The following is a 72,089-nucleotide window of genomic DNA, read 5'->3' on the forward strand; positions in this document are numbered from 1 at the left end:
TTATCCTATTATCTATGTGAAAGTATTTCATATATATAACTTGGTTACAGATAGTAGCAATTAAATTGATTTGATATTAATGGATTATAATGGACTCTTTTTATTATTAAGCGAAGCAGTTTTTACCATAAACGTTGGAAATGGAACATTCAGCCGAGGGAAATTCAGAGTAAAGACTATATTTTAAAGTTTCGTTTCGTCAATCAAATAATTGAATTATTATGAAAATTTTATTCACTTTGTAAATGTAAAAAGAGCAAGTTTTTTAAAAGCCGTTATAATTATTAATTCAAATGTAATTATAAATATTTAAAACATTAAAACGAAATCTCGCAATTAACAATTTACTCGGTCTATCATTTCGTCTCATGAGACCTTATCCCAGAAAGTTGTTCGATCACGTTAACGAAGACGATAACACGCGTTTATTTATTAATCTTGTGAAGCTAATCTCTCCAAATGTTAGTTTGAAATATTGCGTAAGTTTCACGGTCGTAACAATAGCGTAAATCTTCGCACGTGAAATAGCCTATAGACCTGTCAGAACCAACTATATCGTCACGGTTAGGCCGCTTATCTCCGTACGGTGGCATGCTAATCAACGAGCTACTACACCTGCATCTATATGGAGTAAACGTTTCTGGATAGTTATCTCGATTTGTCGAAATAATCCCCGGACAAATCACAGCGATCGTGTTCAGGCTTATCTTCGTTTCTATTTCCACAGCGTAACATATCACGATTCAGATGAATCTATTTTGTTTATTTGGTTTGTTACTTACGTCGTTTATACGTAGATTCATCTCAACACATTAACGTGATTCAATAAATAGAGAAACAAAATTTGTGTAAAATATAGTAAATATGTCTTATATAGAAGGTTAACTTGATTTCATATTAAATAGGCTATCAGATATTCCTTTATTACCAAAATAAATAATTTTGATTCTAAATATTTGGAGAGATGAATTCATAATTGATAGTACTAACGGTGAAAATTCAGCGGAAAGAAATTTAAATTAAATATTTCAGAGTAAATTTCCCTCTGTTTAATGCTTTTTTATTAGTAAATGTATCTTGCGAAGAAAATACAGTTTTCACTTTATATCTAATCGTACAACTTAAGAACTGATTATAATTAGAATGTGGATAAAAATTCATACATAATACCATTACTAAACAGAACACGTTATTCAATTCTTATAATTTTTCTAATTTGTCAACTCACAATACTTTGAAACCGACACCACAAGAAGTCTACAAAGTATTGTTACTTTCTAATATTTTTATGAATCTTCGCTGAATTAAAATTTCAAAAATCCATCAATTAATTGAAAAGAGAGAAGATCAGAAATTCTTATCTGTTAATTAAAATTCCAAAAATCTATCTTTCGACTTAAAAAAAGTAAAGCTTAGATCAATATATTAATTCGTTTACAAAGTAAATTATTCTGATTTCTTCTTTGAAAGTTGCATTATTAGTTAATTGCTCGAACATAGTTTGCAAAGCGTCTTGAATTTTAACGAAGGAAACTACCGCTTACAGTGCAGCAAACTTGTTTGACGCGTGAATCAAACGTTCTATCTATTTCTAGCGAATTAAGGAGCGTTTCAAGGAGGGATGGCAAGCCTGTCAAGTTCGGAGGATTCGCAAATTGACGATTTACGGTCACCAAACAGGACGATAAGCGAATGCCTGCGGGCTTAATGGGCCCCGGGGCCATAAGCGGCGGGGTTTCGACAAGATTTGCATGACAATGCCCTGTCATTACGCGCCCGGCCCAATCAAACGTCGAGCACACACCGTTTGCTCAGCAAGTGTTTATTACCGGCGCGCCATGTAAATGCTACGGCTTCTGTACATCAGTATATACATACACCGCCGCGGTCGCATTAGTAATTCCTCCTTTCGTAGACAGATAGGATTCCAAGCAGCTCCTGCTACTGGTCTTCTACCTCAGAATCCTGTTAAATTCTAAATCCTATCGAAGATCTTGTTCCGTGTTTCCGGTCAAGTTCTTGCATAACTTAGGTAACCATAACTCTTGAAATTTTGTACATTTGTTGTTGATAATAATATGGAAACTGTTTACAAAGCGACATTGTTTATTATAAGTACATTATGAATTTTTATCCGAATTTATTGTAAATTTTGATGGACCTGAGTAAAAAAATAGAATCTAAATAGATCTGCTTCGTTCATTAATAGTTATACCAAGCACTCTATTTTGAATATGTTAGGTGTTCTTGTATATCATATAATATATGTAGGGACGATAGAGCGGATGATTATTACGGGAGGTTGAACTATTATTTTGTCGCTAGGTAAAAAGAGCTAACAGCACTAGCTGGCTAAGACTCTCGTCTTCATGCAAGCACTCGCTATAAACACAGACACACACTTATGCATATCCCTTTTGGCCTAACAAGGACTGCAAGTAGTCATCAGCAACATCGCCTGCTGACCTTAGAACTAAATAGAAAACTATCGGTGATCGGTTCTTATCATTACGATAACTCAGATAACCCTGCCCCTTTGAACTACCTATAATGTAACACTCATCCTCAAGTTATGCAACATTACTATATATATATGCTATCTGTGTATTTTTATATCTTTAAATTTCGCATAAATGTAAATTTTCAATGCAGGCGAATTTGACATTGGATATTTTGCTTATTACTTCGCCACACCAACACGTCATACTAGATACAGTAAAAAAAGCTTCAGAGAACATCTGTCTTTCGATCCTCGTTATACGAGTAAGTAGTAATCACAGGTGGCCAGTAACAAAGTAACCACGAAAGTAAGACTGTCGGTAATTACTCGCGGGTCCATTCTTTCTCTAGCTATCTCCTCGAAAATCGCTTTATCTTTCTTACGGCAGATCGTAGCCGCGAATTAAGCGAGTGCTGTTTATTTGCTCGTATCGACAGTATTTTAGAGACAAAGAAGAGTCGAGCGCTCGGAACAGGGATAAATAGAGAAAGCGAAAGGGGTACAAGAGAGAGAGAAGACGAAAGACCAAAGGCAGTGGTAGACTGGACGGTGGGTGGGTTGTGCATGGACTCGCGAGATACGAGAAATAATGGTGGCACGTATACGCGCGCTGCTTGTACACACAAGACCACATGCACCGAGAGAAACTGACCACCGAACAGTTCCAATGGGGCCTGCTCACCACTCCGTTGGTAATAGTCTCGACAATAATCATTTATTGTTCCTCAATGGCGTCGACGCGCTGCCGGAGCTCAACTACCAGGAGTAGTAAGGGAGAAGAGAGAGAAAGGATTTAAAGCCAGCACCAAAGCCGCGCGAGTTCCGTGAAAGTTTTATGGTGTTCCATGATGTTAATGTTCATTGATAATCGAACGATTATGAGGAAATTAAAGGTAATAGCTGTTGGACCTAGTTGCAGGATAATTTTTACCAACTAATAATGTCAGTGCATCGATGATATAGTTAATATAATAAAATATATTTGTAACAGCACTCGGCAGTAAACTTTCCAACGGTTTCTGTACCGTGGATCGCTACACAAAGACTCTATTCTTCGGATAAGATGATTGTTAGATGTCGATAGATCTTGACAGTATATTTTCAGCTAGCCTAAGGACCCGCTATAAATCGTAGGATTTATTTAGCTAAGGATCTTCAAACAAACAAATAGTCTTTCTCTTAATAGTCCCTAAGTCTATCATCTACTACGGGAAGATACGAGAAATCTGCTTTCCTCGCGCACGATGCTTCCCGCTAGCAACTTTCTCTCAAGGGCAGTTAGCATCCTTCTTCAACCACCAACATAGAAATTAACCAATTAACAGTAGCGTCCATTTCTTTTATTTTCCGAACGAAGGCTTTCCTCGACGAATCCGATGATTTCGTATCCTTATACACACCCTTTCATAGTTTTCCTCTGCAGCATTATCGTGACGAAAGTGAATCGTTAGACATCAGTTCGAGTCAATAGTTGGTAGTTTGCAGTAATAATTGATCCGAGTTTCTCGACATCTTAAACAATCATCATCCGAACTTGTATCGCGCATCGGAACGCATCGACCAGAAGTCGAACTTGTAATCGCGAATCGCGACCCGCTAATAGTAATCGCGAGTTCTACGAGTGTACATATAGAGTATATGTTAATAAATATATATTGTTAAATATAGTCAAGTGTTTCTTCCGCACCTATCACGACTTATCCACCTCATATTTAATATTAATATAGTAAAATATAGAAAGAACATTTTAAAATATAATAAACAGACTGCGGTTGTTATACTTTTATGAGAAATATAAAGGAGGCAAAGAAGGCATGTGGTATGCAAAACTGTATAAAATAAAATTGAACTGTGCAAGAGGATCCAGGAATTAAAAAGGGGTTGTTACATTCATTGACTTGAATAATATTGCATATGGACACATCCTATGCAAATCAGTGTGTGTATCAGATACGGAGAACGTTTGAGTAGTCGATCTTGACTATTAAACAGTTTATACAAAGAAAACATCTGCAGCATTAAGGAAATTTAACGGGCGAATTTCGTGCATAATATCTTTCAACTAGATCGACTCGCACGAAAGCTTTTTCGAGTGTCTTTGAAACAAATTCGCCTTTTCTCTCTTTATCATGCAGATGCGCAACTGGCGCTGTTTGGTTCACGTTTTAACAACTCCACTCGTCGTATGCTAATTCGCCAATGCCCCTTTTGCCATGGAACTTTGGAATGCTTAATCCTAGGACGACAATGGACGCAACTGGTTCATATCTTTTGCGCTGAAGTCGCTTTATTGGAAAATTTGAATCTCCATTCGTGGAATTTGGTTAAAACGTTAACAAACATTAATTTTTACATTAAGAGAACCCAAACAAATAAACTGAGAAATAAGATTAATAAATGATAAATAATAGTAATAATAATAATAACGAATAATAAAATAGATAATATCATATGATAACTAAAAATAAAAAGTGTATTTTATTTTTTGTTTCATAAAATAACAGTTTTAATTCTAGTACCTGCTAACAACTTCTATTTGATTTTCGCCATAAAATAACAAATTTTGGGCGTTAAAACACAAAGTCAGAAAAATGTTAAAATATCAAAATGTAAGGAGTATTTACTTCATTCTCCAAAAAAAAGGAATAAAATAAAATTGATAATTCCTGTTTCAATAACGACCGCGAATATTTCGTATCATAGATCGCTTTACAGCTTTCCTGCTTTGTGTACTCAATGAGAAAGCATTAGGGCTCTTTAACCAAATAGTCGATCCAATTGTATTTGAACGTTTGTAACGAGTTTTTTGTACGTTATATAACGTATTTGTGCTACGCACGGTAGAGCGACAGGATCAATCACGGCCTCACAACCCTTTCAAACACGCGAACCAGGGAGTTTCATTTGATGTGCGTGATACCGGATTACGCTCGTAAGTAAAGAAATTGAATTAAAATATATTATCCTATGGCGACAAAAAGAGTGTTTATTGTTCCTTTAAACAATATATTAAACGTTATTAGTTGGTATTAATTCATTAAAATTGAAAAAAATTTATTATTGTTAATGGAACAATTCTTCCAAGATTCTTATTTCTATTAAAATATAAATTTAAATAATAAATTTGATAAAGCACAAATTTACAAAGTTAGTAGTGGATAATACAGAATTAAACCTATATTAATGTATGTTATCTTCCTTATAAATAAATTTGTTTACTAAATCCACATATAAAAATGTCCAAGTCTGTACAACACCTTTGTTCCCTCCCAAAAAAAAAACCCATCAAAATCAACACATCTATTCTTTCATAACAATTCTCGATAGATATTTTCTATCTCACTACTTCTGTAATCAGCCGTGGGGTAACAGCGTTAGATAAAGCCGTTGATGCGTCTTAAAGTTGTTCTCCGGAATTGAAAAGGGTCTTGAAGGGTTTCGTGGATGTCGAAGAAAGCGAACGAACGCCTATCGAAACAGCTCGCGAAAGAAAATCTCTCCTTCCCTCTAACCCAACAGGGATAGAGTACCAAATTCAAAGAGAAGGATGAAACTCTCTATTGCTACGTATAACAGACAAGGAGAAGTGTCAGAGAAAAGATGGAGGAAGGCAGACACACACACGTACGACGAGAGGAGAGAAACGACGTGGCTTCGAAGCTCGATTATGTGATATAAAGTTGGCTGAAGCGAGGGGTGGATAAGGAAGAGGAGGGCCAAAGAGAGATGCACCCCGTTGATTGAGCCGCCACCTTCAACGTGCCGTGAACACATGTGCTGGTGGCAACACTCTGATTGGAAGCCAGATGGGCTCTTCAGCATCTTACCTTAGCACCCTCTCTCTGTGTTTCTCTCCTTCGGTTCATCGTTTCTTTCCTTCTCTTTCGGTTGCCACGACCCGGCCTCCGCGCCTCTGTTTCCATCTCCGGCATCTTTTTCTTCGTCGACACCTGAAACACAACCTTCTTTCGTAAAGTACCTACAGGTATATAGAGCCTAGCACGACTATCGTCGAGTGAACGTAGCTCACCGCTTCTCTCTATCGTCTGCATGCATACTGCTCGCTGAACACCACCGATCAAATTGAAACGAAGCGAAGAGGATAAGAAGATATGCAAAGAGCAGATGAACCTCGACGATTTTGCCTGAAAATCGGGTTTACGGGTTAATAGGGGTAAGAGACTTCGTTTCAGTCGAATAGAATGTTTGAGAATTTGACAATCTGGAAATATTGAGAATTTAGGGATTTGGATATTCGACGATTTGGGAATTTAAGAGTTTCGAAAAATCAGATAATTTAGGAGTTTTGAGAATAAATTTCTTCCCATTGTACAATGAATAAAACTATGATAATTGAAATATTAATATTAAACCTTATCTAAGTCAAATTGACCACATCGTATAAAACTAAAATTTATCAGGTATTTCTCAGTACTCTTTTATGAATTTAAAGGAATATCTGTACGATTGATTGGATCGAATAGAACCACCAGTTCGGAATCCGGGTCATCTCGTTGATGGTAGTTTTGGTCTTAACGAAAGTTCGCAAGCCACTTGGAGACGCGACGCCATTCGTTGTATTCAAATTCTTGGCGAGTTTTAAAGCGTCGAAAGCACACATATGGATGTGAAACCTATCTGAGCCTATCCACAGGATCATTCAGAGAATTCCGGTATTTTACATTAATAGGATTTGGAAAGTTGGCAATGCCACTTGCGTATTCTTTCTTCATGAAGCTCTCGCCGCTTTTAGCATACATTAACGTATTGATTTTGTTAAAACTTTCAGTATAACTTTGCAACTGTGTCGTTCTGCAGATTTTTCTTTAAATCTAGAAATTTAGATATTCAGTAACTGTGGGAGTATAGGAATTTCATGAATTTATAAATGTAAATAACAAATTAAATAGAATGAAATAAATTCTATATATATCGATAAAATTAAGTTACCTACAATTTTTAAAGACTTCTTCTGAATCTTCGTGTTTCTTTAGGAGAAAAAGCTCTCGAACGTTATTCTAATCCCCGTACATTTGCAAGACCAACTGCTATTGTAATCGCTGGATTTCGCGGGGCCACAATTACGACAATAGCGAGAGGAGTTTAACGAGTCGCAACACAGTGTAAAGTCAGGCATCACCTCATTCCTGCTAAAGACAGAAAATCCCTGGCTGCCATTTTCTCGCTGAGTAGCAAGGAACGCTATAGTTACCGGACACTCTAATTACCGCTTTTGGATCGCGCGTTTCAAAAGAAACCATTTCATAATAAGTGTCACCAACAGATACAAGTAGAACCTTCGAACTCTGAAGCTAAATAAAGTGCAGTAATCGTCTGGTGAGACGAATAATTGGTGCTCCGAGGCATGTTAAGGACTCTCCTAGATATCCCTCCCGTTATCGAAAGTGTTTCTTTACGTCTCAACTTTTTTACATCTTTTTGTTGTCTGAATGTTACCACTTTCTTGTTTCTCGTATGAATTCTTCTATCAACATTTTTATGAGAAATTAAACGTTATCTACACTGCAAGATTTTGGTAGACTTTAATATTTACTACAGAAACTTTAATCGATTTGGTCAATGGATATTGCATAAATTAATGGTAAACCAGATTAGAAGTTTCGAACTTGAAAAGTTTCCAATTCGAGAAATACATAAAACTTTCAAAATATGGTGCTTGTTACAATGTGCCAACGAATGAAATAAATCTCTGCCTCCCCATTCCTTTAGATTAGGATACCTATAAACATTTACAGTCTACCTTTGTCTGTAAAAATCTAGCAATCTTCGATTTAATAAATGCGAAACGATATTTGATGTCGTCGATTATTCACAACAGAAAGGTTATTCGTTACATTATTAATTCTTAAAAATGTCGACTGCACGTCACAATATTCATTGTAGTAAGATGAATCTAAATCTCTCTAATTCTGTTTATAAAAATATAAATTCGTTTAGAAATCCATCTGGTAATCGCCAATACCGGAAACTCTCGAATCATCTAACTCCCCATCGATCTCCCGATCTCCATCATCCAGTCTGGAAATAAATCCATTCCTAAAAGCCACGGGTGTCGCGATCAGAGAAACAGCGTCTCGCCATGCCAGTGTAGAGGCTGGAGGTAACGTCAGTAGGTTTACGGGCTGAACGTAAACGGGCTTGTTAGGACGGCTGGATGGGTACGAAGGTTTTCACGGGTCTGAAGGTAGGAGGAACGAAGGAGGGAGAGACAGAAAAGGAAGCAGGGGATTCCAGTCAGGACATGAGGGACAGTTCACCGGCTTTACCCGGCGGCAATCCCTAGAGGTGGCAGTCCCGTTGCAAGCTGAACCTAGTCTGTGGTTGCTGGCTTGTTAGATCCAGTTTGGGGTTGGTACGGTCTGAAGAGGGGGTTGCCCAGTGGAGGGCGCCACTCTTCAGTAGACCGCAATCGGGTATGCAATTTACGTGGTGTCCGACCTCTGCGACCTCTACCCCATCCCCTTTATTCTCCTACTCACGTCCCAGCATCCTCGCACCCTCGAGCTTCACATCCTCCTCCCTTCTACCGCCTCATTTCTTCCAGCCAGGTTTCAACCGGGAGTGGGAGAAATTTTATTTCGAATTAAAAGGAGAAACGATCGCACGGAATTCGGGAACTTGAAAATTTGTAAAGCTAGGAAACTTCGGGAATTTTCGTATTTGCGGTGTACGTCTGAAACCTGAAAATTTTAGAATTTGGAAATTCTGGAATTGAAGAATTTCGAGAGGGGGAGGGAGGTTTAGGAATTTAGAAAAGTTAGGAATATAGGAAGTTCTGGAATTGATTAATTTTCAAGTTAGAGAAGTTTCGGGAGTTTTGGAATTTTCAGATAATAGAAATTCCGCGAATGTACGAAGTTCGGGAACTTTTTATTCCGTGAATTTAGGAATTTCCTTGAAATCTTAATTCATTAATTTGAAAGGACGAGTTGTTTTATTTCGTAATTATCTTGACTGATTAAACAACTATGAAGTAAAATAACATGTCATTTGAAATATCATTTCGAAAACGTTCACAGGTCTGGCAATAATTACGTAATAAAGTAACAGGTTATTTGAAATAATATTTCAAATAATGTAATTTCAAACGTGCTCTGGTCTGGCTTTCTCCAGGATTCGCAGTCGTGTGCAGAACGACGAATCCGAGTATAAGGTTGTGTTCAGAGGTCTGTCGACGCTCGATACTCAACAGTGTGTTGGAAAATGTGGCTGAATATTGGCGGCTGTGGGGACGATTAGTCGTGGAGGGTGAGAAAGGTGCGGATATGGCGGCAGAACGAAAGCCGATGACTGTCGCGAACAGAAGCGAACTGTTAGGATGGAACTGGTTTCTTCCAACGAGAGGAACGCTGTAAGATTTCTCGTGGTCCTCGACACCGTGGCTCTACGAACACCGGTAATGACGCGCAGGAAATTGGAACTAGAGGAGGATTGAAATTGGTCGAGCATACGAACTAACAATTTGTCGGAGATCAGAACGAAATGTTTCCATCGGTCGTTCTGTTAACGTGACCGATTTCGTTCGGGCTTTCTTTACCACGAACTGGTCTTCATTTCCTTCAAGAGGGAAGTGCGTCCTCGACGAGTCTGAATGCAGACGATAACAAAAGATGTCGATCGGTTGTATCTTCTGTGTAACAAATAACTGAATCTTTCACTTCATTTTATATTTAAAGAATATTTCACATTGAAATATATCGAGAAGAATAATGAAATGTTAATTTTTTCAATAGAATTTTTCAGAATGCATCGTTGTAGATCTATAAAAAGTGAAAGAAATGATCAACGGATTATACATTTCATTTGATATATTTTTTTTCCATTAAAATTCTATACCTACAAATCTTGATATTGAGAAGCTTGAATTGTTTCATATTTTGTTCTAAAAGATCTATGTAAAAATTGTAAGTAAATGTCAGTACCTATTCTTCAATGAATTCAAAAGATGTTTTAAGAATGCACTTTACGATCAATGAAACAAGTAATCGGCGGCACCAGGTGTTATAGAGGTCTCAGGTTGTTCGACACGTTCCAATGCAAATGTCAGGTTGAGCGTTCCAACCTCGCGTAATGCGCATGTTAATCGGTTGAGGCCACGTCGTGTACCGGTACCAACGGCATAATTCGCTCAATTTACAAGCCTTATCGCAACCGTTGCATTTAATCGTCGAGAATTAGGTTATATCGTCCGACTGACATTGCCGCCTTATCGGATCGGCGCGTCAAAGATGAATTTACATGTGATAAAAATCTATTTTATCATTAATCTCATAAATATTTAAGTACTAATTTGGTGAATTAGAGCTCATTAGTTACCATTCCGATAAAATTCAAATGCAAATTTAAAAAAGAAATAAATTCATAAACGAAATAAATTAGAACAGATTGCATAAGTTAAGAAATAATAATAGTTGGAAAATTATTATCGATTTGACAAAATGGAGGATTTGTAATTAGATTACATTGATTTGAAAAAGAGAAACGGCTCGAATATTATGACAGATTTGATAAAGAAATAATTTCAAGATTAAAATCAATTTTCCTTTGATAAAAAAATAATTTAATGATTGCGATTATATAAAAAATTAAAATTTCAGTGTTAACTAGATCTCATTTTCATCGATTATACTCGTGAAGAGCATTGAATACCGAAGGTAAATCGGAATGACAGTCGTTCATCTTCAATTGCCATTTTACGATATTTTAACCATGCATCGTCGCAACTAATCAGAAATTATTAGAAAAGATAGATAGATCCACTAAATAACTTAACGGAAGAATAGACGTAACTCTGTACAAATTGGCAAGTAATGTAATTTCCTTAAATTTCTTGATTTTTTTTAAGATTACATACGAAAATGACGAGACAAGTGCATTTTTATCGGTTTTTTGATTTTTATATTTTCTATTTGATTCGATTAAAGTAGTTGGAAGGGTAATAATTTATTTCTTAGGATGAAAGATATAAGCCTTCCGGAAATAAATAAATCTGTGACATTTTTTAGACAATAAAAGCAACAAGAATCTAAATTTATTGCATGTAAAAATCGGCTTATGCGACTTCACTCCTATGACATTGACGTCTAATACCACGAAAGCCAACATTTTTGATAAAAAGAACTTTTACATTGCTTATCACGTTTTTCTCCTACATAATCTTCCTGAAATTTTGTTAAGTATTTATCGTGGTATATGCTTGAAGAAATTTCGTGAAAATAATTGCATCGTGTAATACTTGCCACTTAAGTAGTGGAAGCAGAGGAAAATTCGGATTTTTCAAAGATTTTTTCCCTTTTTTTCAGAATGTTCAAAGTACTTGACTAACTTGAAATCTTCTTAGAGTAAACGAAGGGAAGTAAGGAACAAGAGACATCCAATTTCAGCCCCCTGGTGTGTAATAACCCAGGAATGTCAAAATGGGGAAATTGCAGGTAATGTTGGAATAATTTTCTTCTCTATATTTTAGGTAAGATGTTGCAGACTATATCGTTGCTGAATTTTTTAAACATTATTTCAGCGCTTTAAAATGAAATTCATCATATGGGAAATAGAACTTCATGCAATCATTAAATCGTAGATCCATTGATTTATGAAATTTCTTCTGATAAATATAATAATAAAAAATTAAGAAAGATTAAGGAAGAAATACAAAAATTAATAATCATGGATTTATGGATTATTAATAACGAATTTTAGCATATAGTTGCTTACATCACTGGAGGTGCCAACGGAATCGGGAAGGCTGTCGCGGAGAAAATTTATTGTCAAGGTGCCAAGGTGGTTCTGGCCGATATATCTTGCAACGGAGCTAAAGTTGCCGAGAGATTGGGTGAAAAAGCTTTATTTACGTGTACCGACGTAAGTTCAATTGCTCGTAAGATTTCTTATCACCGATTCTCCCAATAAACCTATAATTTATATCAAATAAAATGATATCAGGAAATGGTAAATATTCTTACCTCCTTCGAAAGCGTTTCGCAACTCCATTATTTTATATGTCGTTTCGTTCATGTATTGAATAAAATCTTGTGATACTATTTACCGTTATACATACTATAAATAATATTTACATCATGAGAAGCGATAGTTTCCAAGAAAGTTGTTATATCTCGTAACTCTACCATATGCTCTAATCCGTCTTTCGGCCAAGAGAGTCAAAAGCTATTGAAATATATTCTCAAATATAATCCCAAAGAACAGTTAATTGGTGTCGTATAATTTAGGGGTTTCTTCCTGTACGGTACTCGAAGGCCGCTGTAACCCTGCGAGGGACCGTTGGTGGCGGGCACCTATCACTACAATAGTTTTCCTTCTCGACATCATCGTCACTCAATAACGCTTCGCTAAAAACACTTTCTACATTTATCACACATAACATTCGTAGACATTTATATTCTTCAAAGATTGTTGAAAAGAAATAGTGATATTTTAATTGATAACTCAGTGTTAATCGATATTTTAATTGGTAACTCGGTGTGAATATCATTCAAACCACCCCTATTATTTTAACCGAAATAGGCGATCGGCTGATTCGTGGCGTCGATTATCGTATCGAGACGAGAAATTACAACTGTCATTGACGCGTTATATCGCGAACGCGTCTCTCCGCGAACACGGTCGAAAAAAATACATTAAATAACAAGGAAATTACTTTATATTTATAGTTATATACCGAAGAAACAAGGTGGGTTTCAAGTTTCATTTAATGTAGACCAACTCAATATAACATTAACACGTTGAATGCCACGCCAGTGTGACAACGTTTGGCCGCGGTGCCACGATAAATTTTTTATTACGCAATACATATAATGTTGAAATATTACCTACAAGAGATATATAACTCTGTATAATCATCATTAACACTTTGACTGCCACATTGGTCATATATGGCCGGCCAAGGTTTCTTCTGTGACACCACGGTGGTCATTGGTGGCCGAAGCGCTTGAATTTCTTACAATTGTAAAAATTGTATGAAAATTGAATATGAAAATTGAAAGTTAGGGCATTTTGAATATAACCGATAAATAGAAGATATTTTGAAACAAAAAGTGACTCATTGAACAATTAAACATTTTTATTAGAATATCAATAAAAAAAAAAAAAAATGAGAACAAATCTTGCATCTAACGGTACACTGTGATTGCATCCATATCTTTGAGGGGTAATCTACGAATATTATTATAAACACACCTTAGAAAATTATCCTAAATGCTGCTTTATAATCATATAATTGAAGTTAGAAGTGTGCACATACCTTAGTATTATATATAGAATGAGCAAGTACTATTTACTAATATCTTCTACACGTTTCAACAATATGTTCCGGACGTTTTGCTTACGACGAAATAACGAATGCGAATGGTTTGTTAAAATAAACGAAATCTTATTATAATAAGTCGCTATCAACTGTCAACAAGGCGCCACGGTGATCACCCGTGACCACCAATAAGACAAACGGTCTACTGGGGAAGAATGTTGTCTTGTATCATCAATTTATTATTATTTTGCCATTATATGCCTTGCATAATAAACATGCTCCCTTGGCGTCCTGAGCGAAACATGTGATTTCGGCGTCGCAGTAAAAGTGTTAATGAAGTTATCTCAGTCAGGCCACCGGCGGCCCTCATTCCGCTATAGTGCAATTTCGCTTGCCTCGCTTATTTTTTACGATTATGAATTATCTCATATTGTTTCTTCGCGTTGCTAAATAATTGTTCTATGTTCCCACGTGCCGGGCTTTGCTATAAACAATAATCCATACCTCGGTCATATCAATTCTGATCCGCAATAATTCTAAAGACCCGCCACAAGATTTAGCATTGTCTCCTTTACTCGCAAGGCCCTTAATTGCCATCATATCTCTGTCAAGTCGCAACGTTCCTCAGGGTTATTATTCATTAAGATAAAAGCGGATTTTCTCATGTTGTAGTAACGATGGAAATAATAACAAATTTATAACTATTGACATTTGTTCAAATTATTAATTTCTACTAATTTTGGTGCGCCGGTCATCGGTGATCTCTATGGCATTAATCGTGTTAAAATTTCTATAAGATAATAATTAACAATACGAAAAAAACGAACATAGTAACAGTAATCCGATAGAAATTTCACATTGTAAAATTTTCATACTTTATCGAAACTCTGAATTAATAGTAATACGTAATGTTTTCATAATGAATAACTGTATGATACTATTTAGGTGAGGCTCGAAAAGGACGTATTAGAAAGCATCGAATGTACGAAGGCGAAATTCGGCGGCGTGAACGTACTAATTAATTCTGCTGGTGTTGTTGGCTACGAAAATATCTACGATTTCAAGAATAAGAAGCCACATTCTGCTGACCTGTACAGATGCGTTTTCGAAACTAACGTGTGGGGTTTATTCAATGTAACGCGCTTAATGGTCGGCTTGATGGCGAAGAACAAACCAGATTCAAATCAACAAAGAGGAGTCATTATAAATCTTTCGAGTACGATGGCTTATGAACCACCACCTGGTTTAGTTGCTTATGGCGCCACGAAATCCGCGGTTTCCGGCATGACGATCCCTTTAGCTAGAGGACTTGCGTCGCAAGGAATACGTGTTATCACAATTTGTCCTGGTTACATAGACAGCCCCATGACAGGTGTGTTAGTATTACGGCTAATATGCAATGTTTAGGAATTTTTATTTTTATACGTGCAATAAAAAAACATGCATGCAGAATAAATACATAAACATTCACAATTTATTCACGATTATGAGTATTTAGATGTAAATTTGTTACTATCAATATGTTGACACAAACCATCAGTAATTTGGGTCAATCATTGGGTCAATCTCTAAGAAGAAAGTAATGGCTTTTAATAAACCATTCATAAAATTCATATCGCGATTTTTTGATTTATTTCAATTCCAGGATGCACGTCATAAATAAGTTATTCTATAATAATTTCATCGAAGTTCTTCTTCATTAATAAACTGTTATCGTTTAAATATCTGTCCGTAAATAATGTAGAATCACTGAAATCCTTGCTCATATTTAGCTCTACACAAGGAAGAGGAAAGGAAGCGGTGGATCGCAATGAAACTCACACCAAAACGCTACGGAACCTGCGAGGAAGTCGCTCATTTGATTCAAGCATGCATCGAAAATCCATTGATTAATGGCGAGAATATACGTATAGATATGGGCTACAGGTACAATCAAGAAGGAGATTCACAAGGACATTCAAAATGTTGAATCTATGAAAATATTCATGAAAATGTTCAGTGGGAACCAAGCATAAGCATATGTATTTACATGCAGGACAGTCGTGTAAAATAAATACCTCTTTTTTGCAATAAATCCTTTTACAAATATATATCCGACATTACCTAATATAAAATAGTACTTAATTGTTGAATACTTAGAGTTATTTGTCGTTATTTACGATTTTATTTACTGTGAATGATCGAATTTTTTAATTTGATTTCAATAGTTTTGAAATTATTACTTTTTTGTAGGTTCAACAAGAATCAACTTAAAGTAATACGATTCTTATTACGAAAGGTACCGTTTCGTTTTTAACAATCTAAAGAATTTTGTGTATATATTTATAATATATTTAAAACAAGTCTTAGAGTATACTTGGAAATGCATACTACAATGGAAATATTACGTCCCTTGACCATACCACATAACCTAATTCATCCTTCGGCCGCTGTAGTCAACAACTATTCAATCGTATTTGCTCGGTTCAACATTATTTCCAAGGATCTGATGTATTGCTCATAAATCATAAGAATTAGAGATTTTTCTTATTGCAGATGTCCCTAATTTATACAATGCATAACTAAAATTTACCTGTACGGTATTCCAGGGCTTCTTCCATCTTGAGAAGGATGGTGGGGGAAAGCACTTATTAGTAGTTCGACATCACTCAACTGATCATCAGTTAATAGCAATATTTCGGTCAAGACATACCATACTAGCTATCCGCTCTTCTGTAAGAACACTTTTACACTTGTCATTTGTAACATTCGTAGACTCTTGTAGTAATCAAAAGTTGTTAGAAATAGTGATATTTTAATTGTTAATTCAGTGTGAATATCAATCAAGGCACCCCCATTGTGTTAACTCAAATAGGCGATTGGTTGATTCGTAGCGTCGATTATCTTATCGAGATAAGACGGCTTACGACCTTCGTTGAGGCGTTATACCGCGAACGCGAATTCCCGCGAAGACGGTCGAACAAAAGTATATTGAATAAGAAGGAAATTAGTTTATATTTATACTTATATATCAGAAGAAACTAGGTGAATTTTAAATTTTATTTGATGTAAATCAACCTAATATAATATTAATGTCTCCATAAGGTAATAATGAACAAGACGACAAAACGATCAAAATAGAAGTAATCCGATAGAAATTTCACGTTGTAAAATTTTCATATTTCAACGAAACTCTGAATTAACAATAATACGTAATGTTTTCATAATGAATAATTGTATGATACTTTTTGATTTTTTAGGTGAAATTCCACAAGGACGTATTGGAGAGCACTGAATTTGCGAAGGCGAAATTTGAGGGGGTGAACGTGCCAATTAATTGCGCTAGGGTTGTTGGCTACGAAAATATCTACGATTTCAAGAACAAGAAACCAAATTCTGCGGACCTGTATAAACGCGTTTTCGAAACTAACGTGTGGAGTTTATTTAACATAACGCGCTTAGCGGTCGGCTTGATGGCGGAGTACGATCCAGCTTTAAATAAACAAACAGTAATGATGCCAGATCTTTCGGACATGATTCCTGCCGCTCCACTACCTGATTCAGATCCTGATGGCACCTCGAGACCCGTGGAGAACAGCGTGGTGGTCCCTAGAGATCCAATGCGGCTAGGAGCACGTATTCTTGCACTTTTTCCTTTTCCCAAAGGAAACCCCGTGACAGGTATGTTAGTATTACGATTAGACTGCGAATGTTTAGGAATTTTTATTTTTATACGTGCAATAATATTTATATTTTTGTTTTATTTCAATTCGGTGATGCACGTCATTAATATGTTATCCTATAATAATTTCATTGGAGTCTTTGTACATTAATAAATCGTCATCGTTTAAATGTCTGTTCGTAAATAATGTACAATAAAATCACTGAAATCCTTGTTCACATTTCGCTTCAGAGGAAGAAAAGGAAACAAAACGCCGGAACACCATGAGACTCACATCAGAGCGCTACGAAGCAAGGAAGCAAGGCAGCAAGGAAGTCGAAAATACCTCAATAAGGGACATAAATTCGCGGACAACTGGCGTGTATGTCCGGACGAGTGAAGTGAATTCGTCTACGAACAACGAGAATTCGTGTACGAAGGACGAGAATTCGTGTACGAACGACGAGAATTCGTGTACGAACGACGAGAATTCGTGTACGAACGACGAGAATTCGTGTACGAACGACGAGTATCCGTTCATCTACGACAGGTATTCGTGGATGAATGGCAAGTATGCGTGGTGGAATGGGTACCATTCGTGGTCAAATGGGGATAATTTGGGCACAAATTTCGAGAATTCGTGGATAAATCTCCAGAATTCATGTATAAATGGCGAGATTTTTAAAATAGATTACGACGATTCTGGGACAAATAACGAGAACAACGAGAATTCGTTTATGAACAGAATATAGAATTCGTATATCAACGACAAGAATCCGTGGTGTTACGTCGCGCGGGACATCTGCACGCCAGCCCTCGCTACCTGGCAGCCAACAGTCAACCTACAGCCATCCCGATTCTCAATAGACCCAATGACCCACTATAAAGACATTAGCCTTTAGCTGCATTGTCTCCACACATGTTTGCCAGTCTAATTGCATGTCTGGAGAATTCTCTAATTCTAGAAGTATTTTCAGTTTATGGCTGGGTGTTGGAAAAGTCCTTGAGTTTATTAGGCGCTCTTAAGAATCACGGAGAAAGCGGACAGTCACCAGATGGGAAAAGCTAACACATGTCCATCGGAAAAGGCTGTTTCTTTCGTCAGGAGCAAAGTCCACCCCCGCTCTACGTTGGTGGGAGACTTCTGCATATCCTGTTCATCAGAATGGGTCATAACCAAACAGCATCGCGGATCGTTACCCTCACTTCCTGGACGAAAAGTGTGAACAACGAATCCGCGTTCATCGGTCAAAGGGCACACCCACACCAAGCTTCCTCCGAGACACCTTAAGGGCAGTCCAGCACTCTCGAGCAAGTGCTCAAGCAGTCATCAACAGTTCTACACTTATTCTTCACCGTTAGAATAGTCAACACGTCATTACCGAGTTCCATACCTTAAATCAGTCATTTACTTCACTTATACATACGCATCAGTGTAACTATTTTTCTATATAAAGTTGTTGGAATAAACACTATTCTATACCTGCTAATTCAGTGTAAATTCAGTTGAACCACCCCTATTGTCGTAACAGAAATCAGGAGATCGATCATTTCGTGGCGTCGATTATTTAATCGTAACGGGAATTTACGACTCCCGTTGACGTGCCTTCTCGCGATCGCGTCTCTCCGCGAATGGTCGACGAAACACTTGGATTAATGGAAATCTTCGATAAATGACTGGAATCTGTGGTTAAATGGTGAGAATCCATGGTCCGATGTCGAGAATCCGCTTTCAAATGGCGGGTATCTGTGGCCAATTGGCGAGAATACAATTATTGATATAAGTTACGAGTACAATGGAGAAAAACATTCACTAAGCATTTATAGTTTTGAATGTATAATGGCATACAGTGTAAAATAAGTATCTCTCCTTTCAATTAATCTTTGTATAAGTATGTATTCGATATTATCTAATAATAAATAGTGCTTAAGTGTGTAATACTTAGTGTTATTTTTTGTTACCTGCAGTCTATTTACTGTGAACGATGGAATTATATAATTTATTTCAATCGTTTTGAAATTATTACTTTTTCGAAGCTCTAACAAGAATCAACTTAAAGTATTACGATTTTTATTATGAAAGATAGCGTTTCATTTTTAATAATATACAAAATTTTGTGTGTGTATATATATATATATATATATATATATATATATATATATATATAATATACATATTTAAAACAAGTTTGAGAATATACTTGGAAATGCATATACTAATGAAAATTCTGGTGACCCTACCATATATTCTAATCCATTCTACGGCCAAGATGTTCAACAGCTGTTTAGACGTATTTGTACGAACCCCTAAGGAACCGTTAATTGCTTAAGATGTAGAAATTTTTGTTACTGTCGAGGTCCTTAATTTATACAATACATACTGAAAATTGGGACATTTCTTAGAGTTATTGCTCATTACGGTGAAACGTGCTATAAGAGGTACTAAAGCCGTTTCCACCGACGAGTGACCTTTGGTGGGGGGCGGCCACCTCCCATCACTAGCTTTCCTTCCCGACATCATCGTCACCGAATAACACTTCGCTAAAAACACTTTCAACATCTATCACACATAACATTCGTAGACATTTATATTCTTCGAAGATTGTTGAAAAGAAATAGTCATATTTTAATTGATAACTCAGTGTTAAGCGATATTGTAATTGTTAACTCAGTGTGAATATCATTCAAACCACCCCTATTATCTTAACCGAAATAGGCGATCGGCTGATTCGTGGCGTCGATTATCGTATCGAGACGAGAAATTACAACTGTCACTGACGCCTTATATCGCGAATGCTTCTCTCCGCGAATACGATCGAACAGAAAAACGAAGATTAATCATTTATTGGAATATATGTATATTCTGTTTATTCACTATTTTTGTTTAGTATACTTATCTAAAAATAAAGTATTAAGATACCTATACCGTATCACGTTCCCTTAAAGGATAAAGGATGGACGCTTACGCTGTATAGCTGTAGAATATTTGCCCGTACAGGTTCTGATCCACGATAACAGAACCCTTTTGGAAGACGTCACAAAACAAAGAATAATGATTGTGATAACTGGCGGCAAACCGCGATCAGCGGACGGATTCTCGAGCACGTCGCGTAGACGCGTCGTCATCAGCGTCGACGTGCAACCACAGAGCCGCCCACTTTCTTCCGGATGAAATTTATGTATGGAAATATCGTCGCGAGCATTACGCATGTAGAATATCACGACCAGCAGCTGGAGGCCCTCCCGTGACGACACTTCGTAGGAAAATGTATTTTAGCGTTCAGGATGGAGGCGGCAAGGTGGAAATACGCGCTCGAACGACCCTTTCCTTCTCCCGCGCCATTCGTTTCCCTCAGGTTGCCTCCTGTCGTCGAACGTAAACCTCTGGAGTCTTCATCGACAACCCTGTAGGCATTCAATGCCGCGAGCTACCACATACACTCCCGTTCATAAGTATTACGACACTTTTTGTTTTCGTATAAAACGTGGCGATTCGTTTAAGTAATCGTTTGTATGATTAAGCGATCAGGATTTTGCACTCGTGCAGAATAACCATGTGAAAGTTCGTAAAAAGTATTTATAAGTGTCGCAAGAGAAACATGATGAATATAAATTAAGAATCATACGTGTCGTATGCACGAACCTCGTTGGGAAAGTTCTTTACGAATTAGATGTAAAACTCAGAGATGTTGATACTTTTGAGCAATAGTGTACTATGTATACCATCTTTCCTTATATTTTCAGGTGTAGATTCACGCTGTACTACTGCGTGCTCGAACGTCTCCTCATGTTTTATGCACGCACGATGACAATTTTATGAGGTGGGAACAGATTGTTAGGAGAACCGAGAGATGAATCGGTCAGCGACCGTGAAAACTCATATTTACCTTTCCGTTTTTGTTGCACGCTGAAAGAGACGTTGTTCCTGAATGTTAACAGTACGTGAATTTTTATGTCTAAATCGTATACTCCCATTTTAAAAAATACGAACTTGTTTAATGCTTTGATAAGACATAGCAAATAGTTAATATGAATGTATCATTCGATATCATTTATATCGATAATAATTATTCTTCAAGCTTAGACTTTTTACATATATTTTATTAAATAGAGTTCTAATGACTATTTAAAAATCATAAAAATTATAACAATTTAAAAGAACGTAAATAATTTGTTGATTTAACTTATTTAAACATTAAAAGCAAAGTAGCAGATAAACAGTAAAAAAATAAGACATTTGGAAAGATTATTTTATAAAATCCCCGAAGAAACTATTGTTGTCGGAAGAAGAAAAAGATCGCACAAAATATTAATTATTTTAAAGGATCCAATATTTTTCCAATCAAAGAACCAATGATCCTTAAATTAAACACTTTTAAAAAGTAACGATGTCAGGTATCTTCATATTCATTTATGAGCTTCGCTGAAAAGTCTCACAGGGTGTATAAAAGAAACAGAACAACATACATTTTCATTATGCGTAAATATAATTGCAACCAAAACTAATACATAGTTGCATATAAAGTAAATGACCTACTATAATACATTATAGTTGATTATTTAATGCGCAGCCACTATAGCTCCAGTTATCAGAATAGGAAGGGACACGCTCATGATACTCATGCCAATTTTCACACCTTCCTGAAGAACAAGAAGTCCGAGTCGGACTGGGCTTAATGATGCTACCTCGGCGAATACCAGTACAATGTTACTGATCAATTTGGCTATGGCTACGACAGGCTTAGCAGCATGGACCGCAAGTCTTATACTGTTCGCAACGGCGTTGACAAAATTGCCTCCTTTGTTCAAACGGCGTGCAACCAAATCTTTAGCTTTTTCAACGTTCGGTTTAAGTCCTGGGACCGGGGAGATCATTGGAATCCTTGGTAACACGATCTCCAGTTTCTTCACCACAGTCTTGTTTTCAGTTTCTGTAAAAAAGATGTTTTATCGGTATATTTGACGTAAGTTGACCATTAACGCGACACTAGTGTCACGTGTGATTCTTCTGGGTTGTTCAGAAAGTTCGTAACATTTACATCAATAACCGTTTGCGCCAGAAATTGTAAGAAAATAAAAAAATCGAATTCTTTTTTCTTTTTTTTTAAGATCTACGATATCTTGGAGAATAATAGTTTTTGCGAGGTTACCTTCTGCTTTGGTGGGCTGTTTTTGTGGTTTTTTGTCGTCCTTTTTCTTTGCAGGTTCTTTCGCCGGTTTTACCGGTGCCTGCACAAATAAAAAACAAACATATTAGTCTTTTTTTGACGTAAAAAGAACTGAATGCAACATTTATTTTATGAAAAAATGTTGGATACTATTGTTGGTATTTTATGTTTATTACAAAGACATTTAATAAATACAATTACTTTTTCCGCAAACACAATTTGTTTAATAAATACAAAAGCTATAGATGTAGAAGCTTAGGTATACGATTTTGTACGCATTTTCATACCTTGGTTGGAGCCGGTGACTCGGATGAATCGGAGGAGTCAGATGAGTTAGATGAGTCAGATGAGTTGGATGACTCGGTTGACTCGGATGACTTGGATGACTCGGTTGACTCGGATGCCTTGGTAGACTGGGATGACTCGGTTGACTCGGATGCCTTGGTTGACTGGGATGACTCGGTTGACTCGGATACCTTGGTTGACTCGGATGCCTTGGTTGACTCGGATACCTTGGTTGACTCGGATGCCTTGGTTGAATTGGATGCGTCAGCAAAACTCATCTGGATGATGGTGCCAAAAATACAGGCGATGAGCAGGAGATACAAAACTTTCGGAGCCATGTTTGCTTCGTGTTGTTAATTGCGTGCGATCAACTGATCCACTAAAAAAACTGTCACATATTTATATGAAACTAATGAATAGCGGTCTACTAATTAACAAATGCTAATGAGGTACACCTGTGTTTTAGAAATACGACGTAACGATGGCATTTGTATAGAAGTAACTTCCTGCATTTTTTATCCCGTGAATATCGTAATGTATTATTATGTCAAGAATGCCTAACTATCGATGCATTTGTAATGCATCATATCTTTTTAAAAAATAATAGCGTCTCTCACGAGATACGTCAATCGTCAAACAAATACCAGAACTTCGACATACATGTGGCGTGCATAATTGCGTTCTATTAAGACAATTATCTGCATCGTAACCTCCAATCAATAGAATGTTTGTTTTAGATATTTACATACAGGTATACGTTTCATATTAATACACTTGAGATAATATTATGAACGGTATTTTTACTAGTTACAAATTACAAGTTACTAGTGCTAGCAATTTTTTTACACGAAAGTAAGAAGGTTAGAAATAAAACACGTAAGTCAAGTAATTATTTGATGTATTAGATTGTCCGAAAAGTGTCTTTCTTTTACAGACATGTCTTTTACAACGACGCATCTTTATACAAATATGAAACCTAATCTGTCGAACGTTGTCTTTATTTTGATACAACAAAATGGATCATACGTAATTCGATAAAATAATATGAAACGGAAAATGTTGTGCATCCATTATTTCCTTATGAAACGAAAGAAACTTTTCGGACGATCTAATAATATCTCTTAATTTATTACTCTAACGCTATAACTCTTTCAATCATTTGTAATCATATACGCATATAAAAAATATCGTCCAATTTTACAACGAATTTCATCAAATAGAACTTGTAACACACTGAAATTAGAGAACTTATTCAAGAAACTGAAATACAATTTTCCGAAAGAGGTTTTTGCCTCAAGCTCGAACTACCTGCTCGCATTAAGTTTCGGGCGCATCCTCACTGCCAAAAACGCATCGTTTATTCCAATATAATATACGAAATATCACGAATAAAATGCGACATCAAATATAAATTCTTTTTCAACACTTGCAAAGAGATGTTCAAGCACGAAGATTGACGCAATGGCGGGATCTTTGAGGGGAATTTCCGTGAATTTTCGCAAGGAAACGAGCACGCGGCATCCCGTCTCGAAAGTTTTCCTTTCAGATCTCCACCGATTCGTAAACGAAGACTTCGGCTTCAACGTTTCGCGTTCGCATCGTTCGTAAACAAAGTCTGTGCAGTGCGTGGGTCGTCGTGCCTAGAAGAATTTCGCGAATGTTCGCAATATTTCGCGTCCGATTCACCGATAAAGATTGAAGTCTCCAGCGATTCTATTGCGGTCGCCTATATGTTTCGCGGAATTTCCAGCGGAATGAAATGCCGCTTCGTCCAACTATCGGCCGAACTCTCAACTATTCCTCAGATCTTCAACTAAAGCTAAAAGAGATCCCGGTCAGAGATGAAAGGAACCTAGCAAGGACAAAGAAAGAAGGTCCTGCTTCTGCCGACTTAGTCCTTGGAATTCAGCCAATTCGTATAAGAGCTCTGTCCGCTTTTCCAGCGAACTATTTATCTGAGAGAGTACAGACTCTGCTGTTTTGTCTTTAGGATCGATCATTCGAAGACAGTTTATTTTTTTAATTCTATTAGAATGTCCCAATCGTAAAAATAGTCTGATGAGCGTTAAGTTTAGAATCTATTTTCAATCCTTACGGGGAAGCAATATTTAGAATATTTCACATTTGCAATGTTCAATTTAAGAAATCATGAAATTTAACCACTAACAGATCAAATTTAAGATGTTATTTGGAAATCGAATAATTTTTTATGATCATTTTTCGTATTATCTATGTAGCTTGTTATAATGAAAATTTCAATTGCTCGCAAACTATTCAGATTGTGTACATTTCTTTTCGAATGCGTATTCCTGACTGCCATTTCTATCGATACATCATTTTTGACAAGAAATACGATGTAGACGTAAAAAGAGGGAGTAAAGCTGCACGAGTTGCAAGAAACGAATGAATCCACCCTTTTGTACGTGCATCCCTTGCATGAAATACAATGAGCAGCAGTTTTAACAGCTGCGTCACTTGTAGCGTACACGTTTATTACTATCGCGCGTGATTAATTGCTATTTTGTTCTTTCATCGTGTGTTTTGTATTCTTGTGCGGACTTTTTAAAAAACTAGAAATCATAAATATAATATTTTGTATAGCGGAGAGTCGTGCAGCAATGACCGGCATACAGTACCAACCAAAATTAGTTCTGCCTCTTTTCACCAGATGCTAATACTTTTATTTGTTATAAACAAATAAAAATAATAATTCTGTGTAACATATTTCGGAGTCATATTGTTTATTCCATTGTTTTCGCTCTTCTGACATGTTAAACCTATACGTTGATATTTCGAGTGTAAAAAGTTATCTTCTAGAGCTGATATTTTCTTTCTCAGTTAAGTAAATGATTTTTTTCTCTTACGTATACTATAACTAGCTTACTGCCAGCCCCAGTATCCTGATTTTTTTTTATATTATATACATTATAATCTAAACGTTTCCATGTGTTCGTCGTCTCGTACCGACCAATCAGCCATCAACCAGTACAGATTACATCTTTTTATCTGTTAATTTAATTCGTTGACAATTGAAATTAAATTAGAAGATGTTTATTTGCAGTATCTTAAAAATTATCTCAAATATAAATTTTACTCTTAAACATTCCAATTAATTTTAAATTTTCCAATAAACTTCAACATTTCCACTAACAAATTTTATCACCTTTCGTAATAAAAGAACTTATCCCCAAACCTAAGATGAAACATTCTTGCCCCACGTGTTGCCTTCCAAAATTACAGTATCCGCGACGAAACTGTCAGAAGCAGGCACGCTAGTACCCTCGTAGAAGCGAATAATACGCGAAGAACAGGCGCCCAGGGACGCATAATCGGCGAGGAGGCTGGGGAACAGCGAAGAAAGGGAGAAAACATATCTGAATCGTGAGGAGCCTCGGGGATGATGCACGCGCTCGTTCGTTTACTTCTCATCGTTTTCATCCCTCTGACGACAATCGATGTGCTCGTCCTGTTCGGTATTTAATACGTTCTCGTCTGTCATCGACGGATTTGATAACGCAACCCCGCCGCCTTACCGAGTGGATCGGAGTATAAAAAGAGAACGGAAAAGAGAGATGAGCGGCAAGAAAAGGGTTCGCACTAGTAAGGGCGCCCTTTGATTTATGTAGTCGTGTCGGTGAAACGACGGCAAACATCAATCACCCAAACGTGGAAGCATCGGGCCATCGAGCAGGCATGTGCGATTCACGCGTACCAAATCGACAGCTCGGATGAATGCGCGAAAAAAAAAGAGAATACTGTCTTGATAACCCGATGTTACCCCTCAGCTGTTTCTATCTGTATCTCCTATACAGATTTCACAGGATGGAAACTCGATGATACCGTTCATTTGCTGCAAAAACGACGTAACGAAAAATTTGCAGTTTTTGAGTTATTACTACGGGGAAAAACGCTTCTTATATAAATGTTGATGGCGAAGTGAATTTCGCATCGAGAGTGTGGTAATTCGACTGTGAATTTTTAAGCATTTATGCATTTATGCGAAATTTAAAGTGGTAAAAATACGCAGAATACGTATAATATACAAAATTATATCAAATATCCAAAGTACAGTATTTGTTATAATTTTTTACACATAAAAGGAACCTCCATCTAAATTTGAATTCTTGGGACCGTAGAAGTTTAAATTTGCATGAAAATCCGTGGTTTATCTATAATTCAGAATAAAGGTAGCGACCTCAGTGCGTGTTCGTGTTCGTCTACCCTAGAAGAGCTTGTGTTTTTTTCGATCAAACGATAGATGCCCAGACACACAGTAAGGTTAGCAATGATTGTGGCGTTGACGCACGTGCGTGATTGGCAGAAATTCATTTCGCGCGATTTACATGCCACGGAAATTGCGTGTCTGCGCTGCGTATATCCCGAGACCCTTTGTTTAGATGGCAGCGTTTGTCATCCTGGCCCGGCGTAGGTGAGCTGTCTTCGAGACATAAGACAGCAATGGCTGCCACTATCCTTCCACCACGTGGAATATTGGGCACAGATGCAAAGTGTCGAGATTGCTGGCGGGTCTACTACCGTACAAGATGATCTAACGTACACGGGAGGGACCCATTATCTTCTCCAAACGCCTCCATAAAGCTCACCGTTTCTTCGCATAATGTTTTACGTCTTTGGGACGTTGTAAAGGTTATCAGAATTAACGCGTGTTTTTACACACAGAGATTTTGTTTTAACCGATTTAGCGCCACACAGCGCGATCGCGTTGTTCGCGTACTGTGGTGAACTGTGTCGCAATGTTAATCACGATCGTCAATTTGCAACGCGCTTGGTTCCGAATGTAGCTCGTCGCGAGTCATATCAGAATTTCCTGTCGTAATTGCTTTTCTGTTTTCGAATAATCTTAAACTACCTGCATAAACGAAAAAAAAAGAGCGCGATCACGTCGATCGGCATTTCTTGCAAATAAATGAACGAAGCGCTATCGCGCTGCATGGTATAATCCGACACGGATTTTTAAAAACCCCTGGCATTAAAACGGTTAACACTTTACCGATCGCTAGCGATTCAAGAACATACGCACGTCCGACCGGCATCTCAGGCGCAGATTCTCTCTGGCGCCGGCTCTGTTTCGGTTTAGACTCCCCAATACCATTCTTTTCGTTCATCGCGAATGGTAAGTTTTTCAAATTGGTATAAAACTGTGGGAGCTTACAAGGCAACGCAACTGACGCAACTGAGCAAGGTACCTTAGTACTAAATAACAAATTACTGCTCAAATAATGAGAAAGATTATTGGCGACAAAAAGCCGATTAGTAGGCTATCAGTTGGTAAGCATCGGCGACTAAAAGCCGATTAACAGGCTATCGGTCGGTAAACACCTTACCTTAAGGTACAGATTTTTCAATATCTTCGGTGTAATTAGTTGTTAGGTTGAATCTATGTTATAGAATTATAAATGTGTGTCGCATATATTACAAAATTATTTTTTATTCGCGAAGACAAGCTTCATTTACAGTTTTATATTCAGACAAACAAATGGTTATCTGCCAAGAATTTTCTTGAATTTGAGATTAAGATAATGGAACCTATCGCAAGAAGAATTTATTGAATAATAATGTTACTTTCATAAAACTTTCTTAGAATTTTAGAAAAAGACCACCGTTTAAAAAGATTCACTCGATTGGAAACGCCTCGTTTTGCGGTAAAAATCGAATTAGCTACCAAAATTTCAGGCGAAATAGCGAGTCTGATGTTTGGCTGATGTGGAATTGTAAGATTATTCGTTTTAACAGAACTGATTCCGTAATCAAGTGGTACAGGAGGGTTAAAACGGTTTCTGTTCCCCTGACTGATGTCGCACTAGCCACGCGATGCAGGCCGCATGCATCGGCGCTGCAATGTTTACCGATCAAACAGACTTTATAACGAGATGAACGCGTGCAGTTTGTTGACGGAAAATATTGAACGATCGTAAGGCCTGACATTGTGCTCGACAAAGGCCGGCTGGTATATTTTCCATTCAATGAGGGAAACGATTCTTTGAATACTAGAAATACTCCAGATTTTTCAGTTCTACATTAACCCTAATATTACTTCATGTTATAGATTGTTCTTTAACCTTGACACGAATGAGAGAGTCCTAAATATTATATAATTATATATATAATATATATAAATATAATAACATATAAGATTATAAAATAATAATAAGATCGAAATCAAGTCCTTTTTAATTAATTTTAATAAAAATAAAGATATATATACACATATATGTTAATTAAAAAGGACTTGATTTCGATCTTGTTTCTGTGTAGTTAAACTTTATTGAATCGTTTCTGTACTCGAAACTGTTTCAAATAAAATCGAGCAAATGTTTCTCATATTACATAAGCAAAATTTCTTTTCTTCATAAGTTAGTACAGGTTGTCTATTAAAAGATTGTCAGGTGTCAAACAGTGAATGGCAATACATTATTACGCAATCAATTACAATCTGTAGAACTGCTGTAATACGGAGCAATTGGGTTTCACGATGCGGTCAGACGCAATTACCACCGATCTCCTGCGTTTGCAGCGTAGGATATTCAATTCTCCAGGAGAGTTTCGCGAGAAGCACAATGGGGCTGCGTAAGAACTTGTTAGAACGTATAGACGATATCGTAGGCCATGCTTGTTCCGAATGCTCTCCAGTTACATACATAACAATGGAAGAACGAGTGGCGATCAATTTTTTCGTATATACGAAATAGTAAGAACCTTCTCGGTGGATACTTTCGTATCTTCTACCAAAAGGAAATTGGCTGGTCGGTGCCATCTGACCATTAGGTTGACATATCTCTGAATTGGTGTCAGAAGCATCTGAGACCGTTTGGATAGGTTCGTTTAATCCTAGAGAATTAGAGAACGTATAAAATGTATAAAATACAGGAAATTTGCAGAAAATAATTTTCTGCCCTTTTTACATTAGGAACGAATGGCCAGGCACGTGAATAATTTAAATTCTCAGAGATCTCGAAACACTCTCACTGTTACACGTACAATAACGGGCAAAAGTTTTCGAACGAACGCTATTTGCTGGAATCTTTCAATAATTAAATAAAACAATAACACTATAACGTGCAAATTAATTCACTTGCTCATCGATAAAAGCGAAATTACTCTCCCACCAATCCAAACTTCAAATAACCCAAGAATTAGTCTTTTTAATTCCACCATTCTAAAAACAGTTACTACTAGAAGGATAAAGAAATCCTAATAAAATTCACGATATCCCGCGGATTCAATTCTCATAAATTATTAATTCTCCAGAAGAACCAATACCAATAACAGTCACAAAAAAGAAAAGAAAAAAAGGAAGAAATTCTCGATAAGATCGTTGGAGTTAGAAATGCAAATTAATGGGAACGGAGTGATCCATTTAGCGAAGGGGGCCATCCTCTAACCGAGACCAAACAGTGGCCTCGTAATGAGATAGCTTGAGCCACAATACACCCTTCATCCGAGCGGAAGAGAAACAAGAGAATAGCATTACCGGGGAAACGTACAAGCGATCTCGACCAATCAATCGTTACCGAACGTTGTATCGCTATCATCGTCAAAAGCGGCAACAACCGTAACCACGATCGTGTCGATTACCCGCCTACGGACTATAGACAAAAGCCTAAAGTCCAATTAGGCGAAGGAGCTTATCGGTTTGTAATCCAACGCTCCGAAAAAATCCCAAACCTCTCGATTCAAACCATACTCTCTATCTAAAGGTAGGATTTCCTATAAGCGGCGGACACACGCGTCTGAACATACGCATTCACTGCTATCAACTGCAACTAGACACAGCGTTTATACGCAGATTGAATTTTCAGTGTTCTCAATAACTGAATCTTTTATGCCCTGAAGCACAACCGAAAGAAAAATTCTCTTGCTGAATCGATCAGATTATTCTCTTGGTATATCGATCAAATTATTCTCTCGGTATACCATCGATCTTATCTGCGAAATACAGATTGAAACCAGCCGAAGAGCAGCGTTTACGCACGCTTGTACACATTGTATAGTCCTCGTGAATTTCCACGAAGCTCGATCAAGTGAACGATCTATGGTCCACCTCGGAGGATTCAGACGTGTGATCCTTGATGAAGAGGTCATTGAGGCTGAGGCTCGAATCACCACGAGAAAATCGACCGCTCGAGTCGCTAGTGCTCCGTTAGATAGCTTACGAGGCAGTTACCAGGCCGTTACCATGTCGATGGTGCCACTTGTCTCGAGAGGCTGCAACCTGCTTCAACCCTGCACGAAGGACACCGTAGCGTTCGTGCCTGCTTCATCAATCGCTCGAGTGACTTTGACATGACTGTGGTGGCCGCCAATAATTGACTTTGAACAACAGATCATGTGTGTTCCTTTAGCATATATGATTCAGATTTGTTTCATATACTTGGTATCTCTCGTAGAATGATTTATCAAGTAATAATATCCAGTAATGTATAGGTTGAGAATTACAGGCTATAGGGCTTTCTATTAAAATTTATTAATTTCTATGTTTGCAATAAAATAGAATTATATTTGAACAAAATTCTTGAAAGTGAAGAAAAGCTTGTTGCATTGATAGACGATTGTGCCGTATATCTTACATTGAGATGCAAGAAAGTAATAGAAGGTTTATATACGAAAGAACAGGGAGCAAAGGGTGTGTAAGTGGAGACGACTGCTGCACTTCGTAGATAAAACAGAGTAGGGTCTGGAGCAAGCTAGATGCAGTGGTTCGACCAACCTGGAGGTCCAAGACCTAGAGAGCTCCTTAAATCACATGTAATCGTTTCCGACCACTCGCTGTCCAGACCCGTAGGATCAGACAGCACCAGTTTAGACCAACGTGTAAGTAACCTCGTCCAACCTTTTTGGTCCCTTTCTTTTATCGTTTCCCTGAAATCGTTCACACCTTGTTCTCGTTCCCAGTAAGATGTATTCTCGATTAATTTACTTTCGATCTAACGAATTTCTGATCCGAATGAAAGCTTTCTAATCTTTTTCTTTAATCCTAATTTTATATAATAACGTCGTGATTGTAAGATAAATTGTAATTTTATTTAATATAGAAATTAGTAATTAACACTTTACCGACCGCTAGCGATTCAACAGCATACGCACATCCGACCGACATCTCAGGGGCAGATTCTCCCTGGCGCCGGTTCTGTTTCGGTTTAGACTCTCTAATACCATTCTTTTCGTTCATTGCGAATGGTAAGTTTTTCAAATTGGTATAAAACTGTGGGAGCTTACAAGGCAACGCAACTGACGCAACTGAGCAAGGTACCTTAGTACTAAATAACAAATTACTGTTCAAATAATGAGAAAGATTGTTGGCGACAAAACCTGATTAATCGGCTATCGATCGGTAAAGTGCTAATAATGAATAACTTTTTATTAATTTAATATTAATTCAAATTTCTCCTATTATCATATAATTTTCTATTCTCAGAATCTGCGCTAACAATTTGTGCCTTTGTTTCTTCACTTTTGAAAAATTCTGACTTAACTGTTCAAAATAATGTCTAGGTAAATTTTAAATAAATTTTGAGTAAATTCCAAGGTAAATTAAAAAAGAAAAATGCTTGTAACATCTGTACTTTCCAACTTATGTGGTTGATCGATATGACTCTTCAACGACATATTTCATTACTTGTTAATAAATCATATATAATATAATTAATTTTATCGCATAACAGGTTGTTTTCTTAATCTTTCCAGTTTTCTTTTTCTTTTTTTTTTTTTTAGACCAATATGACACGGTGTATCGAATGTTTCACGAAAGCCACAGAAACACGCAGCAGGTTTCGTGGAAGCGCGACGCGTCAGGTTCACGATCGGTGTCATTTGCCTAGGAAATTACGGTCTTCTGTCACACTGACTAATCTACTTCGTTACACACGACAACGTAACTCTGTCACTGGTACCGCAACTCGCTCCGCTTTTCGCTTCTCTACGCTCAGCGACCAACTTCGTTTAACTCATTTCCCAGCCACCGGTTCTTCGCGACGATCGTCTACCAACGTATCCTATCGAAACCACGTTCTTTTATACTCTACTTCCCTTTTTCTTACCTCTGTGAACTGTGTTTAGTAACTCGAATCCAGTGAAATTGAAATGAGAACGTAAAAGCACTTGATTGGCAATGTTTATTAGATTTTATCTAACTCTGGTAAATATTAGACGATATATACAATAAGAATCATTATATTTAGAAAATTATAATAGTCGCTATAATAAAGGAAACAGAAAATGGTATTTCAATAGAAAGAAACTCATATTATACAGAACTTTAAATAGATTAAACCACTGACAGATACGTATAATCGTAGAAATGTCGATTTTCGTAGCTATATACAATACAGAATCTTTTTCCCTAGATTGGATCGAAAGAGTGACAATCTACGTATACCGTCGCGAATGAGATTTATTTCTGGCAAGAACATAAGCGAGTTAGAAGGGCGTCTCGGTCCGTTGATCATAGCTGATTCAGCTTTACACCCTTGTGATCCCAAACAGCACTTTATCATGCGTAATAGATCATAGGGTGCAAAGATGTACACGAATCTTTCGTCATTAAAAATACACCCAATACGAACAATAAAACTCAAAAATTACTTTTTAACATGTTTAATACCGCGTGGCTTTTGAAATGAAATACTCACCTAGTTGTTTAGTTTTTTCTGGTTTTCGAATTTCGTTTTCATTATTAATTCTATACGTGGATAAGTTAGATTTCTGTTCTACGATCTATAGAAGATAAGAGCTAATTTATCAATCATTTGGAAACTATTCTGTTTGATGTTTCAATTTGATCATTTTCCTTGTACGATACTTGTTATACGAAATTTTTATAAGAATTTCGTAATAATTATTTCGCGCGAAATATTTTGCAATCACACAGAACAACATTCAAATAAGAAAATTAACAAATATGTATTTGTCATTGTCATCGTCACAAATGCACAATTATTCCATAACTCATTATCTCATCATAATTAACGATCAAATGATAAAACATTTGAAACGCAGCAATTATCCAATTACTTGGAGCACGGTACAATAGACGGGCTTGGCCATTGTGTGGAAATGACTTGTTACGATTGTACGTTACGTGGATAGATGGTTGTAAAAACTGGAAATGCGTTGTTCAGTTAAACCCGGCGCAAGAATTCTGGAATCAATGACGGCTTGTCAAAACATTCATCCCAATGATTTGGCCCTTTAACATTGCATCAGCGTAATGGATTCGTCCGCAATCCCATCACGGTAGAGATATCAGGGCTCTGTAGCTTAAAATAAGCAGAAAGTTGGATCGGGCCAGACACAGAAGTATTGTAATTATGCTAATAGCTTCGGCGCTTCGAGCCCTTCTCTGATGTGGTCTAGTGCCGGACGAGTTCGGATTAGCTGATCAAACCAACTTTTCCTTCTACTTATTAATATTACCTTGATCTTCCGTCCCTTTTTTTCCTCTCCTTTCTCTTTTCTTTTCTCTTCGCAGTTCTCTTCGCCAAAGTCTCTCCTCTCTGTCTTAGGCTTCTCTTTTTCGTTACGTCAAAGTACAGTTTCAGAGAATCTACCAAAGGAGAAGTCTCAAAGATTTCTTCGTTACTTGTGCCTATGCTTGTACAACCACCGCGGGGAAATGTGAAACATCACGGTACTTAACCAAATAGGAATTGCAAGGGCAAAGTATATAGGAGAAATTGAGTATTAATTTGTAACAAAATAACAATTTTAGACTGGGCTTGCTTCTCAAATCTCGAGACATTTTCTTGGAATGAACTACGGCTAAAAAAAATAATTTTTAATCTGACATTTTAACGGGTTTGCTAGTTTCAAAGTTAACCATTCGTTAAGTGCAAAACAGATTTCTTTTAATTTTATACCCTATAACAGTGGTGGTCAAACCGAGTAATATTGTGTACAATACACATATAATATACCATTATAATAACTATATATTAAAAAAATTCAATGTATTGGGTATTGATAAAATATAAGAAGACTATGTGTATAGTATATACGTAGTAAGATGGATAGAATTGATTTAAACTAAGTGTATGAATGCTTCTGACCAATTAAGTTACACGAATTAAAAGAAAAAATCGTGATTTTTGGATTGTGTCATTGTTACGACAAGTGAACGATACAATAACATATACATTCGCGTGCATAAATCCCCTTAGTCAGTCCTGTTACAGATCAGTTGGCTCTTGTCTGACCTCTACCTTTCTCCTGACATGATATGGCTACACCGGTTGAACTTTCCAAGCAAAATATCGTTGCAAAGTCTCGTGCAGAGATTGGGAAGGATATTATCTAAAGCCAGTCTGCGACCCGTCTATCGAGCTCGTTGCTCCATCGAATCCTACAGATCTCTTGGCTCCAAAAGAGGGGGAAAGAGCTGGTCGAGCGAGGGATGGGTGATCGGTGCAGAGGAAAGAAGTCGGCTTCCAAAGGAATATTTATCGAGTGGATATTGAAATTGATGGTCGCTACCTCAGACATGCTAATCCGACGAGCGAGCGGATTTCTGATAACGCCCGACGACGGCCGAAGAAATAACAGAAGGGTAATTCAAATCGAAGACGCGCCGCCGGCGAGATTACTTATGAGGTTTACTTACGTGCCGCCACGTTTCGTTTTCCGTCTTTTTCTTCCTGCTATGTGTGCCTTTCGATGGATGGGTTCGCGTTTGTCGGTCGTTCTTTGCCAGGGTGAAGTCATTTTGTCAAAATCGCGAGGGCAAACCTACCACCCATCAGCCCGAGGCAACAGGTACACTCTCTATTTCTTGTTCTTCGACTTCAATCGTCAGAAATGCAGAGTTGGCTTCGGTATGGATAACTGAAAAACGCTTACAATGTTCGAGTGTGAATTTTGAACGTAGAGTTTAAAGTCTCGCACCTACTTGCTATTTTGTTAGATAAATGACTCGATGAGTGCGGTTCTGTAGACATTTAGGATCTTCAGGAAAAGTGGAGTTTTACAAATTTCTACTGGCAATTTTTACAATTAACTGTCCAGTCTACAAACCAACTCACTCTACGAATGTTTTTCAATACTTTGAAACGTCATTCAACGCTTTCCAATGCTGTCAAACTTTTCACAGAATCGTGCGCTGTCAATAATTCGCGGCGCGTAACTCTACAAAAATCGGACCGATAGCACATAAAACGGCTAACGATAAGTTAAAAAATCGCGGTTCCGGTTTTCCAGCGATAATCATAGCCGCAGCGTGTGCGACACTCGCACCAGCTACGCCAACCGCGGCGCCAGCAGCGACAGCAGTCACGTATGTACCCGTGGAACGCGGCTCGGTTACATCGTTAAAAGTACACAACGGCCGTTTATTCGCGAGCAGATTGTGCATCGTCGTCGTAAATACCTCCGGGCGATTTTATCAGAGGGAGAGAGGAGCATCGTTGCAAATGGGCAGAAGAGAGGAGGGAGTCGCCGCGTTTCTCTCTCCACAAAAGGGTAATATTTCCGTGACGCTATTACACTTACCGGAATAGGGGTGGTGTCGAGGCTCGGTAACTACCCAGTTAACGCAGTACGCGGCCACGCCGGCGACGTTCTCCCTACAGAAGGTTATAAAAATTCAATTAACTCAGCAGTTTTAATTAATTCTGTATTTATATGATGCGATAAACAGAAACTGCCGTGCGGGGGCAGTTTCGTTTAATCTCCGGCATTCTGAGAGTTGGAAAGGCGTGGAGGAAGCCCGCGGGAGGAACTGATTTCCGCTGATTTCTTTACTTTCTTACGCCTTTTGTTTTTGGCAACTAGTTCTTCCGATTGTTTAGGGAAAATTGAGTTGCTGGAAGAAGTTTCAATTTTCTTACGTTTTTGACTGTTACGAAGGTTTGAAATTATTTTGATGCAAGAAATGGCGGCGGTTAGAGTATTTTACAAGTTATACTTAATGGAAATTGTTTACAATTTGCGATTTTATAAAATGTCCACTTAAATACATTTACTTCACTCTCCATCATATTTCATTAAACTAATTTTCCTTTATGTCCAACATTTTAAGTCAATATATTTTACATACACTCTGGACGATATTTACATAGCTACGTATAATGGTATATTTCGTAATTAATACGCTTAAATCCTGCATTGTAACATAAAAGTATTCGTGCGCGCAGAACGTTTGAATCAATAACGTTAATAAAAAAGAATGAGCTCACGATTAGCAAATAACAAGTAAACTCGCAGATATATAAATATATGATAATATCGAAAATTGAACTGTCTGGATGGTTCCAGCGATCTTGTCTGTTTGATTTACTTCTTTTTGTACTGCGGATTTTTTGGAAAAATTGCGTTGCCACGCGAAAGTTGCGTAGAAGGTGCAAACGCGCGACGGAAATATGCAAATCCCATGCAAATGTAATTAAAAATAGTGATGGCTGCGGATTTTGTACTGTCGTCGGTAAATCTGAGAGGGGGATGATCGAGGGAGTTGTAGGAAAAGCGCGTGTATGCAAAAATTGTTAATGTCACGTCGATAAAGCACGCGAGTTTTCCCATTTTAAAAATATCTCCAAATGTGTTAATATTATGTTCTCCCAGACGAATACCAGGTAATTTAAAATAAAACCTGAACGATTTCGTATTTTATGGGCGCCCGGAAAGTTGGGTTGCTTAAATAGAATCACCGGGAATGATACTTTTTCTGATAATTTGTAACGACGAGACCAGCTTGGCGTATTTACACATATGTACGGTGTGTTATAATAGACGTATCGTGTATTGGAAAAAAATGATTGCTTGTATTATAAATTTCACATCTTCGTCACACATAACATAATTATTATTTCCAATAAAGAATTAAGGATATATAAACATTTTTGTAACCGATATCAAAAGCGCAAGAAATCTCGGTGATAATGAAACAATTATTTTCTAAATCCTTTATTCTAAATTCATCATTTTATCACATTGATAAAGACTTGACTAATAACTTTACCGAACTAATTCGTTATCAAATTTACTGGAAAAGGTCTCTGTATAAAATACATCTACATCTTTACAAAAATTTGCGAACATCCCGCAGTGTCTAAAAATACTGAATCTCACACCATCGTTGGCACGTGGCGTTTATCGTATCAAAGGGTGAAAGATTCCTCAGGCGGAAGGCCACCAACCGGTCCATTCTTTACCTCTGCATTTAAATTCAGACACCGCAGAAAATTCTGAAAGAGGCAATCGGGTCGGCTGTCCGGGCTGAGACCGTACGATGTGTGGGGGTTTTGCGGTTAGCTGCAGGATTGGCTGGTTAATTTCACACTCCCATGATTATATAGACGAGACAGAGTGCATTTATATTCGCGCGCGCACAGCGCCGAGGGTGTCTGATTGGGTCCAATATTTAGAGAATAAAAAACTTCCAAGTTGCACGATGTCCACCCTTTCTTCGTGGTTTTCTTGCATCTCTTTTTATCTTTTACACCACTTTTCTTATCCTCGCCACGATATCTCACAGATAAATTTAATATTCGTTACGTGTATACGGTTTTACTCAGCCCATAAGTTAAAATCGGAAAGGAGAGAGAGAGACTTTGTTCTGCCATTAACGCGAATACCATATGAACTTTTCGATTCTATTTCTGTTATTTTATGTTCATCGTGTCCATTTGATAAATATGATTCCGATTACACAATTTACTTCATAAGTTCAAACGTCATAGACCTAGAACCTTAAGACGGTTTTGTACAGATTTCTCACACACCTGTCCGTGAGCTCGGTTGATTCGGGTTCATCGGTTGCTCTGTTCTTTCACCTTGGACAAAGTACAGCGGCGACACACAAAGGGTGGCTATTACAATTAGTGGACATTATGGTGGGATGGGTAGCCAGCGCACGCTGTACCAACACGAATGAACTGACCGACGGGATCGGTACAGTCTATCATTGCGGAACAGAGTGTGTGGTTCCAGTGAACTGTTCTCTCGCCCCCTCTAACCCGTTTCGCAACCGAAATACTATCCCCACCGAGCAGTTTCGCCAATTCCAAACCCCACCACTCTTTTACAGCCCGCTTCTGGCTGGCGATCTCCCCTGCACCGCCAACTCACCCCCTTTGCCCCCGTCGTAATTACAAGCATTCATTTCACACTAAAAGCCGCCGGCGCTGTCCTGGTCTGTCCGAAACGAGCCCCGCGCGAGTCGCATTTTCGCTACGGATTGCCACTCGTCCACCCCCGTTCACAGGGTAGGGCTGGGGGAGCCATCGTTCCAACGCTCAACCCTTTTCCAAATTTGCACGATTACAGGCCCGGCTGCTAACGCCGATAGTTCAGACACGCGTCGCATCGGTTCACGTTCGAACGACGAATTTTTGTTCGTCAACCGCCACGCCAGGCCGCTGTTTTTCATCGCTTCGTTCCTGACGAGAAAATATTGATGACTGCGCATGGGACAGTGACTGGTTGATGGATGACGCGGATTTTGAAGTTTCGTGGCTCCGCGGGAAAAAATGGAGACGAGTAGATGGCCTGGCCGGGTTAGTTTTTTTCATGCAGTCTTTTGGAATAGTTTTGGAAATTTGGCTGGCAATTTGTTTAAATGTCTAGGCATCCAAATACATTGCTGTTACTAATTCCACGCTGATAAGCGGGTTTTCCTTTAATCAGATAACACGAAGTTAAATGTTAAGAAACATGAATCGATATTATAGAAAACCGATAAATAAATGATAAAGTTAAGTGGAAAAGATAGCGAACTGATCTCTATACCTAACGCTTATAAATTAAAATCGGACAACCTATATAATTACTCGAGAATGAAGGGGAAAGGTTCGGTTCGCAATTCTAAAAGAAGAAACGTGTCACTGCTAAAAAAGGAGGATCTAGTTGGAATTGGCAGACGATCGGGTTAACAGAATGAAACGAAAAGAAGAGAGGGATCGGGAGAGGTGCGTTTAGGTTTTTCATTTGATTTCAAGTCGTCGATTCAGGGGACAACGTTGACGAGGAACGTTGGAAGTGTGATGACTCTGCTAGGACAAAAATTACAGGTGACCCGTGCTTTTGATCATTTTATCAAATTCTCTGGATTCAAAGGGATGGCCAGCAACGAGTACGGTCCCCACCGTTCATCAGTCGGCTCGGAATTTCGTTTAATTGCTCGTTGTAGTTATTTTCGACTCGTCCTCGTGAAACGGTCGCCATTATCGATCTTACAAATTAATGAGAAACTCTTTCGATCAAATGCAATTTACCTTAGCGTTCCAAGAAATAGAAATTTAAGTAAACGAAACTTTTCAACGTGGAAAATGTTCTTTTAAATTAATCGTAAAAGAAAATTAATCCTGAAAAAGAAAGAGTAAAAACAATTAAACTATCTTGATCTATCTTAAATTCTAAATAATTCGTCAACATTATTAGTTAATGAATTATTATCCAAGAGAGTCCAGATAATTTGTTATACTTAAAATAACCCTATTTTAATAAATTTTAATAAAACTTAGATTTTATGATACCTGAAGACCAAAGTTAATTTTAGAAATCTTTAAAACATAATATTACTTTAACATGAAAAATCAAAATTAGCGTATATTTTACACTTTAATACCACAATTCCCATCGCTTCAGAGATATTCTCGTACAACATGGATAAAACAATAACCACTCGAACTACTTAACCTGAACCAACTCTAAACGCGGAATCAAGTACATATTAATACTCCTTTTGAACATAAGCATTCGAATCTGCGAGCCAATTCGATTCATACCTATTCCAGACACGCGCACATTTAACACGTAGGAAATCAATAGCACGAACTCGATCGCAAAAAATGTAGATTCGATGGTCGGCTGAATAGCAGACTTAGGTCGTTTTATTTTCTTTAACGTAAGTATTCAATTTATATTCGCGAGCAAACGATTCTATTCATACGATAAAATAAATATACTCGGCACGAGTGCCGTTGATGATGAAGTACGAGACGTCGAAGCTAGCCTATCAGGCAACGTCTGTGCATTCAACCATGTTGGATAAATATTTCCGCGTTTTGAATCACCGCTGAAAAGATCGCACCATGATCTATGCCTCGAATAAAGGTCGGACTATGCCTTTTTCAAAAAACTCGTACAAATCCGCGCAGCTCGACTGAATTTTATTACACGGCAAATCGCCGCGACGCGACGTATCAATGCAACCTCGTTATTCGCATCTCCGCGCGGATTCTTTGCGGATAATTGTAACGCGAATCACGATGCCGAGCGCGTCATACCTGACGTGTTCCTATTGACTCGCAGCTGCCATCGCTCGTCGACGATTAAACGAACGTCTGTTTGCGGAAACTCGAATAGAATTCGAACAGAGATGTAAATTCAGATCAGAGAACTGGTGCATCGTAATATTTAACTCGTTCTTTTCTTTTTAATTTTTATATTAGATTACATTTTATATTAAGTGTCGCATGGGTAAATTAAAAGAAGTTTTTAAAATATTAATACTAACTTGTATTTTTCTGTTATTTTAACGTATTATTGTATGTAAGTAAGGAATGGAAAAATAATTGTCACGATATGGTCATAGTCCAATTGTCATTAAACAGCTGTTAAGTAAGTTTGTAACTGTAAATTTATTAAATTTAAATTATTCTTCATGCAGCCTTATTGTATTCTACACTGTTTATAATTACTCATTTGTTACTAAAGAGATATCTTACTTCATGGAACAGTAAATCGAGCAACAATAATCTTTTCATTCCAAATATAGGCACAACGAACAAATTTTATTTCAATTAGAAACATAAAAATAACAGCGCAAAATAATGACTCGCTTCAACTAATTTGTTATTATATCGAAAAAGAAGAAAGTTCTATTAACGCACAATTAATCAATGTATTCATCCAATCGATAAATCCTGTCTTTTATCAAGCATCGATATCGTTACTCGTCAACGTGAATTAACTTTGATTTATAGAATGCTGGTCCGCTAAAACGTATAATGAGATTGTAGAGATAATATCAATTCAGTGAAATATATATAATATATATTATATATGTATATATATTCGCAATAAATCTCGTTCCGCGTTTTATTTTCAGCAAACGCAGGAGGTTGATCCGCATGGACAAAATATTTGCGTGCACTCAACCTGCTCTGGTGGCTACATTAATTCACTGATTCCGGGTAATATATTCCAGAGTTTGCCAGCCGAAACAGCTTTATGCGGCAAATTTAATTAATAATCTGGATTAAGATATATGGATCACGTTACGGGGAAATGTTCTTAGCTGGCAGATTCGGCTTCTACCGCAATTCTCCCCCTAGTAGTTGCTCCGATACGGAAAACTTACCGTCTACCCATCTAATCGGTTATCTATCGTGGCCGAACTTCGCGGAAGTTCAATGAAACCCTTCTAGTCTAGTGTACAGTATCTGTTTGCTTCTGCAAAAATACATAAGACTCCCTTCGATCAATTAAGAACTTAAAAGTAATTCTAATGATTGTTATAACCGCTCCTTGGTTGCTAGTTTTATGTTTATTTGATACAAGGAGTCGAGACATCGTATTCAAGCAGCTTTAAATCTATTTTATGTATGTTTAAATACCATTATACTGTCTAGGATATGAAAAGATGTTTGTGATTTGGTATTCGTGTCGTTCTTCTCGTCGCGATTTCAATTATGTCTGTCAGGTCGAGAGTAGAGTAAGATCCAAGAGAAGGATATAATTATGGGTATCAGATTCAGAGCTAATAGTTCTACGTCACCCGAAGCACGGTGTATTGTTGCCACTTCCCTTGCTGCCTTGAGGCTCTCTATGTAATTACCATTACCCACAAGCTGATATACCCACTGTGCTTATCATATTCCGTGGCAATAATGGCGTTGATACAGCATCTATGCTGTGATTGCCTTCGATTTGAGAAACAGCATCTTGATCGGAAATGCCTCGGAGATGTTTGATCTAGAAACTTCTATTTATCCGCTCGAGTTCAAACTGAATTTCGATTAAAGTTCCAGTCATCTCGACTTGATTCCATTTGCTACCATCGTCTGTGATCTTTTATAGGTATGAAAATAATTGTAATTGAAGTGTACAGGAGTACTCTCTTCAGGAACTGATTTAATTTGATTACAATTATTACTTATAATTTCAATTATTATTATCTATTAACGTAAATTGTTATTAATTGATATACGAAACTATTTTTCATTAATACGAATTCAAAAGAAGAAGAGTTAAAATGATTAATTAACGAGAATGAATAATTCAGATGATGAATAAAATATTGAATATCGTTAGGAAGGGTACAACAGTTAGTAAATTTTGTAGTTACTTTCATAGAATCGGTGTTTCATTACCCGCTTAACTGCAGAGTGTGTTTACTTCGCGCTTAATATTCTATGCTTCCATGAGGCGACAGGAACGCTTTACGACCGCCACGAAGTACCGTATAATACAGTTTTAAGCAACGACTTCTGAGCTCCAGAGACCAATGATAAACTGCTGACAATAATAACGGTTTACATAAGAACGGGTGTTCCCTAGAAAATCCATGACAGTATTATACATACATCGATAAAACTAAAATTTGCCATAATTTCCACTTCGTTTGGTGAAATTCACAAATTGTACTGTGTAATACTATTAAATATATCATATCACATTTTTGTACAAACGGTACTTGTGTTTATTAGCACGTTCGATGCTGTTCACATATATATTTCATTGATTCATTTACTATATTCATGTTTTCGACAAAAGCAATATGCAATAAGTAGAATAACCTGTAATTGGAGACAAACAAAAGAGTGAATGTATTGAAAGAAAGATTATCATTTAAAGTAAAGGGATTTGTTTCGACCGTTCGCGGAGTGACGCGATCTCGAAAAAGCGCGTCAACGGGGTCGTAAATTCCCGTTACGATTCGAAAAAGCTCGTCAACGGGGTCGTAAATTCCCGTTACGATTCGAATAATCGACGCCACGAATCGATCCCCTATTTCGATTACGATAATAGGGGTGGTTGAGTGAGTAGAACGCTAATTTTAACAGGTTATAATATATATATTTCCAACAATTCAATAAATTCAATATTTGATACAATTGTGTGTATGTTGACTGCCAAACTACGAATGAGTACGGCCTGAGACTCTTTTCGTGTTGGCGACTACGTTTTGACTTTGACTGTTTTCGAGATTTGACTCTTACTTGGTGACTGTGATGATTTGACTTCTGTCGATTAACCGCCTCCGACTTGACGACTGTGATGACTGACTTTTACTGACTGCCCGCTCTCATGTCATTACGCGTTTGTCTCACGCGACGTAACAGGATTTGTTATGAAAGGAGATTCAACTTCCGAGGTACGAATATGTTAATTCAGTTAGTTAAAAGTACTGATATTTATTTTAAATTATATTACAGTTACTTATTTCGAAATATTCTTCGAAGCTCATTTTTCTCAATTTGCACAACTTAATATTTTCGTATACGAGTCTATCCAACGTTTTAAAGAAACAAATACGGCAAAGTAAATGCGCCGAGAAACACAATCTGTTTTCTCAGCATCAAGGCGTAAATAGCAATTCTACGAGAAAAATTAGCTATTAAGCGTTGGCGAGATTGGTTTTCTAAAGAAATTTGCCACCTGTCGGAAGAATCTTCAAGAAGACATATTTAACGAACTTCTTTTTCTGTCCCTCGTGAATATCTCCTAAGACAACAACGAACAAAACAGTAAGTAAAAAGTTTCAGCTCTCAAATAAGAAAAACAAATAAGTTATGAATATTAAAAACGAGCATTTATTATAAAAGACTCATAAAATTCAATGCAACTATGTACAAAAAGGAAACCACCCTTTTTATATTCTTTCTAGCCCCTTTTCTTACAACTGTTTTTAATGTTCTTTTTTCTCGAACAGTACCGAACTATCTTATTATTTAACTAACTCTTAATCCTTAAATTCTTTGATCTCTACTTTGCAAGTTAGATTAAGACAATTTTTTTATACATTCACCATTCAATCTTTACTACAAATTTTCCTATTAATCGACGTTACTATAAATCGTTCGAAGCATTCATATTCTTACGAACAATGGCGTACTACTCAACTTTTTATCCTTTATTGAATGAATTATTCAGGTCTACGTTCTTCCCTTTCTTCTGCGCGTACCAGTGCGTGCCACTCGCTCTCGCATGAAAACGTATCGTAGACTCTTGTCAGAAACACGTGCGCACGCCGCAACACAGCTCGACGGAAATGACACAGTAATTAATGGTCACGTATCAATTAGCGGGCGCCTACTATGTGCCGGTTGCCAGTTTTAAATCGGTCCACGCCACGTTGCAAATCTCTCCGCACGCTTCCGTCTCCTTTCCTCTCGTAGGGTTTCGTGCTACGCTCGCATTCACCGGTTCTGAGTTTCCTCTATTAATTACGAAGGGGTCCATCAATTTGACACATTAACGTATTGCCCGCGCAGGTGTTGCGCGAAACCGCGCCGCCATATGCGGCGAAAAATGTTCCCGTATGCCGGTGACTGAATGCCTTTTCGAAAATGAACGAGAAACTAATCGTCTATCGCCAGGCCCGGCCAGGCCAACTGTATTTTTCCTCGTTTTCATGCGTACAGTTTAGAAACTCCGGGCTTTGTTTCTCACAGATATATCGTATCTCGCATTTGTACCATAAAAATGAATATTCAGTTTTGGGCCAGATTTGAGCGTTAATTCCAGTACGGGTAAGATTATCATATAAAACGATTTTTAGCGTTTTGAACAAATCTTTGCGTATAAAATTGAAGGGTGAAAATGCATGTATCAATAAGGATTGTTAGGTTTTGTCTTCAAATTTAAGGATCCCTTCAAAGTTAGAAAATTGGATAAAAGGTGTTTCAAAAACCGTAACAGGCTTGAAATATTACAAGCAACGAGGATTCTAAATTACAATAGGTGTTTTCTCTCTTTTCTTTTTTTCTTTTGGTAGTTTATTATTCAGTTAATTTAGAACAAATGAATCAGTTAGAAATAGGGCAAGATCTAGTAAGATTGTAAAATATGTAAAATATAATTCTTATATCATTAATAAAATCTCGTCTTAGAATAAATTCCAAATATTTCAATTCTTCGAATTTATCAAACAAAATTTTGTAGGAAAATTCTTGCACGAACATTGTACGTTCTGTGTTCATGAAAAAGGAAAAGAAGAAGAAAAAGGAAACTTTACGATGGTGGTGTATCACGTAAGAATAACGATTGCGCGATATAAACGAGCCAACGTGGCGAGGAAAGCCGGAGAAAAGGAAGGTGGAAGAGCGAAACTGAAAAGCAACGATGCGACGCAGCTGGCACAGCAACGGAGACCACCGCGTCATTATTTATGGGGTTTACGGGGGTTCGGTCAACCGCAAGGGCAGCTGAAGGCACTGCGCCCTTGAGGACTCCAAGCTCGCAAGTCGGTCTGTTGCCAAGTGTGAACCGAGAAAGCGTTACTGTTTACTATTTCGCCACGAACCATTCTAACCGACCTCCCGAGCATACGTTTGCGTATATTGTTGGCTCGCGGTTGCATTCCCTGGTCCCATCATCTCCCGCTGAAACAATGAGTTGAATAGTGACTGCTTCTCGCAGGGGAAGTTAACGTTCACTTGTTTAAGGTAATAGGAACATCAACTACCGTTGTAACCGCTAATGAAGGCACAAAGGTATACAGCCACGTCGATAAATTATATCTTTAATGTTACATATACAGTGAGTCGTTTAACTTTTATATACATTGACTTATTGTATTATGAAAATATAGAGGATGGTTGGTCGTATGGTTTAAATGACGAGATAACTCGATATTGAAACCGTCAAATATATTTTAAAATAATTAAGAAATACAGAGAATGTTCGCTAAGACGCTCGGTACTAACTGATTCGCTAAAGACTGTGTATTGATCGCTAATAAAATCGCTCGAGACTGAGACTGAAAAACTGATCTCCTTACGATCGTGTTCGTCTATCTATACTATTCGGAGGAGTATCTGAAAATTTAAATTCGTCTTTGTTTGACGGTTGCACATAGCGGCAACATTGTTTTGCCCGGAGTTTATTTATTATTACATTATGTATGCCCTAACGACGTTGATACTCCGAGGCAAAACAACAACACGATTCAAATTGTCCTCTAGCTCATGTACCGCTACAAAAATATTAGGTTGATACATATACAATGAAACATTAATTGTACGTATTTTCTTCAAAATATCACGCATTTACAAGCCTGTCAAGCATCTGTATTTATTTTATTATGTTGTCCGGAAAGTGTCTTTCTTTTACAAACACGTCTTTTACAACAACGCATCTTTATACAAACATGAAACCTAATCTGTCAAACGTTGTGATCTTCAGTTTGATAGAACAAAATGGATCATATATAATTCGATAAAATAATATAAAGCGGAAAATGTTGTGCATCCATTATTTCCTTATAAAACGAAAGAAACTTTTCGGACGACCTAATATTATTAATCATTCATTTATATTATTCATTTTATTTTGGCGTCTGACTAACATGTCTTATCTTAACGAGTTTATATTAACAAGTATCTCCTTAGCGCGATCTCACGTTGGTCACAGGTATATCGCTTTCCTTTGACACTATTCAACAATATCATTTAGTAAACGATATTGTTTATAAATAAAGTTGAAGGTGGTTAGAATAATGGACAATTGATCGTTAAAAATTTTGTAAAAATCGTGTGTTATTATAGAGCTAATGAGATTTCCAAATTTTTCGTACAACATACGTAATGTATTTATAAAAAGATTTTATAATTGGCTTTGTAAAATTCTTTACAAATGATTTTCTGATTGTTCCTCGTAGGATAGACAGAAGTCTAGATAAAGACAATATCGAAAAATGATATGTTCCGTAAGTGTCTATTGTTCAGAAAAGCACGAAGGGTAAAAGTTAGGAAAGAAGCGTGTAACAAGGAAACGTTCGGGACGTTTGATACAGATAAGATTGAGCGGGGTAACTATATCTCGTTATTGCTTCCTAAAGAATCCCAGGAACATCGTTAGGAAGCAGGCACCACGTAACAGACTTAACGGTCCGCGAAAGTTCCCCTTTATTTGACCAACATGTCTTCTAAGTTTCCCTTCTAAGTTTCCTGCTAACGATTTCTTCCGTGGAGTTCTGAATCTTCTCGTTCTGCAAACAGTCGAATATAGTGCCGCTTTTTCTTCCACTTGCAGTCTGTTTCATTAAGATCGTAGCATAAAGTTATATGACTATCTTCCAGCGAACGGTCTTTATCTCTCGCCAATTATAGAAACGACCATGAACCTCTACTTATAAGAGTATTTGCTGAGAATTAGGTAAAGTAGAGTTATTTCAGTAACTGGGTCAGATTTGGCTATGTTTTATTTGAAATGAAAATAATGAAAGAAGAAGAGAGATAGTTACTTCAACTAAAAGAGTAGATAACTGTATTTGAAAGAAGGGTTGCGTACAAATAAATTTCAAAGTATTAAAAGAATTAAATTGATAGTCTCAAGTGACAAATGTAATAACTCATATTCCTTAATTCTATAGAAGAGCAATTTTTAAATTCATGTATTGCTATTTACATTATTCTTGTATAATATATAGCTGTGATAATCAGAAGGAATAAAATCATTAGATTCTCTTTACATGCAATTTTGTGATTGAATTATTAGGTTGTCCGAAAAGTTTCTTTCGTTTCATAAGGTGATAATAGATAAACAACAACTTTTGTTTTATATTATTTCATTGAATTAGGTATGATCCATTTCGTAATATTTCTATTATAACGTTTGTGCATAATTCAATAAACTAATATAAGATAAAAAACATTGTGCGTCTATTATTTCCTTATAAAACGAAAGAAACTTTTCGGACAACCTAATACATCCTGTCATCTACATAAGCAAGTGTCCAGGTGTATTTGAACGACAGTATGTATATGTAAAATTCTTTAAGATATTAGAGAAAATTAAAATTTATTGAAACATCTAATATATACAAATGAATCATCTCTCATTTCGAACGGAAAGTAGAAGAAACTGGATATCCGTAAAGAGAGAAAGAAATATTCGATGCTGGCATGAACAGGTCTACCGTCCAATCTATGGAAATAGAGTTTCCCTGGGGATTGTTTGGCGAGTCTCGGACCCGGAAACGGCAATAAGATGCTCCGCTCCGTCTTCCACTTTTTTTTTGTTAACTTTCAAGAATCCGCGCGCCACTCACGAACGTAGTTCCTTCGAATTCCTCGAAAAACGAGCCATTCCCCTTTTCGACGTATCTCGCTTAAGCTTGAAATCCGCTTGTTTATACAAACTAAGGTATGGCGAACGTGGACGAGGGTTGAAGAGGGGAGGAGGGGAACGGAGGATGCCGAAAGAGACGAGAGAAATTCTTGCACGGACGCATGGTCCGTACAATTTCACCCCTAACCGGTAAACTTTTCTTTTTAGTCCGACAAGCCTCTTATTGTGAGAGACAATTCTAAGAACTGGTGCTCTTTTCTAGCCCTCTGAGTTTCCTCCGCCTTCATCCTCGTTCCCACGACCATCCCTTTTGCGTGTGACTCGCGAGCAGCCGTTTCAGACTTCTCCATCTCGTTTCGTTTTCGGCACCGACTCATCTTCTTCGTACTACGGCCAGATTCGTAGTGTCATCTTTTTTCTTTTTTTTTCTTTTCTTAGTGCTCTCTCGAAACCTGTTACATCGTCCCTTGGAAATTGACGACTTCGACAATGGTGAATTTTTCAATGTTCTTAGGAATCGATGAAAGTGTCGCAGGAACTGTCGTTGGGGATCATTTTTGGTGGCTTGAAGCGACAGTAAAGCGTGCAGGATTATAGTTTAGAATTTCTAATGAATGGAGACTTGTTTGTGTGATATGATATGCAATGGAAGCATTCTGAATGAGATGGAATGATAATTTTTATTAAAAATCCAATAGGCGAATTATAACCTCCATTGAAATTCGAATTTCGTTAAAGTAACTATATACAAGATACTCTGAAATCACTGATTTGTCTCTCTTCCGTTTATATATAAGCTTTTCTGAACCGTTCCAACCATATAACCTCAGAATTTACATACCACCTGTCCAAATAACCTGTAATCATAACCACATCTAAAATCCCTCTCAATAGTTAAAAAAGTTGATTTATCAGTAGTCCATCAACATACCATAGATAGTTATTCCAACCATTGAAAGGCAACAAACGCGTTAATAAAACCCAAGGTCAACGAAAGAATCGCAAACAGCAATCTCGTTCATCCAACAACATTCATTCAACAACCGTGCAACGCATAAAGCTACAACATTCGGCATTGATTCCGCATTTGATGTTGCAAAAAAAAAAAACACCGATGCTTTCAAACTGTAGTCGCGTCCAGTAATGCTAATTCTCAATGACCATTTTATCGTTACACGACGCCATCAGTGCTTAGCAAACACTACCTTCGACAGATTGTCAGGATCGCGTTGACGAAACCGATCATTAACCCATCCCTTCATTGCAATCCCTTCCATTTCACCCTTTCTCTCTCTCTCTCTCTCTCTCTCTCTTCCTCTCTTTGGCCCGAAGTGACCTCCACGCCAGTCCAGTTTGTTTTACGAGACATTCAGAAGTGTGTAACAGTCGATTTGCATTTATATTAGCGTTCGACGAACCATGAGTCTTGAACTATTGTCCGTACCACCCTGTCAATTTGAGCGTCACAGGACGAACCTGTTTCTCAGCCATTCCCCTCCCCTCCAAAACTTTCAACTCTCCTGGGGTCTCTGTTTAATCGCACGGAATGATAGCCGAGAGATATGAGAACAGAATGGCGCGACAGAAGCTGCCAGCGTCCATCCGCGGGGAGCAGAAGTTGATCACCGATAGAGAGGGGTGTATACCAACCCCTTTACGCGCTCTAGGCCTCACGTAGTGTAATTGCTGCGTTTTTACAGTGATTTATTCGTTCTAATCTTACAGTAAGCAATTCTGATTAAACTTGTGTATTTCTGCAAATTCATATTTTTATGCTATTAAAAAATGGAATCTAGATAGACAATCGTTTTACTTATCAACTGACACAATGAGTACCATATTTAGTAGGTTTATTTTCGTATTTCTGTATGTTATATGCATGTCGTGCTTTTTTGCATCTTCCCATAAACGCATAAAAATCAGTATACGACAATGAAAAATGGCAATGTATAAAAAGTATGTGTATAGCACTGCAGCGAATTCTTCATCAATAATTAAGAAATTCTCCTTCTAATTATTAGGTTGTATGTATGAATTGGAAGAAAAGATCGTGATTTTTGAGTTATGTTATTGTTATAGAAAGAAATAATTGCACTCTGAAAACAGAAAAACTTATCAATTTTTACGCGAGTGTCAAGGGGTTAATTTGCTCAACAGTTACGAGATCCCTTTGTTAAGGGGTGCAGTTAGAAAAAAGCGAGGGGCGAGTGTAGCTAGAGGGAAGAGGAAAAAGAAATGAGAAAGGGAAACGACGCGTGAAATACAATCAGTCGCGGGAGCAAGTCGTCGCGTGTTCGAAAAGATTGGTCGGTTTGTAAGTTGGCAGGGATCCGTAACAACGGCATTGTGTATTCGTATTAAATCGTCTCTCTTTCGCCGGATGGGTTGAAAGGGGGACGCGACACGAGCGTGAAAACTCCGGAACGCGTGACGCGGTTGTAATGTAATTCGCGAACGAGCGACGTCACCGCGAGCTTCGTAAACCGGTTAGAATTATCAATTAATCGTGCATTCTGCGCCGCGAATATCAGGTTACGTGACACGAATTCGTTGGTGACTGGTAATATGCTACACAACTAGGAATCTCTGTTTCGTCGTCGGCCCGTTCAAACGTTTCTTGATAGCAATACGGAGTACTTTTTAATTGAAGTTATTACAAGGCTCCTAGGATACTTTTTATACTATTTTAGAATAATTAATAATGATTATAACGAACAAGTTTTTTAAAGATCAGAATAAGCAACAATGAAACTAACTCTGATGAATAAGCGCAGCAGATATATGAAGTTCGACATTATCTTAATGAAAGAATAAGACACGTTTGTATTATCAATGCATTTTTAATGCTTCTTCTCAATTAATCTTTCATTGATTAGAAATTCATTGTAAAAATATAATTAGTATATTTTATTACTTAATGATTATAAAGTTCGTCACAGAGCAATTAGGAAGCAAGAAAAATTTTCATTCCATGTATCATTAGTATTCGCTTTAATCGTACGTAGAGGCGAGAACGTACGATTCGGATAGTCCTTAAGGATATTTGTCGGATCGTAAGCAACCGAGGAATTCAGGAGGATGGGCGGCGGTTCCAGTAACCGACGGTCTATAAAGCAACGGGAGGATGTAGCTTCGCGTAATTGCGAGGAAACATCCCCTGCCTAACCTTAACTCGACCCGCCTTACCGCGCCTTAAACCAACCCCCCCGACCATCTTGCGCTTCCGTAAGGTGCTACAGTCTTTTTCATGAGTGATATACGAATGTTTCATAAAACGCAGCTTTTCCTCTGACTTACAATTAGTCAGAAATTTAGTTCGAGCAAACTTTTACATGCAAGCAGAAATAATGCTGCGTCTGTTATAATTAGACTGCAGATTTTTACATATGTACGAAACGTTTAAAATTGCAAAAATGTACAGAACGCGCATAGTACCTTAAAACATATAGAATATCCAAAGTATAGTATTCGTTATAATATTTTCTTGATGAAAGCATTCTCTAGATTCCGTTTTCTTAATTATATTTGAAAAAAATATAGAGTTGCGTAAATATATCCACGATTTAATTATAACGTATCGTGATAGTTACAATGTTTTAATACGTAAACGATGAAAGTTGTAACAATTTGTGAACGAGCCTGTACTCACGTACGTAGCCAAAGTATACAGATACGTGACTGAGAACATTACTAGCGTTGGTTTGCAATGAGAATAGTTCTGTCGTGTCGTGCTTCGTAGAAACTAATATCTGGTATGTGATTCCGACGTGTGAACAAAACGAGCCCTCTCCAAACCACGTTCTTTATCGAAATTTTAATACGCAACCATGCCACATCAATTAATCTTACTTAATTAGGGGCACGAAGAAATATTAAAAAAGGAAAATTCTTTTGAACGAACAGTATTACAATTTCATAATTAGATTCTCAATCTTCAACGTATAACATCAAACGTAACTCGACTCCGACACTCGCAGACGTTCAATCGGTGCAATAATTTTACCATGACTCTGGCTGCGTATCTAAACGAGGATCGTTTCTCTTCTTGATAGCAGCTTCTCGTGTGCACGTAAATAATAAGTGATCGTTTGCACAAGTGCAAGTATCAACCTCAAATCGAGCTCCAAGACGGGAATTATCAAGTTACGTGTTGCATTTTCTACTAAGCGCGCGTTTACCATGAAGCAGACGCGAAATCGGTTTCAAGGTGCCAAGGCAGAAATAGCAAAACATTTTTCTATCTCCTTATCTGACCGCGTTACCTTACCAACGACTGACGCTTGACGGGTTAATTCTACTTGCAGACTGCCGCGCGATTATCCGGCTTGTTCTTGCTAAGAAATTAAACTGATAGCTGTTTTACGTACACGCGAGAGAACGCCCGCACGGGAAACTTCTTTCTCGCTTCTTCCGTGCGAAGAAAAATCCCATTTAGCTGTATGAATATTCAGCCACGATAAAGGAAACTCTGTTCAACGTGGCAACGTGCTGGTTCGCGCACGGATTTCGAATTTTTACGCGTTAGATAAACGTAAGAAACACGGTTTATCTTCATTTTCTTGAATTTTTTTCTTTCCCCGTGGCTTCTTCTTTCTTACTTTCAGACAGATGGGATTGTATTAAGAACAGACAAAATTTTAATTTTTAATTGGAATAATAATAATATAATAAGAGTTAATTTAGCAGGGTATAAGTTAAAGAGGAGATGAAAAATTAGTGATAATAAAAAGTGGAGGTAAAAAGGATAAATGAACGTAAGAAACATAGTTTCTCCTTCATTGTTGAAAGGGCTTTTGCTTTTTACTCTAGAAAAGGTTGGAATTTTTAATTGGGATAATAGTGTGATAGGAGAAGTAATAGGTTTAAATTAAGAAGAAAAAGTTAGTGGTCAGAGGAATTATTAGAAGTAGGAAGGTTCAAATAAACGTAAGAAGTATGGTTTCTCTGTTCTTTCCTTTGCCCTTTTTTCTTTCGCTTCGCATAAGATTGTGTTAAGGGCATACAGGATTTCCGTTTTCAGTTGAAATAATGATATTATAGAAGCAACTAAACGGTTAAATTAACAAGGAAATATAAAATTAATAATCGTAAAAGAAGAAAAGGTTTAGACGTTAGGGATGAGCAGAATGTACCATTTTCTTACTGGGTGATATCCGTACAGAATCTCTAATTCATCTTTCATTTTCAATTCAACCATTGTTGCGAATTCTCGACTAAAGAGCAACCGGTCAGGTCAAACCAATCGGTCGATATCGCGTACCTCGAATGACTTAACGCTCAAGGTGAAGGAGGTTTAATAGATCGAGTGTTAGAGTAATCTAGCACTGTATTTGCACTTGTTGTATAAAAGTAAAATGTGATGTTATGAACACGGTGGTGGTAAAATCTTGTTGAGAGTGAAGTATTTCACCCGCACAGTACGATGTCTGATGAACTGTCCTCTTACGTTGCTGATTCTCCCTACCAGCCGTTGGGTTTCGTCTGTCCATCGTGCCTTCCCAGCTGGGGGGGGGGGGAGGAGTACATGTAATTCGGAATTTTCTAAAGAAGGGATAGGGCCCGCCCGAGCCATAAACGGACGGCCATTCAAAATTCCGAATAATCATTCTTAACTTGATCCTGTTAAACCAAAAGCAACTGCTGCTTTACAAGACAATAAAACATATCTGAAGAACAACAAAAAACGCAATAAACAATATACAAACTACTGCAGCACTGTCTAACGATACTTACAACGACTTGGAACCTCCTGAAAGGCATTTAATTAATTTCGCAACGAAACGAGACTTTTTCCAACCGATGTAAGTTTTCCAGCCAGTGTATGTATTCATTAATCAATATCTGCAACAATCACTGCATACAATACATATACAATCTTCTCTACACTCACATAGGAAATTCCGTCGAGAATGGAGAAAATAACGAAGTAAAACACAAAAGAAATGGAGAAAAAAAGTAATAAACGTTTCGAAACGTGGCGAAGGAAAGAAAGAACGAAATCACGCTTCGACGAGGTTGGTAACTCGCAACACGAGAAAAGAAACGCAGCTTAAACGCTTAAGAGCGCGACGTGTAAACGTTAATTATCGTGGCTCGCACGCGAGGCAAGCGACGAGCAATAATTATTTTCGCAACGCGCCACGATTAATTCAAGTGGTTGCGGCGACTGTAGAGGGTGGCGGTGGACAAGCTTAGCACCCCGTCTAGCTCGTACATAAAAGCGGAACGTAGTCACGAGCACTTGGCTTGAATATTACGTACCGCCACGTAGGGCCTCCTCTGTACATCGTTTATGTACAGTCAGCTAGATTAGTACTTCTTCCCGCGAATTTTGCCTGTCTGCTTATTTCTATACACGTCTATGCTCGGGTTTTCTATTTCTTCTCAAAATCTGATACTTTACAAATGAAATGTCTGTTTGATAAAAAACAAAAAACGCTTCATTAAAAAATAAAGGCATATGCTAATACTTTGTATAGCCTACACATTTGTACTGTACTTTACAAATGAAATGTCTGTTTGATAAAAAACAAAAAACGCTTCATTAAAAAATAAAGGCATATGCTAATACTTTGTATAGTCTACACATTTGTATTGTACTTTACAAATGAAATGTCTGTTTGATAAAAAACAAAAAACGCTTCATTAAAAAATAAAGGCATATGCTAATACTTTGCATAGTCTACACATTTGTACTGTATATAAGATTCTTCTTTCGTAATCTTCATATTTAACTATATACTCGAATAAAGCTGAATCCTTTGATAGAGCGGCGACGCGTTAAGAACGACCCGGTTAGCATTAGGAATCTCCATAACTTAGCGCGACTGGACAATATGGACAATCAAGCTGCTTCACGGTACGTTGACCAGCAACCTCTGAGGGTGGATTCGATGGGACAAGGTGCGGTCAAGACGTGATCGGCAGCCAAAAGAAGCTGCGACAGTTACCGGACCGTCTTTTGCCAGGCGTTACGGAAACCTAGATTAGTCATGGTAGAGTGGGATCGAAAAAGGTGAATCGTCGGCTCTGTTCGATGTCATCGAACCTGGAGGCGGTTGAAAATCCGGAGGCAGCTAGACGAACACGATGTTTCGATTCTGAGCACGACCGGTCACCTAAAGCGAATTGCACTTACGTCGTACTTCGTTAGGATGACCCGCGAATTTTTAAGATCATTACTGGCTCCGTAGGTGACGATATTTCGTGGAACGGCGGAAATAGAAGAATTTAGAGACGAGGGGTTGAAATGATAAATTAGGCAAACTTTTAATTGTTAATGTATGGAAATAATATTTAAATCGCCTTCTAATGTTAGATAATATCGATGTCGATTGTTAGAGCGACAAATGGTCCGCAGATGTTTATGTAAATTTATATTGTCGTAAATTTTAATTAAAGGAATGTATTTTATCCATTAAATATTATAACAAGTACCATGCTTGCGAAAATTATCGATATTTTTGCGACGATCAAAATGATAAATTACCTTCTTAACTCGCTAAGAAGTACAATGACGGCGCTTAAAAGCGGCGGTTGACATCCTTTTATCAAGTACGACGGCTCGTTTAGGAAAGACGAGAACCGCATGGATGAACGACGAGGGAGCGCGCAATAAAGGGGTAGTGTCGCGAGATAATTGGAAGCTACGGTTGTCCTAGACGAACGCAAAGACGGGGAAGAGATTCTAATGCAGCTCCCAACGTGTTTCCCGTCTGGCATGTTCACGGTTCCTATCGTTATTGCACAGTCGATTTACAAGCCTTCTCATCGAAAGTTACTTACGAATTGTTAATCTCTTATCTTAAATTAGAGACTAACAAATATTGTTATTCGATAATTTAATTTTGTTTGAATCGAAAATATAACACTGTTCGATCGTACGCGGAGAGACGCGATCGCGAGGAAGCGCGTCAACGGGAGTCGTAAATTCTCGTTACGATTATACAATCGACGCCACGAAATGATCGATCCCCTATTTCGTTTAAGATAATAGAGGTGATTGAATTGATTATAACGCTGAGTTAACAGGTTATAATTTACACCTTATTTTAAGAACTGTGTAGACATAGAGGATAAGGATGACAAACCAGTGAAGTTCGGTGACGATGCTGTCGCAGAGGGAAGTTATTGCTGGGTATTGGTCGCCGCAGCACCGGTCGCTTACGGGTGGAAATGACCGTTGAACATGGGAAAAATCCGACTTTCTCATTTTCCACATGATGGAGCAATAACCATAAGCAACCTCTTAACTTGAAGGTATTTTATACCAATTAACGGTCTTACCGGTAATATCGAAAAGCTTAGGTTTCTGACAGTTTCTTATGATTATTACGGTCCAATGAATTATATTTGCACACCGAGTGGCCGTCTTGACCGAGGAATGAATTCTGATTCTCAATAAACAAACGATTTTTCCTAGAGTTTTTTCATTATTTACCTATCAGATATTGAAGTATTGAGATATTGAGGTATTGGTTGAAATGTTTTTGCTAATAAACGTTAATATATCTACTCTGGCAATTTCGTTAGATGTAGTTTCTAAAAAATAAATAAATAAAATAATTTAAAAGTCTCGTTATTTTAAAATGCTTTTGTTTTAAGCAAAATTTATCCAAATATAGCCACGAAGCTAGTAGATTATATAAATAATTGTAATTAATATGCTCGTGTTAACAGTTAAATAAACAGAAATGATCTATGCATGCTTGGACAAAGCAAATCATACAACATTTTGGCATTCAGTTTTTGGATGAATACCGCTTTGATCCATTACATGCATAGTAACAAGTCAATAGAAGTCTCATTACATGCACATCCCGTAACAAGTTTCCGTCATTACGCTTTCGTAGAAAGGGTACATTCGCTCTGCCATGGGTTTCATATCGAAGATAGCACTAGGCTGAAATGCATACTCGTCTGTATTTTTTCTTTCATTTTTCAATAGCCTGACGGCTACCACTCATACGTATTTGTGAAGAACACACACACACACACACTCTCTCTCTCTCTACGATCCATATTCATAGAAAATATTACTCTCATGCTTATAGTGACAATTTCAGTCCAATTATGTATAGTGATTACTAGACTGCATATTTTTATTCATATATTCATTTTATTCATATCATCACAATTAGAACAGTAGAACTTAATTGCAGCTACGACAATTATAATCCATCATGTATAGCAACAAATTTCTAAAAAAACACGAAGAGATGAAATATCTTCAAAAAATAATTTTTCTATGTTGTTTTATGGTACATAAATTGGCAATTTCAAAGTTAATTTACACTTGAACGAATCATGCATTTGAGAATTAAAATTTTTGTAGAAATTTTATCGCAAAAATATCTAATTAGAATCTCACAGATCTAATTCTCTTTAGATATCTTAGTCGTTCCAAACGAAAAATATTCTGCGGGAGTCTAATTTGCTGCTCGCGTTCACTGCGGAGTGGCTCCCAAACGCAAATAGGGATGAATGCTCGGTGCGCGCCTCATTCATAGAGCAAAGCGACCAAGTCGTCGCGTCGAGGAGGAACACGAAGAAGGCCGAGTGTAAAGAAAACGCGCGGTTTCACCGTAAGGACCTTGTCGAGTTAAATGACGTTAAGATCGTGTGAATGACACTGAAACCAACGAACGTAAGAAGGCAGGATGTTTCTGGCCCTGGATGTTTTCATCCTCCTGTCATCTCGTTTACGTGATTGCTCTACACGCCGACGCATTTATCTCGTTTTACCAATCCAACCGATCGAACGATCGTCGTGTAATTCTTTCCAATCAAACGACTGTTCAAAATAAAACGATGGTGTCTTTTTGTAGATCGGAAATAAAATTTTTGTAGATTAGAAGATTTATAGTGAGAGGAATTTGAAGGAAAAAGAAAAGGTATTGGGACTATATGTATTCTTTGTTGCAATTGACAAACTTTTCTATGACGATCTTTTCTGTTTGACTGAAAGGAAAAAATTTAGGGTAATATTGCACATCAATGACGATTCTTTCGTATTTCTCTCGAATCTGAGAAATTTGTTGAGAAAACGCGATTGGACATGCTTGTATATAATGGCTACAAAGAGGGTTTGCAAATACTCTTGTTTTTCAATGAAGCGTTTGTAATAATAGTTGAATTTAACAACCGATTTAACGAACCTGCTACCAGCAACTCATATAATCAAATATCTACTGTAAAATGTCCAACAAAAATTATATTATATATGTATGAAGTGGCCCTTAACATTCGTCAAAAACGAAACTCCAAAAGTCTCCAACATTCACTTGCTTACATTCAAATACTTTAAGAGACAAAGGGAGAGACAGAGAAAAGAGGGAGAGAGTATATGTTTAAAAACAAAGTTCCGAAGTACGTTGGTTGAAGTACCATTGTTTTCCTGGCTGGTTGTTCCCGGCTCGTATTAAAATACGGTAGGGAAGAAAAGAAGGAAGGAGAGTTAGGAATTGGCCATTGATAAAGTTCTCTAGAAGGCAAGCTGAACTGGCAGCAGCAACGAGAATCGATAGAGAAAAGGTACCTCTCCCTTCTTGACCCTTTGCAGACCAATTTTATCGACCAAAACCGTTAGCCAACTAGCGTTTAATCTGCCAGTGATCATTAAGCTAGGCCACTCGATGCTAAAAATTCTCATAAAGACTTCACTTAGTTCTAAATCACGGACTCTTTTCTCCTCGAGTGTCATTTCACTCGGCGGGAGAAGGAAAAAAAAAAAGGTAATCCTATCGTAATAAAACCGTTCATAATGTTCTACTAAATACTTGGACGGACGCTGGTAATAACTTCCGGTATTAAAATTCTCGCTTTTGTAGGTTAAGCTTCGGTTCAGGTAGTAAAAATGCACTGATGTTCACTTTTCTAGATATCGATATCAATTTCAGTTATTGAAAGTTAAAGAGACAATCCGTTTTCGGTGGAGTAATGTGATTCTTTATTGATCGGTCGACAAATTTCAAGATATGATAACGCTATATTATGTTTTTTAATCTTTAAATATTCTTAAATGACTGTAATTTCCAAATATTCTATCTTCCAAACAGCTGACAATCAGTCACTATTCTGATTCGTCACGCGACACGCGAAGGAATCTTAACACAGCATTTAGCCTATTAGAAACTATTTTACGAAATAGCAGGATCGCGTGATAGGAAGATTTCCGGTAGAAGGGAAGGATCGCGACGTTCCAGAGATTGATTTCACGCATTTTGGTAAACGCGGAAAATGGTCGGAAGAGCGAAGTCTAGGCGTAACCTATGGGATTTCATTTAAATGCAGATGATCTTGCGTAAGTGGCATCGCGTCATTCGACTTTAATATCGATGGATATCATTAGTTTGCTCTCGTCGAGGGCTGTTCCATCGTTCGTTCGCCCCCTTTGCTTCCTTCCTTCCTGCTTTTCCGCCATATATCTGCCAATGTCGTACATCTTCCACGAATTTTATGCTCGTGAGCATATCCAATGCGAAGCATCCTTAAAAGATTTTCAGATAATCGGTAACAGAGCTGTGATAGCTATAAGCGGACTACTAGTTTTGAAATTATTTTATTCGTTTGCTTTTAAAATTAAATTATCGTTATTTTTTTAATTCGCTTTGGCATTTGTTATTCGTGTCATTTCTTTGTTGTAAATAAATTTATGGAAGTCAATCATGAAAATTGGATATTATATTATGTTATATATATTATATTATCTTAGCAATGTAATTGAGAAATTAGCAAAAAGTGGAATTGGTCGTTTTTGCTTTTATATATTATATATTATATCAAGTAAGAATACCAAACTTCAATGATTAAGCACAAAAGCATTAAACGAAAGTAAAATTATGGAGAGTATAAAATTTTCAGGTTATTTATTTTGCTACAGTATATTCTTAATTACGTGTTAAATCACGTACGGTTAATCCAGTAGTACTATAAGACTTTATTATAGTATCTAAAGTACCGCAAATCGATCAGTGCATTTGGAATAAACCTCGTAACGAGGAACTGCCATTACCATGGAAGAGATTCAACGTGGAATGGCGGACAACTCGCATAATGGAATACTTTTATCAACGCGGCCACGCTGCTTAATTATTCAAGATGGATCACGTGCGTTAACCAACCGTCGATTGTGTGACGACCATACGTTAGTTCCTGCTGAAATTCGTTGCAGATACGGTTTTTCCAGTAGAAATACACTTTTTCTTCCGTAATTTATTCAGTACGATTCGAACGTTGTAAATTTTCATCGGAAAACGACAATGACGAATATAAATTACAAATTGGATGTTTATTTTATATTTTCGTTTAAAACTTTGAATTGGAATTATATTTATAATATTGGAATTGTAATTAGAATCATTTGTATTGTTTGAGAAGTATCGAGATTTGTACGTAATTAATGATTTATGGATGAATATCGTAGGAAATTAAGTTGATCATGGATTTCGCGAAATTAATTCTGTTATTTTATACCATTTAATATTTTATTAATTTCATTTGCATTTTAAGAAACGACTAATTTTTAATAGTCAAGTATTTAATTTTTAACGTCATGCTTAGCATTTAAACGTTTAAAAATAATATTGATATAATAAAATCAATTCTTATCAAAGTTTATACTGCTAGTTTTCATACAAAATTCTATTCTGTTCTAATTTTCATAGATAAGAATGTGTTACGTAACGTATTAAAAGAAAAATAGAATTTCGAAAATTTCATTTTCTTGAATATAGTGACACAGCAATATGTAATAATTCTAGTGCAATTTTTAAAAGAAACATAGTGGATTGAAGCAGACCAGATCAATCACAAATTTGACACGCCAGACATCCAGTTGGCGCCATTTATTATGACCCTCAGCTTATATACTATGAAATCCACTAAAAGGGTGGTTAATGACGTGTAACCATTCTCAAACGTGATGAAACCAACCCTTGAATACTCTTCATCTTGTAATCAATCAAACTTTTCTTATTTTTTATTCACCGTGATGACATACAATCGTCCTCTAATAGTAACATTTGAATTTCTTTCATAAATCTGACACAATTCTCACAATTTTAGTCAACTTTGTCAAATCAATAGAACATTCGAAAGAACGTAGCAACCACGATTAACATTGAATCAGATAAAAATTATTATAGATATTATCGTGTTTTACTCTACAGAGTGGTAGAACATGGAGAGATGTATTAAAAAGGCAAGCGAGAAATACGAATAACTTTGACGGAAGATGATTTATCTGCGTCATATTTCTATTTTCTTTTTTAATTATTTTATACAGTAATAAATTAATAAACGATATTTCATCTTTCCGACAACGATTTAATAAATCTTTCACCGTAAATTTCAGCACTTTGCGGATCGGACCGAGTGAATTTATGTTTCTACGCAACACTGTGCGGTATAGTTTCTCGCGTGGACCTGTTATTTATAGGCGTAATTTATTGTATTTTACACGTTCAATGGAAACATACGCCTCGACACCATTATATTTATATAACAGAATTTTAACGAACCAATTTATTTTGCACCAAGTGTACGAAAGAACGTTAAAATCTAACGCCAAAGTTCGAACTTTTGTTCATATATAAAATGTTGGTATGTCTTTTCCTGTCTAATATCTACTCTAATGTAATTTCTCCAAACAACCAATCGAATTCCAACTCGATCAACAAACAAACTATAGCTCATTTCCTACAATAATGTTATAACCCATGAGGTCGCTCAAAAACTGTAAATTTTTATTTATCTCGTTGTTACAACAAATGAGCAATGTGCGTTATCCAGATACGTACGCATTAATTTCGCTGTCATTCAATTACGGTTAAAAAAACAGCTAGTTTCTCACAATCGATCTGGCAGACTTCTTACGGAAACGACGTCCAGGAGCTGTGTATCGTCCGAACGGAAATGCAGGCAAAACTGATACATAGTCAAAGGAAACGTAAGCTCGTGATGCGCTCAGAACACGAGAAGTCTGAACCTGACCATCATGCGAACCGGGGTTTAGGCTTAACCCAATTGAGGGGAAACGGCCACGATACACTGTCTGTTGCTGTTGCAACAGAGCTCCGTAAATAACCGTGTTTCCTGACTTGCAGGACATCAGCAGTGTGGACCCCTTTGCCCTAACCTAGTCGAAATTTATCGTTTCCCAGTTGAACGAGAAATTATTCCTAGCGGACTCAACCGTCATTCGAGACTAGTTTACATAAAGATCCAAAGGAAACCGAACACGTGTAAACAAACGCATCGAGCGACACGCAATTTGATTTAAATGGACATCAGCTGCGACTCTTGCAAAGCCAAGCTTCGAATATACCGAAGTGCGACCAAAACGGCGCGTGTAAATGAATATAATGTCAATAGAATAGCAATGAGTTATTTCATTTGCATCTTCGAACATCATGTTTGGGCAACTTTTACCAATTATTTCGCTACTTCAATATTGGAATATTGAATATTGGAATTAATTATTCCTAAACTGTGATATTTATGCAATTTGATATTTCATAAATATTTTTAAATATACCTAAATAGTAATTTATTTATTAAACATTATCACGACTATTTTATTTTGTATATTTTATATGTTTTTGCATTTGATGCGCATTCTGTGCAGTTTACTACCTTCGAATTTCCTATAATTATTTCCAACAAATAGTTCCTTTTTTTTTATTACGTATAAAGAGAAATAGAGTATTTTAAATTACGTTACAACCGATTATAAAGAGAAAGAGTGACGCAGGGTATTAATTTTATATTATAGAAAGTGTAACTAGTTTGATGGTAAGAAAAAATATTCATGGAAGCTGGTTGCGCATCTAGGAACGTGGTAGGAACGTAGCAGGGTGCCTAAAATTCAGACGATCTATCACCGGCTGACGTCACCATCCTATAGGAACGACAAGGGGTATCCCAATGCAAACTACCCCACCATTCGGATGATATATCCATCGGCACCTGTTAGACGACAGCGTCTGAACGCGTCCCGGCGCCACTCTCGTACTCTCGCGTGGATGCACGACTTAAGCCTTCTTACCATGAATTATCGAGTGCCGTTCGGTGGAAAGTTAAGATCCCTCGCTCTCCAACGTCACGGTTACGATCTTTACGATATGATATCATCTATTATCCTCTGCTTTTAATCGAAAACCAAACTAACATTACATACAATGACTAAAAAAAAACGTATAACTTATTTAACTGCTTTATGTGATTGGTGCAGTGACAAGATGTAAATGAAGTAACAAATTTACGATAAAATAAGTTCGGAAATAAAATCAATGGAAGAAACAAATTGTTTTTGAACTTCAGAATCGGCCATGAAATTTCAATTTCTAGGCCACCATGCGCCACGTAAGAACGTCAACAACTACAAGAAGAAACAAGACAAGACAAAGACACGTTGAACGAAAACGAGTTTGGAATTGCGAAAATTTTTGTCGGTAGTTCTTCCAATAATCTACGTGCTCGAAAAGGAAAGGAGAAGAAAAAGTTGGAATAGGCGCGTAGAGAAAGGGCTGAATTTTCGCTGGCGAAGCCTCGAAAGCAGGCATAGACCGAGCCAGAGATAGAAATAGCTCTTCGGGATTCTCAGACAGCCCGAATCAATGCAAACAACTGGATATTGCCGGCAATATCAGTTTCCTTAGAGCGGCGCGCCGCTCAACTGCGAAACGCGCCCAGACGACGACTACGGCGCTGAAGGTGGATCGGTTTTGAGCGAACAAAGCGAGCGAAGCATGGGGGAAGGAAGAAACGTGCACCCCAAGCCGGGCGAAAGTTTGTCTTACCTTCTCTCTATCGTTCCTCCTCCCAATCGATCCTCCCGTAAACCATTCCGGAATCCTCACCAGCCTTCCGCGACGCGTGACTCTGAAAACTCTCTTCTACTGCCTTCGACCGCGCGATTTATTCAGAGGTGATTGTCATCAGCTCGTGTCTCTGGCATTGAATCGTCGATTCTAGATCCTGTTTGTTGTGATATTAGCTCACCGTTAAATACACGATCTTTATTTATATGATGTATTATTATAGTGATAGAAAGCTAATTGAAAATATTTATTCTATTTATTCAATCGGTATTATCATTTTTGGTTTAGAATGATAAACTTTTATTTAGAGTAATTTAACTTTGATAAGAAAAGAAACGTTACTTAAGATCTAAACGTACGATCTTTCCAAGATATAAAACGGGAACTTTTGAAATTGTCGATTCGTATACGTCAAACTCACAGAAAAATAGCTTGAACGATTCAAAATACGTTGTCGTGCTATTATGCTATCATCATTTCAGAAATAAAAAAATACGAAAGAAATGAATAGATTTCTTAAAGTACTACTTTGTGAATCTCTAACATATAAATTGGTAATTTCAAAGGATGTTATTACGATATAAAGAGAAAGATCGTGCACTTAATGGCTAACATAAAAGGTCTGATATAAAATGATTTTAACCATAGAGTTTGTGGATCATTCGGTTAGCGAAATAGGGCCTTGGAGTTGATCCATTTAGTTAATGAACTCTGGGACCGTTTAATTGTCAGGACCCAGCACGTAATTAATGTATGGTGGATCGGATCAATTTAACGGGATCTTGATGTCAAAGGTACGTTTGACTATCGAAATCTAGAGCGTTAAATTTGATGCTTTCAGTCGCGGGTTGCGTTAATTTAAAGCCTGATTGCTTACTTTCTCTTAGCAATTCAATACTACTGGAATATGACTGAATAGTCGATCAGATTCTTTTTTATTTCTAACCGTTTCAACAATTATCTGTTACGCATTTTTGTATCTATATATTAATCTTTAACGAAATGAAATTTCGAAAAATGTTACATAAAAGTAAATTTTTAAATTTTGAATCACACTTTCGACAAATTTGGTTGCTTTCATTTTTAAAAATTGTTTACCATTGAAGAGGAGTTGATTGTAATTCCTTAATTTATCGTGTCTTTATTTACGTATTAACATAAAAAGTGCGTATTTACGAGAGATTATGTTGTAATTACACTTGCATTTAACGTGTAATTATCATAATAATGAAAAGCAAATCGTGATAGAAGTTGAAACGTAATTAAGTAAAGTTTCTATCTGACAATTTGATTCCATTGAATAGAATCAGCGCTCGAAGCATTGTTCCATAAGTCGATGACAGAAAGGGACTAGCAAAGAGAATATAAAGGGATTTAATGAGCATCTCATGAATTTATCAGGAAGCCTGTCTATAATCATAGACTCGAGCTCAGATAGACTTTCTGCTACGTTACATCTGCATCCCTTATATTTATTTCATGATGTAATCCTACCGACGTACGTCCTTTCAATCTTTTTATTCCACTTGCACTTCTTCTTCGTCCCATTTCATCGTTTCCATTTTTTTTTTTTATATGATAACAAATCTTTTCTAATAATTAAAATTATACAAACCAATGACATATTTTATTTGTTGATCGTACTTTACCTATTTACTTACACATATATAAAGTTAGTTTATATAAGTTAAAGAAACATATTAAATAAATTCCTAAATTTTTTAATCACTCTTCGTCAACTACATGAATAAATTCTAAAAATTCCTAATTTATTCAACAAATAAATTTCAATCTTTTTTCCTTTTACTGTTATAAAAGCAGGTTAAACAGAGTTTAATAAATATTAAAAAATGGATTTCGTAACGTGAAAAATTCGGAAATTTCGCGGTATACACGGGGATTAATCACTGACAGCGTTTAAGCCGGAACCTTTATCAAGTAAGTTTAAACAAAGCAAAACAATTTATTTCGGAATCTTGACAAACGGCCTTACATACATTACTTTTCGTTTCGCTTTAACTCCGAATCCCGGGGCTAATGCATCGTCTGCTGTCACAGGGTTAGCATAATGTGCTTAGCAACCCCAGGATCGCACCACGGTCACCTAACGAACAAGTCCTGTACAAGAGCCAGCACTTAATGTTTCCATATGGGGAGCGAATTCTCCCGTTGATGGCTCGATATTTTTCTCACACATCCTGCACACCATCGATTCTTCTAAATTTCGAAATACTAAATTCGACAATTCTAAATACTACAGCTTCCGTCATTTACATTATTCCCTATAAATGATCATTAGACTGCGAATTTTTAGAAGATGACACAGTTTACTATACTTTTATAAAGCAAAAAAAAAAGTACAAATGTTAGTGAAGATGTATAAATATACCTGTTATTTTCAAAATCATTAAAACAACAGATCTAATATTACGTTAATATCTTGTATCAATAAAATAAATATATTGATAATTTCATTCCAGCACTTTCCCTGGAGTTAAAAATTCATATCTTTTCAATTTGTTTTTGATATATACCGATGTACTGAATAATTTATATTTGATTTTATATTATACCTTCCTTATAGAAATATCTTCATAAATCTCATAAACATTCAAATTTTCACAATATAATTCAACAGGTGTGTTAAATCATTATGTTACAATACAAGCAAAATAAGGAATGTTACAGAACTGGGTTAGGAGAGTGTAGAGAACGATATAAGTTACCTTAGCAAGATGTAAATTCATTAAGGATTGAATATAGTTGGTTGAAGTTCGATAGGCATTCACCGATATATCAGAAATTGAATGTTGTGATCGTTAATTTCAGAAACTCGGAAACTTGAAAATAACCTAATTGTAGGGAGAACCATAAGCTCTTGACGTACTTATTAATTAGCGTTGAACAGCTCCCATGTAAGTTAATTGCGAATCATCAGCGGTTTGGTAGAGGAGGTTCTCCAAAAATCTTCTCTCTTCGCTTGTTCCCGGAAACAGATTAAATTCTCGTTTACTATAATCGCGAGTTTAACTGCTCATTATAATAAGATTGAAATTTTCGGGAAAGAAAAATCAACCGTGTAATCATAACCGTTTCAAACCCATTAAATATACTAGAACAAATATTCATGAAGGAAAATTACGAATTAAAAGTATTTTAAATCAAGAAACTTACTATACTTAGTGCAATTTTTCGATATAATAAAAAAATTATTTAAAAAAAAATAAAAACACTTTCACGCAAATGCATTGATACCTACCTACACGTCGATATAAAATGATTTAGAATTTTTTCACTATACACTATACAATTTTATGATATATAGTAAAACTCTATATCTATATTAATAGCTACATAAAATACAAGAAACTGTCCAACTGTGTCAAACATTCGCGAAAAATAGAATTTTCTATTTAGATAATTATCATTGTGAGTCAAACGTTAATAAATGTAGAAACGGGATAAATAATTTGAATTTGTGTTCTGAAGAGGTGCGGGTGTCTGTAAGAGAAATGCGTCTTATCTATTAACCAGTGGATTCGATGAACCGGAATATCACGGAGCAAAGAGGGTAAATAGGGGTACGCTTTGACATCGTCTCGCGATCGCTAAAAATCAGAATCAGGAACCTCAGTACCAGCGTGTTCAAGGGGAAACCTCGGCGATTATGTCGGTAATTGCGTTCCGTCCTTAGATCACGTCGACAACCACCCGGCTGAGAGCCGAGCCAAGGAACAGGGAGACCTACAGCTTGTAACGCGGAAGCTTTTGATGTACAGGCGGTGAAAATGATGTGATAATTCTAGGAAACAAACCTACCACCCTAAGATATCGCTTTGTCGTGTTATACCGACAGTTTAAAGCGACAATGATCGTTTTATGCTTAACGAGACGCACGCAAACAGCACTTTGTTCGTATGCTGCAGCTCTGTTAATAGAGATTTAAGAAGACAAACAAAACAGTAAGCGATGAAGTTAAATCAAATTATAAACAAAGATGTTTATGTTGACAAGTAGCCATATTTTAATATCGATGAATATATTAAAAATTTTTAAATTGTTATCCTTACAATAACAAGTAAATTGGCATATCGGTAAAAATCGATCTAAATGAAACGTATCTTCGAAGTTAGATTCGATTTGATTGCAAAATATCGACGTGCTATTCGACGTACGACGGATGAAGGCCAGACAGCGCAATAATTGGTTCGTCCACTTAACACCGGCCCACTGTCCAGTGAATGTATTCGTTGAGATTACGCGAAATGGTTGTAAATGCCAAGAGAACTCCGGTCTGCTGGGGCGACCCTTTCCTCACCCCCGACAAGGGCGAGGCACTATCTCGCAACTGCAGTTACAACTGCACAAAGGTTAATGCATGCTATTGTCGTTGCCAGACCGACAGAACTATTGCCCTTTTGGTGGACGCTGGACAGACGCATTCAAACGAGTCGCTACGAACCTAAGCTTATTCATACACGTGTATCTCCGACTCCTGATTTACTTCCATAATCACCAGTTCCGACTTCGATCTTTTTTTTCTGTATAGGAAATTTGATGGTCACTTTTCTTTATATAATATGGATATTAGGAAATTTGAAAATTTCGAGAAACATTATGGTGAGAGTATAAATAAGGAAATTTGTATTCTTTGGTTTCTATTTTTCTTTCTCTTTTTTTCTATAATATGGGATTTAAAAATACATTTCTCGTACTATGATAATTATATTCATAGTAAACCTATATCTGTCATACTATACATAGTAAATAATGAAATACACTACTGCTACATCTTTAAACAATGAACTTCGATTTATAGACTGGCGAGTCTATAAAAAGGTAACAAGTATTCCTCCCAAGTAGGCACTAGTTCATTGTGAATTTTCACACTTGGATAAAATACACATACTGTTACTACGAATCGACGAAAGTATCTGTATATTCATAAACAGCTGTATATACACAGTAAGTTTTATTTCATGCTTAATTTATATGCGCGACTCAAGACAAAAGGGAATACTGAAAATTGCTTAAGCGTTTTAAGCGTTCGATTTAATTGAATCCTTTGTAAAAGCGGCGCTTTTAAACGGGAACCATTGCTTCCTGATCCTCTTATTTTGCTCATGGTTATTGTTCCTCGTTAAAAACACCGTAACCGCTAAAGCAGCCGACATAAAAGCGTTGTACGAATAATAGTAACTACTCTATGGCTCGTCTGCGTTCCACGATGAAGGGTGATAAAGTGAAACGAGACTCATCACGCGAATGGAGGAGACACACCACCTGTTAGGAGAATCAAAATCAGGCTGGATCAAAGCGCATTGAACACGGATTGCGTGCATCCTATCAGATAAAGAGAGTGTTTTCCTGTTGGCAAATCGGAACGCAAATTATGTAGCCATGCCCGAGAAAAGGGGACTATGAGTCAGAAACTGATGGAAGAAACGAGAGCAGACACAACGAAGGGAGAGTGGTTGATAGTGATGGGATCAAGTTCAATATGTACGGTAGAATCTTCATTACCGACCATGACACAATATCTACATCCAAGATACACCATTGATTTTGAAAATGTTTCATGTTACTTAAGATTTAAAAAAAGAAACACATTTTCTCATAAATGGTTCCTACAATTCTATTGATACATCATAGAAAATATTTATATTAAAAACACGAATATTTTGATTCATAATTAAAAAATATTTCTTAACCACTTAATAAGCACAGACGGGAATAGATTCTCTTTAGTCTAATTAATTATCTTAATTCTCGACCTTCATGAATTACTACTACCATATCTTGTAAAGTATTTTCATTCTCAAGGGATTAGTGATAATATCTAAATATATTAAAACATTTAAATGTATTACGAGTTGTAACGCTTGTAATTTGTCAATGTTTCCATCTGTTTGCAACGTGTTTGAGGCCATCGCTGGTAGATGGAAAAGGCTAAGTCGATTTTAATTTAACAGGAGGACAAATTAAAAGGCATCAATCTGGAGGGCAAAGCACTGCAGGAGATTAACAGTTGCTTCTCAAGGATCGGGAAATATAAGGGGAACAAGAGGGAAGAAGCTAACCCTTCGATCAAAACTACCAACCGCATATCCGATTCCCTTCGTTCGGAATTTCCGAAGGGAATCTTCCCCAGAGGCTGAACAGACTCGCCTAAAAAATTCGCGGACCCCACATTTTCAGCGGATTGATCAATTAACGATAATTACACTGGCCTAAGTTTGTTGAGGAACGTCCATCTCTGCTCGTGGCAGTGGCAACTTGGAATTGATCTTGCGGTCGATGATTTTTTAATTTTGTTACCTTACGTTTTACCTTCATTCTGAATTGAGAAAATGAGGAACGTTAATTTAAAAAAGAAGAGGACAAATTAATACCATGGTTATAAATCAAAATGAAGATAAGTTCTGAAATAAAATAACAATGTACTGCAAAATAATCTCTTCAGTCAAGGAGATTGAAATTAACTCAATAATAGAAGAACAAGAAATAATATTATATTTAAAACTCTAAATTTCGTTTTTAGTACCCTCGTTATTATGATTGTTCGGCATTTTATCATGTCAGCGTATGTTTTCTATACTAAATGTTTAAATACTGAGTCACTATACCCACTGCTATCAACACAAACAACGTATCACCATTGAAAATAGCTATACAACGTGTCCATAAATTGCAGCGAAATAAAAATCGCTCCATTCGCTCGACCATTACTTTTATCTAGAAATTTTCAGATTTTTGCCGCGTGTCGTTTCGATCGGACCACTGAAAGCAGCCGACGGGTCACATTATCTGACCCGCGTCAATTTTTCGGAAAATCGGTCTCCTGCGGAATATTCCGACTGCGGGTCTATTATCAAAATTGATCGTCCCATAGCAGGATTGTCCAATCGTACAATACTAGTTCCTATTGAAGCATCTGGACCTCTAACAGAGGGTAAAACGATTGGTATCGAGTCGCATTGTTCGATAATGGCGGCTTCCCATAAGCTACGAGCAACTTGAGATGAGATTTCCTACAAAATCGGCTGATTTCTCAGGATAAACTAATTTTTTTCAAATTTTATGAAAGATTCGTGTTTAATTTTTGTTGTCCTACGTGTGTATTTAATTGTGCCATTTTTGTTCTTCTTTC

At 37.0% G+C, this 72,089-nt stretch overlaps 2 protein-coding genes and 1 long non-coding RNA gene across 3 annotated transcripts; 2 read left to right on the plus strand and 1 right to left on the minus strand.

Annotated features, from left to right (window-relative positions):
• The first annotated feature begins 14,936 nt into the window (after positions 1 to 14,936).
• LOC122572547 (3-hydroxyacyl-CoA dehydrogenase type-2-like) lies at positions 14,937 to 15,747 on the plus strand. The gene is made up of 2 exons (XM_043737613.1): positions 14,937 to 15,150; positions 15,551 to 15,747. Exons 1-2 carry the CDS (start codon positions 14,937 to 14,939, stop codon positions 15,745 to 15,747), a joined length of 411 nt encoding a protein of 136 aa, XP_043593548.1.
• Positions 15,748 to 21,886: 6,139 nt separating this feature from the next.
• LOC122573166 (osteocalcin 2-like) lies at positions 21,887 to 23,253 on the minus strand. Its single transcript, XM_043739207.1, has 3 exons — positions 22,874 to 23,253; positions 22,569 to 22,647; positions 21,887 to 22,349 (listed from the first exon to the last, which is right to left on the minus strand). The coding sequence occupies exons 1-3, from the start codon at positions 23,207 to 23,209 to the stop codon at positions 21,979 to 21,981; spliced, it is 786 nt and encodes a 261-aa protein (XP_043595142.1). The 5' UTR covers positions 23,210 to 23,253; the 3' UTR covers positions 21,887 to 21,978.
• Positions 23,254 to 23,389: 136 nt separating this feature from the next.
• On the plus strand, positions 23,390 to 26,939 carry LOC122573167. Its single transcript, XR_006318671.1, has 2 exons — positions 23,390 to 23,747; positions 26,112 to 26,939. It is a non-coding gene; the product is annotated as an uncharacterized LOC122573167 (long non-coding RNA).
• Positions 26,940 to 72,089: the final 45,150 nt, after the last annotated feature.

The sequence above is a fragment of the Bombus pyrosoma genome, linkage group LG11 (genome assembly GCF_014825855.1).
Source record: "Bombus pyrosoma isolate SC7728 linkage group LG11, ASM1482585v1, whole genome shotgun sequence".
Taxonomy (NCBI): Eukaryota; Metazoa; Arthropoda; class Insecta; order Hymenoptera; family Apidae; genus Bombus; species Bombus pyrosoma.

What these genes read in the sequence shown, in the direction of transcription:
- LOC122572547 (XM_043737613.1), top strand. Translation starts at nt 14,937, where the DNA reads ATGGCGAAGAACAAACCAGATTCAAATCAACAAAGAGGAGTCATTATA. An exon ending in CATAGACAGCCCCATGACAG is followed by an intron (nt 15,151 to 15,550) that starts GTGTGTTAGTAT and finishes GCTCATATTTAG; the next exon opens with CTCTACACAAGGAAGAGGAA.
- LOC122573166 (XM_043739207.1), bottom strand. Translation starts at nt 23,209, where the DNA reads ATGGCTCCGAAAGTTTTGTATCTCCTGCTCATCGCCTGTATTTTTGGC. An exon ending in AGTCACCGGCTCCAACCAAG is followed by an intron (nt 22,648 to 22,873) that starts GTATGAAAATGC and finishes TTATTTGTGCAG; the next exon opens with GCACCGGTAAAACCGGCGAA. An exon ending in ACAGCCCACCAAAGCAGAAG is followed by an intron (nt 22,350 to 22,568) that starts GTAACCTCGCAA and finishes TCTTTTTTACAG; the next exon opens with AAACTGAAAACAAGACTGTG.